Raw genomic sequence first — 72,089 nt, 5'->3', positions numbered from 1 at the left:
ATTTTGATAAAATAAAATAATCGAATCAATGTTTAAACATTGGTTAAGCATAAAATGATTAAATTTTAATCCTTCATATTTTAGTAATGTTTTTGAGTGTGCAATTCCATCGCCGAAATGTCTTCCCAGGTAAGCATTGCTAGCGCACCGTTTGCTGCTAGCCGCTTCAGCTTCAGAACGTCAAAAAGCAGAACTGTAACTTGACTTCTGGACGATTGAATTTCATTATGTGACTGATATACGATTACTTTGCTTGATGGGACAAACAGACTTGATGTTGTTTTCACATTTTTCATTATCAAAGTCCATAGTTTGATCACGTAATATGAAAATAGATGCCAATTGATAGTAGATAGCGAAGATAGATAGATTCAAGAAAATCCATATGGGACTGATATGCGATTATAGGCAGTACACTTCACTCCAATTCCAAAAATACCCATATTGTGGGGTATTTGACAAAATTTCAAAGTTTTTCTGTAACATGATGTATCCATCTTGGATTTCAAAATGGCATCAGACATCAATTTCCGGATCCGGACACGTCACCCCGATTCCAAAAATACCCATATTGTGGGGTATTTGACAGTATTCACTAACCGGAAACCACAATCTTGGATTTCAAAATAGCGTCAAACATGGATTCTGATTCCAAAAATACCCATATTTTGGGTCGTTTCACAGTATTCCCCAATTTCTCAAAATCGCAAAAAAAACCCCGATGTTTGGAATTTACTTCCTGAAAAGACGTAAATTGAATACTGCATAAAAAAGACTTCGTAAACGGAGGTTTCAGTGTATTCAGAAAGTTCTGGGCAAAATTTGAAGAAACTTTCGAAAAAAATCACATATAGGCAATTGGCCGAAAACTCCTGGAGTATTCATTTCCAGGGAAAGCTAGAAGAAGCTCGGTAAAACCTTCCAATAGAAGTTGGAAAAAATCTCCGGAGGAAGCTCATGGAGAAACTTCTGGGAAAAAGAGATTTCTGGGGATGTCGAAAGAAATTAGTGGTGAAAATCGGCAGGATCTTCTAAGGAAAGTTAGCACAATCTTCCGGGGGAAGTTTAAAAAGTTGGTGGGAGAAGACGGAAAAACCTTTCGAGCAAAGCCAGCAGAAGCTTCCGAGGGAAGCCGAAATAACGTTCCGGGAGGAATCAGAAAAAAAGCCTACGAGATAAGGAGGAAGAAAGTTCCAGGGACAAGTTGGAAGAAACTTCCAAGGGAAGATTAAATAAAATAGTTAAAAACTGAACATTCTGATGGACCTTTTTGATCAAATAAAAGATAAAATATTTCACAATTGGAATTACCGGGATGAGTCATCAGCAGACGAATAATTATGTGAGCATTTTGAAGGATCCAGGGTGCCTTCCATTCATTTTGGATAAAAAAATGTTTTATTAAATTATGGAATAATAAGATATTATAGTAATATTTTGATTGTGTAAGCAACAAGAAAGGACTGTGAAGTTTGTGTTTGACACATAATACCTGCCAATTTTGCTACACGAGTGTCGCAATAAGTGATTTTGTCATTTATCTTACCCACTCTTCGCTCTTCATTCTTCGCGAAGAGGCGATTAGAAAATCGCTCATTGTGATTCTGCCAAAGCTAAATTTGCAGGTTTTATGCGTCAAACACAAACATTACAATCTTTTTTTGTTACTTACACATACAAAATATCATCATAATATCTTATTATTCTATAATTTAATAAAACATTTTTTTAGCCAAAATGAATGGAAGGCACCCTGGAAGGATCCAAGAAAATTTTACATATTCAAAAGATTAAAGTTACTCATATTTTCATTGTTAAAAAAGTCGGTATATCTGGCAACACTGGATCGGATACCTACCAAACGTTATGGAGAACATACAGTTGATTAAAGCAAATGCACAGTTTAAAAATTTATTACAAAGAAAAAGCGAAATTGGTTTCAACTGTTAATCATATAGCATTCTGTAAAATCCAGGGAAGATAGTATTTCACATTCGTGTAGATGCCAGGCTTGTTGGTTGTCCCACAGGAAGTGGGCCCTTTACTCACGATTCCGCTGAGGACCCACGTCTCTTTGACTCGATCGAAGAACATCAGCGGTGAACCACTGTCTCCGGCGCAGGTATCTACACCTTTTCTGCCACCCGCACAAAACTGTCCCGGTCCCAAATCCAGCTGCTGAGATTCATAGGCTTTCATGCAATCTTCCGCCTTGACGAACGGCAAGCTAGCTTTCATCTTGATGGGGCTTACGGTTCCCTTTAGCTTGTTAACTGCAAGAAAACACAAAGATGAGACTTATCTCTTTTCCTAGAAGCAATACTCATCAACTAACAAAAGTTCGTTCTACCCCATCCACAAACTTGGAAGATTGTCCGCTCCGCTAAGCCGACGCGTAGTCCAGTCCTTGGTAGGCAAACTGGTTGCAGAAAGTCCGTATATTCAACGGCTCGATCGAGTTCGATCAACCCGATATCGTTGTACAGTTGAATGTCGTATGGATCATAGTTCGGATGAACTCTAATAGACTTGGGACGTGCGTCAATTTTCTCCTCGTTGCAATCCCTATAGTTTTCGAATTCAGTCTTTAATACGGTACAGTCCGGATCGGACTCGGTATTGTACTCTCGTAGGCGGACGAAATGTCTGGAAATGGTATTCAAAAATTAGTCTGTTCGTGATCAAGCCTTCAATGAATGATGAGTTATTTTGATAGCTACGAATGAACTGAAAATGCAACAAAGCACCAGGCATGGTTTTGACATTAGCTACTGCTTTTGTGAATGCTCAAATCTATATCTCTAATGCATGATGATCTAGAGCGGGCCGAATGTAATTTGCATTCACTGAAAGACAATGGTGGGTTCTGTTCGCTCCGGTTCATCATGCATAACCAAGAAACCAAAAATATCTCCAAATGACAAAATGACAAGCGATCAACGAACCGAAGTCAGAAGTGCAAAGCAATAATGATATAATCTTCTTCCTTCTTTTTCATGACAAGCAGCCCGTGCGACACAACTCACTCGGGGCGGTAGAAGGAAACGAGCAAATTGTTGGCAAGCTGCTTCACGAAGTAAAGCCGAACATGATACACGTGTGTTAATGGGATTTTTTTTGTTATGTCTTTTCTCGATTCATATCAAGCTATGCCCTCATCCGTGTATATTGCAACAAAGCAGGCAAGCAATATATCATTATCCTTCTACCACTCGGACCGAGCTATGTTACAGAGCGAGTTTGTCATGGTAGTCCCAGGAACTATTGTGTCTGTATCGTTGGTTGCTTTATGTGTTTGGATTCGCTGTGCATAAAGCTGGGTTTAGACTAGGCAAGTCAAATGATCAACTCAGTTGAATTCAATTGGCTTGAAAAGTTGAGCCTGGTTCAACGTTTTTCAATTCAAGTGAGTTGATCAAGTCAGTTGTATGGCATGGTTTACACGTTCAATTTGCGTTCAAGTCAGTTGAATTCAATTGACTTGATCAATCGACTTGCCCTGTCTAAGCCCAGCTTAACAGATACCGATTTGAGCATTCACAAAGCAGTAGCTTATGTCAAAATCTACAAAAGCTTCATACATAATTTTACGGAGTTTTGTTGATGAAAAAAATGAAATTAATGTCCATGCCGGTCAAGCACTGTGAGAGAAAGTTGTAAATCTTGAATTCGGGAATTTCAAATACTTGGAGTTTTAAGACGCTTTTTTTTTATTTTTTTATATAAACTAAAGTCGAATTTCCACAAGTCTCTGCAAGACGCGGAACATCCGTAAAAGTGGTCAATGAAACTGATCCTAGAGCTCCGTTTTTTTCGAAATCGCTCAAAGACGTCTTATTACAATTAATTTGGAGTTATAACCAGAATTTGGACTCTAAGCACTACAAGATGGTCCGTTGGAAGATCCGGAACATCGATTAAGTGGTCAATTCATGAAAATGATCCTAGACTGATACTGATAACCTTTACGGATGTTCCGGATCTTCCAGAGGTCCATTTCATGATCCCTGGGTCCATAATCCAATCACAACTTTGGATTCATGTTGAAAAGACGTCTATGAGTGGATTCTAAAAAACCACTGTGATCTAGGATCAGTCTCATGAAATGACCACGTTTTTGGATGATCCGGATCTTCCGGAAGACCATCATGTAGTCCATATTCCTAAAACCACTCAGAATTTATTCTGATAAGACGTCTACGAGTGGTTTTTACCAAACCACGGAATTCTAGGATCAGTTTCATGAATTGACCACTTTTACGGATGTTCCGGATCTTCTGGAGGACCATTCCTTAGTCTCCAGAGGTGATATTCCGAACACAGCTCTAGTTTCAAGAATTGACACTTTCACGGATGTTCCGGATCTTCTGGAGGACCATCCCGTAGTCTCCAGAGCCCATATTCCGAACACAACTCCGAATTCATTGTGATAAGATGTCTATGAGCGGTTTCGAAAAAAAACCGGGGAGTTCTAAAATCACTTGCTTGAGTAGACCACTTTTATGAATGTTGCGAATCATCCGGAGGAACATCTCGTAGTCCCCAGAGTCCATTTTCCGGTCACAACTCCGAATTCATTCTAATAATACGTCTAAAAGTGGTTTCGACAAAACCACGGAGGATCGGTTTCATGAATTGACCACTTTTTTTGCTGTTCCAGATCTTTAAGTGGACCATCCCGTAGTACCCAGCGTCCATTTTCTGGTCACAACTCTGAATTTATTGTGATTAGACGTCTATGAGTAGTTTCGAAAAAACCACGGAGCTCTAAGGTCTGTTAAAAAAAAAATTACCACTTTTACGGATGTTCCGGATCAACTGGTGGACCATCCCTAAGTCTCCGGAGGTCATATTCCGAACACAACTCTGAATTCATTCTGATAAGATGTCTATGAGCGGTTATTAAAAAACCACGTTGCTCTAAGATCAGTTTCATGAATTGACCACTTTTACTGATGTTCCGGATCTTTTAGTGAACCAGCCCGTTGTCCCCAGTGTTCATTTTCTGGTCTCAACTCGGAATTCATTGTGAAAAGACGTCTAAAAGTGGCTTCGAAAAAAACAACCACGGAGCTCTAGGATCAGTTTCAAAAATTAACCCCTTTTACAAATGTTCCGGATCTTCCGGGGACCATCCCGTAGAGTCCATATTGCGGTCACAACTCCTAATTAATTCCGATGATACGTCTATAAGTGGTTTCGACAAAACTGCGGAGTTCTAGGATCGGTTTCATGAATTGACCACTTTTAAGGATGTTCTGGATCTATTAGTGGACCATCCCGTAGTCCCAGCGTCTATTTTCTGTTTACAACTTCGAATTCATTGTGATAAGACTGAATTGACCACTTTAACGGATGTTCCGGATCCTCCACAGGGCCAGACATGTGACCTACCGGTAACTGACTATTACCAACAGGTGTCCAACTAACAACTTCTTCAAAGACATCAGGAAGTTATCTCTTCAAATTGCCGTACAATCAGTGTTTGGTTCCAATAAGCTCCCACATGGCAAGTGTATTCGTTAATGCCGGATCGATCATATTATAGGAATGCAGAAGCTGTACTATACTATGTACTATACCATCGATGATTAACGCATAGCGGTTTCGGATCGTTGCTTCGACGTCATCGCTCTCACTGAGACTTGGATCGATACTCGGACATTGTCAAATCAAGTGTTTGGTTCCGAATACGAGGTTTTTCGATGCAATCGGAATCCGCACAACAGCCGCAAATCTACTGGTGGAGGCGTTCTCATAGCGGTCGGTTCTGGATTTAAGGCAAAAGTTATCGAAAACGATTCATGGAATTGTGTGGAACAAGTTTGGATTGCCATTAAGCTCGCTGACCGCACTTTGTTTTTGTGTGTAGTTTACTTTCCTCCGGATCGAACTCGCGTTAATTGAATCCCAAAGTTAGTTTATTCGAGCAATAATGGAGATCTCTACAGCTGCTGATGAGATGATTATCATTGGCGACTTCAATCTACTGGCGATTTCTTGGCGATCATCTTACTGTGGATTCCTGTATCCGGACCACGACCGTTCTACATTTCACTCTGGAGCTGTAAGCCTTTTGGATCCTTACAGTATCACCACTCTGAAGCAAATCAACCACGTGGTTAATGAGAACAATCGTAGCTTAGACCTTTGCTTCGTCTCCGCTCAGGATACTGCTCCGCATTTGTCTATGGCTGTTTCTCCGTTGATAAAGACTGTTCCATCCTCCTTTAGTTATTACACTTGAAGGCAACCAAATTCCTGAGTTTATTAACCCCCCCCCCCCCCCTCAACTATAGGTCTCCTACGATTTCCGAAATGCTGACCACGACAGTATCGGGGAACTTCTTTCGAATTTGGACTGGCACAGGAAATTCGTCCCTGCCAATATCAATGCAGCTGCCCAAACGCTCTCGCATATTTTGGCTTACGTCATTGAGCGACACATCAGATCCCAAACAAGGTAATCATCATCCTTGGCAAACAAGTGCACTCCGAATGTTAAAGTCTTTCAAAAGAGCCACGCTCAGAAAATACATCAAGTACCACACCCTACAACTCAAGGACCATTATGCGACGATCAATCAAGCGTATCAACGAACCAGTCGCCAATGTTATCGGCGTTATCAACGAGATGTTCAACGGAAGCTTCGATCTCACCCGAAAACTATTTGGAATTATGTGAATGAGCAACGACAGGAGTCTGGCCTTCCATCGACTATGGTACTGAACGGCGAAGAAGCTTCTTCCCCTCAGGACATTTGCCGTCTATTCTCAACCAACTTTGCGAGTGTATTCTAGGATGAGAACCTACCAGACGAGCACGTTTCTCTAGCAGCCAGTAATGTTCCAATGTCTGGTCAATCTTTGGCAGCTATCAACATCGACCTCACTATGATAACTAGGGCGGCTTCGCAACTGAAGTCTTCATTCAAGCCTGGACCTGACGGAGTTCCTTCCGTCTTTCTCAAGCAACACATCGATAGACTGGTGGCTTCTCTCTGCCTTCTGTTCGAAATGTCCCTCTCCAGTGGGGTGTTTCCTTCCTGCTGGAAATTAGCTGAGATGTTCCCAGTGCATAAGAAGGGATGCAAGAGAAACATCAACAACTATCGCGGCATCACATCGTTGTGTGCCATATCTACCGTATGCGTGATAATGTTTGCACTATCGTACAAATTAGGTTCCTGTATCACCTGTGTGCAGACAATGCCTTGTTTTTCTTTGCATGCACGTAACCTATAGCTCATACCGTAGTAGGCTGTTTATAAAAGAAAATGATTTACTTTGTTTGACAGTTGTACCATGACGAAGTGGCAGCGTATTCGTGATTTGTCCAACGCGCAAATGTCGCAAAAAGACATTTCAATCGCCGTGGGAGTGTCCCGGTGGACCGTCAAAAGGGTTTTAGATCGAGAAAAGAAAGGAAAACTATCCGCGAAGGTAGCCACAGGTCGTCCGAGATCAGCTCGGGTTCCGAGAATTATCGGTGCTATCAAAAGGAAGATTCGGATGAATCCAGTTCGTTCAATAAGGAAAATGGCAAAGGAACACGGGGTCAGTGACTTTACGGCACGGAAGATCGTAAAGGAAGATTGCGGGGCGAAGTCGAGGGCACGGAAAAAAAAACTCACATGATTACCAACCGCATCCGGGAGCTACGAGTCGAACGATGCAAGAAAATCTTGAACTTCCTTAAGCTAAAAAAATGGGTAATGCTGTTCACCGACGAGAGCATGTTTACCGTCAATCCCGTATCAAATTCTAGAACCGACCGGTATATTAGTTATCTTCCGGTAAAAGACGTGGCCGACGAGCACAAGAACGTGTATCTGACCAAGCATCCTGCTAGCGTTATGGTGTTTGGATTGGTGGCTTCCGATGGCAAAAAAAAATGGACCCGGTGTTCATTCCAGAAGGCGACAAGGTCAACACGGAGGTCTACATTGGGATTTTAAGTAAATATGTTCTTCCGTGGATCAAAGAACAGTACGGTCCGTAGCCAAATGTTGTATTTCAACAAGATGGGGCTCCGTGCCACACCTCGAACTGCACTCAGAAGTGGTTGCAGGAACATCTTCCGTTCTGGGCGAAGGATACGTGGCCACCATCTGACCTATCAGCCACCTTCGACAAGTTGAACCATCCTATAGCGAACGCCAAACTAGATAGGCTCGGTATAAACGGCAGTCTCCTGCGATGGTTCACATCTTATTTTTCTGATCGTCAGCTGGAAGTTGCAATCGACGACTGCCGATCTCCTTCGTTCCCTTCCACCTCGGGTATTCCGCAAGGTAGCCACCTCGGCCCGTTGATATTTCTTGTGTGTTTCAACGACGTCAATTTCGTCCTCGGCGGTCCACGACTGTCGTTCGAATCCGAGCCATCGCTGACTTGCACCTTCTCCAACTCCAACTCAACGCTTTTGCTAATTGATGCCAACTGAACCGCATGGTTGTAAATCCAACAAAATGTTCAGTAATCACGTTGTAACGGAAGAAACATCCAATTACATTCAGTTATATCCTAGAAGGCGTTGACGTACATCGTGTGAATCACATTAAGGATCTGACAGTCATCTTAGACTGTCAACTCACATACAGCCAGCATATCTCGTACGTGATCAACAAGGCATCCAGAACGCTCGGCTTCGTTTTCAGGATAGCTAATAGTTTCACGGACATCTACTGTTTGAAGTCGCTTCACTGTTCCCTCGTCCGGTCGGTGTTAGAATACTGCTGCCTTGTATGGAATCCCAATTACCAAAACAGTGTACAAAGAGTAGAGTATATTTAACGACGATTCATCTAGTTTGCCCTTCGACAATTGCCTTGGAGGAATCCTCATCGCTTTCCAAGCTACGAAAGTCGCCTACACCTACAAATCAAACCTCCCATCTCTAGCGTGGTATGTTCCCTTTACACTTTCAAATACACCATACTCACAGTGGTCCAAGCTGGTCATAGTTGGGCCCGGCCAGGCAATGTGCAGCCGTCATCACAAATGTCCTACTGATCAGCACTCCACCGCAACCCTGGCGGTTATTCCGATAGAACAGTAATGTCGCCCAAGGGAATTCATCGATATCGGCAATCTTTCCCCCTACTATCCTATCCTTGAACGCCACCTCCTGCCCACATGAGTAGCACAAATCAAATAGGAGTGGCATGATTGGCCTTGGATTCCTCTCCAACCGTGGAACGTCCGATGACAGCTGAGGATCCTTATAGGCACCGCTTTGCGGGCAACAAACTCTCGTTTCATCGGTCGATTCACACTGCAATGCCTTAACGAAGCTGAACGTCCCAATCGAGCAAAGCTCTTCTTCTATGATAATATTTTGAAAGGCCTGACAATCCTGAGGTTTGACGCAAATTCCCTTTTCCGCTTCATTAGGGATGTCACAGGCGTCGTACTCTAACAAAACCGGAACAGCATCTGCAATGAACACCAATCATCACGTGCACCTGAGAATCTATTTTTTTTTCACGGCTAAAATTAACTAATGAACTGATGCAAACCTTGCTGTGAGGAAGAACCGGTCAAAACTATTACCGCAAGTACTAATTTCGAGAAAAACCGCGTCAGGCTATCAGGAGCCATGTCAAATGAATGAAAGTGCAAACGACAAAAAAATCAAATTGAGCTAAAACCAACACAACAAACTGATAACAAACCAACGGCTGCTACAAAGTATGATTCGACCAATCGCCTTGATTTACGACTGAGGTAGGTCAGTTCTAGATGTTGGATTAAGAAAGCTGAAAAAAACGTGGTTATGGTGATTTGCTGTGAGATCATTATTCTTGCTACCGCTTCGAAACAGTAAGTGCACAAATATCAGCTTCCACGACACGTAGGGGAATTTACGTATTCTCGGCAACCTAAGCAGCGACCTTCTTTCTATAGCCTTTTTCTCTAAGGAACGCTCACATATGCAGTATTGGTTTGTTTACAATCTTTTGCTGCCAGCTGCTCTAACAATTTCAGTCGAAAGAATTGTCAAAAACTGTTTTGAAACGCTTTTACAAAGCTCCAATCTTCTCTAGTGAGAGCGAGTATTGTCGGCAACCAGTTTTTCTTCGGCAACCGTTCCATTTGAACTGCATGTAAATCTGCTGTTCTATTATCGGCAACTCGAAATCAGCTACAATTTGTAGTGCGTGTGTTTCATTTCAAGAAAACCTTGCTAGATTGCTTTTGCTCAGTAGTAAAAATATAGTCAAATAGAAGCTGAAAGCATAAAGAATCGTTTGCATGCATTCAGCGAAGTGTTTTCGTAAGAAAATCCAGTGAAAATAGTGTTTCAATTTGGGTTGCCGAAAATAGTCTGGCATGCCGAAGCCGTCATTTCCCCTACTACAATGAAACTGTTACTCCACGTTTGCTGCGGTGCAGCATACATCCAGTAGTAATTTCAGGTGGAATAGGGCTCTAATTTCCGAGATTTGTGTAATTGAAAATTCGAGTTGAAAGTGCATTTATAGCCTACGTGGCGGCCATTTGTGGACTCTACAAGGAATCTCCTTAAAGAATACACATCAAGTCAAACTGTTTGCATTTTTTTTTTTAATTTTTGTTGCTCATAATACACTTTTTAATCTCCAACGGAACTCCGGAATTTTCAGTTACTTCAGAAACCGTTAGCGGTTATTTAGTGGAGGTAATCAAATAGAATAACATGATGCTAGGGAAACCCCACATCTTGCAAGAACCAGTTCCATGCTCTTCGGAGGGGATTTGAGTGCCACAAGTGAGACAAGTTCATCTTCGTGATGCTTTCGCACGTGATTTGCACCTCGGTGTCCCAAAATAGCATTTTATCTTGAAACCTGGGGGCAAACCCACAGTTGATTTTCATTTAAATTGCGCTCAATTGGAAAATCCTATAAAACGTATAATATTTTCTACTGCTCTTCGAAATATGTGTCTTAAATGAAGGTCATATGAAAATCATTGACACATAACTTTCATTGGATTTTTCAAGCCGATATTTCACCCACGAACTGGAAGCAAACAACAGATTACCCTATTTGGATATAATACTGGTCAGACACCAAAACCAAAAGTTAACAACGGAATGGTACATGAAGCCGATCGCGAGCGGTAGGTTCTTGGACTACCTATCATGCCATTCACTAAAACTGAAGTTGTGAGAGTCAACTACCTATCAACGAACCTTGCAGAAGCGGAGGAAAATCGGATCATCGACGAGCAATTGAAACACAACCATTAAATATCCGGAAAAATTTCCGTCACCGACTCTGAATGAACGACGGCAAACGACGAACGATGATGAGAAATAGGTGGGATATACCTACCGATCCCTAGCATACATTCCGTACTTATCACACAAGATATAAAAGCTGCTGCAAAAGCACTACACCAACGTGAAAACGGCCAACTACAACATAAAAACAGGCAAACCAGTAGAGAGTGAACCTTCATGCTGAGATTTTTCAACACTAGGTTGAATATTCCGTCAAACCCGGGGGCCTTCATGTTTTTGGTGCATTTCAGCGCTGAGCAAATCTGTTCCACTGTGATTCTATCCTCCGGAGGGATGGCACAAGGGGAGGAATCAAGGTTGAGTACGCATTGCTCAACCTGAACTTCGAGCGGACTTTGGATGTTGGAGCCAAGCAAATGCGATTTGGCAATATGCTCACCAATCGCATTTGCTTTCTCCTGAGGGGTGATTATGAGCCGATCGTCATCATTTTCATCTTTTAGTGGCGGAATGGGTTTAGGGTGCGTCTTTAAGACCTTGGCAACTTTCAAGAATGGTCTGGAGCGGTCGTCCAGATTCTGGACAAGCCGCCCGAAACTTTCATTCCGGAGTGAGACCATTCTGGAAGCAATCTCCTTGTTCAGATCGGCCATTTCACGTTTCATCGCTGGATCTCCAGTCCTCTGAAACTAGCGTCTACGAACATTTCTCAGGCGAATTAAGAGTTGGGTGTGGGAATCAATAGCAATAAACTTACCCCTCACAGGAACTCGTCGGACGCACGCCTCGTCAGCCACGGTTATGGCTTGGTGGAGTCCCTCCAACGCTCGGTCGATGTCCTCCACGGTGTCAAGCGGCGGGTTGTCGATGATGTGCCTGTCTACCACGCGTCCAAACTGGGCCCAGTTTACGCGATGATAGTCCTTGCGCAGGCTTGAAGCAGGAGCCACGTTGCAGCCTAGCTCAGACACCACCGGTTGGTGGTCGGAACTGAGTTCGTTGAAAGCTACCGGCTTGGACAAGCCGATATTTGTCATGAACAGGTCTAGCGTCGATGGGTTGCCCGCCGGTGAGATAAATGTTGGCTCATCGAAGAACCAAACGGAGTACAGCCCATGCTGTGAGTGGTCGAACAGCAGACGACCGTTCTGGTTCTGCCTGTAGTTAAGCCAGGCCTCATGGCGCGCGTTTAGATCTCCTCCTACTACGAAGCGGGAATCGTTACGGGTGATGGTGGACAGGTCCTTCTTGAATTTAGCCGCTAGTCCACTGCTGGCGGCACACTGTCGAGGCAGTAGACGGCGATGAACTGGACGTATCCAGTCGACGAATCCACCTTCACACCAAGGGCCTCGATGATAGTGGTGCGGATATGGGACAGAGTGTGGTATTTTATTCCTTTCTTGACGACGACCGCAACACCACCCCCCCTGGAGCTGGTGCGATCAAGCCGGATAATGTTGTGGTCAGGCAACCAGAAGCTGTCGCCGGACTTTAGATGGGTCTCGGTTAGAAGGCCCACGTCGATGCTGTGCTTGCGGAGAAAGTCGGCAAGCTCAATCTCTTTTGCTCTTACAGAGCAAGCATTCCAGGTGACGATAGTTAGCGGTTTAGACGCCATACTGGATGATGAACTTACCGAGCACTTGGATCTGTTCGGGCTTATTGCGGCACTTACGAAGAGCGCTGGTCATGTTGACGAAAATTTCCATCAGTTCATCCGCTGAGAACAGATCGGGGTTGTTGTTTTGCGCTGTTGGTTGTCTCCAGAATCCAGGGGGGGGGGGGATGGAGAGCTTTGGCCAGCAGAATCACCGGAAGTGGCTTGAGCGGGATGCACCCGCGAATTCACTTGCCTTTGCTGAGGAGCACGAAGGGGTGGGAAATCCTCCGTCCGAAATGCCGGGACTTTGTCCTTCTTGCGTCCTGGTTGGTTGTTAGTTGCCGCCTGTTTTCGGATGCGTTTGAAGTCCTCGCGTTTGGAGCACTGTCTGTCGGAACCTTGATGAGCACCACCACAGTTGGCGCAGTTTAACGCCACGGCTCCATCCGCAGGGCAGTTGGAAGTGGCGTGTTCTTGAGAGCAGTTACTACAGCGTGGCTTGATGTTGCAGTTGCGAGTGCCGTGTCCAAAGTTCAGACATCGTTGGCACTGGGTCACATCGCGATGGCCTCCACGGTATGGCTCCCATCGTACGATTATGGAGTAGATTGAGCGGAAAGCTTGCAGCGCATTCAGCGTCACCGTTCCCTTCTGGAAGTGCACCAGGAAAAGACAATCCGGGTACGTCTTCACGTTTTCGTCTCGCCTCGTCATCCGAAAGACAGCGATTGGGGCCAGCTTGTACCGGTCCTTGAGTTCTTCTTCGATCGCCTTGGGATCAACATCCGGTAGACCCCTGATAACTACCATGAAGGGCTTTTCACCGGGGATGTCGTGCGTGAAATATTCCGCATTGGAATCCTTCAGGAATTTGACTGCGATTTCGTATTCCGCTTTCGTCCGGAGCATCACCTTAGTGCCGATCCTGCTGATCTTGTACTCAGCTGCTATGCCTAGCGATGCGAAATCGCCAATGAGCGTCTTGAGTGGCACTACCTTCACCACCAGTGGAGGAAGCTTGAGTTTAGCCGCACTCGGGCCGGCAGAATTCTTGGTTTCGACGGCATCGCCGAAATCACCGATGTCACTGGCGTTCGTCGCGGTAACATCGTCGCGTTCACTCGTACCATCGGACTGTCCTTGGTTCTTCTTCCTCTTTTTTGTCCGCTTCACCGGGACTGGGTTGGTATTTCCAACATCGGTGGGCAGAGTAGCGTACCTATTTGAGGTAGGTACCGAGCTACCCTCACCACTGTTCTTCTTCTCCGCTTGGTCGCGAAGTTGGCTCCGAGAGCGCTGTCTTCCACACTACTGACGACGCGACGTGCAGTATATCTGCGAACGTTTGTAACAAACTATAGATTTATCGAACAACTCGACAAAGCGAGCAAAGACCGAACTTAACTGCTTGACGTTCAAGCAGCTAATGATGAGCTGATACCAGAAAGCAGCGCTGCTTTATATCTTTTTAGGTTAAAGCAGAATGATGTGCAACCAAGTGGTATAAAAGCTACAAAGACTCCTCCCATTATGAGTAGTTTGCTATCAAGTAGCGACACTGGCTATTTTCTTTTTGCGTACACGGCGAATGAGAACGCCCCAAATTTGAGTTTAGTTCACTCATAATCGCCAAAAGTGTAGGAACTCAGCGATGAGTAAATTTGTTTCATGATTTCCTGTGGAAAACCTAAAAAATCTGCCAGAAAATGAGGAAATTGACGAAAATTTTATTCAGTCTCGGAGTAGTGCCAATAGACTGAGTGAATCCAATCTTTATTTTTCTCAAATTCGGGAATTTTTCCCTGGAAAATCCTGGAAAAACCTGGGAAAACATGAGGAATATTTACTCATCGCTGAGTTCCTGCACTTATTTCTGAGATAACTAAACTAAAATTTGGGTCGTTCTCATTCGCCGTGATAGATATCGGCGCCGGTGGTTAGCATGATTACCTCTCACCCCAGCAGGCCTGGGTCCAATCTCAGTCGGCGCCATCGGCATGTTCTAAGGCATAACATCTCTGGGAGCTGCCTCCCTGGCGTCGGTAGCATTGGAGCTCAGTACGGAAAGCAAATCTCGCGTCACTTTTCAATAGGTCCTATCTACATTGATCAATTCTCTTCATCGACACTCTCTTTCGTAAATAACTCGGCCTTCACAAATCTGGATCAACAATAGAAAAGAGCCCATCAGCATTTGTAAACAAACCGTTCCAAAGCCCTTTACTCACAAAGCGAAGGCCACCCACACAAACCAACACCATCATCGGATAGGGGAAACTTCTACCTACAAGATGTTGGTGTTGGTTTGTGTGAGCGGCCTTCGATTTGTGAGGCTTTGGAACGGTTTGTTTACAAATGCTGATGGGCCCTATTCTATTGTTGATCCAGAAATGTTTCCTACCGTCTTCGTTGAATTAGATGCTAGATTGTTGCTTCTTCCATCGAAAATATCCGGCCGTGGCTATTCAAAATTGATCAAGGTTGATCCAAATAATTTGTACCCCTGCTTCCAGTTTGATTACATGAGCATTTTGTGTGGTCGGTGGTTCTGAATATGGACAAACAGGTAGATGATTTTTATTCCTACTCTTTACTGTAATAAGCTTTGTAACGATAAGTTTAGAACCCTATAGATTGACTTTATAATTTGAATTAGTTTGCGCCTTTGATTAGCCTACAGACGGGATAAGCAACATTCTGCTTGACCCGTTTTTCTCATTTCCTTTACTGCTCGATTTGTTTCAATCTGATTATCATGGGAGTAGATAGGGTAACCAACTTGAATTGGACCCCTACATATTTTGGACCCTTTTCATATATTTTCCTCGCATACTGTCTAGTTTCTTCAAATTCATCTGGGTTGATGTTGTAATTACATTCTTTCAGTTACTTGCTATGTCTCAAGATCATTAGTTCACCTCAAATTGCTTACAATTGCTCAATTTATGCAGTTTTAGAAAATGTTATCGGAAAAGTTTCATGTTTCGACGTTTGTCAAGAGGAATCGGCGTTAGTGTACTTGTTTTAAATTTGGTCTAAAATATACAATTCAATGATTTTTTTTAATCAAATCAGTTTATCTGACTTTGGAAGATGTATTTCACGTGTTTATAAAGATTTCACCTTAAGATTTTACTTAAAAAGTATTAAATAAAAAGTGTCCAAAAAAGATCGTAAAAAAATGTTACCAACTTATTTTGGACACTTATCAAATGAGAATCATCAAAAGAGCGGTCCATACAATTTTTTTAAATTTTGTGTGTTGAGACTGTCTTCTACGGAAGGGGGGGGGGTTGAATTCTCTCAAAAACCGTCTACGTAGTTTATGAACAGCCCATACAAAAAATAATATGGACTGCAAGCATAGAGTCAGGTCTCCGTATTAAGATTTACTTCTGAATGATTTTTTTTTATGGTATTATCAGTTGTTTCCTTATGTTATATTATATTTCCTCCGTTACTCGCGCCAACTTTTGTAACACGAGTACTCACGCGTTGTACTTTGTACAACAGTGTGAGTTTTCCATTTCCATTTTGCAGCCGAGCTACCAAAAGATCTGAAATCAAAGAGTATTCCTCAAAAAACTTGCTTTTAACTAAACAATTTTAATATTTATTACAGTTAACCCCCAAAATATGGGGATAATAGAGAAAATGTAAATGGAAACCGCGTAAATGGTGTTCATACTACGAGGGTTCTGACTTAATTGATTACAACATGGAATATCTCGAGATCCTGACCAGATAGAAAGTTACTGTCTTTGCCAAAGTAGTTCTAGAGATCATAACCTTTTTGCTGGTGGACAGTAGTTCGAAATTTACTCACTACATAGCGCTAGTATACATGTGAAGTTCTCGCATGTGATATATCTCGAAATCCTGACCAGATAGAAAGTTACTGTCTTCGAAAAAGTTGTTCAGGAGTTCAAAGCCTATAGTTCAGAATTTTTTCACTATATGGTGCTAGTATATACGTGATATTCTCATATAAAATATCTCGAAATCCTGATCATATAAAAAGTTACTGTCTTCGGCAAAGTTGTTCAGGAAGTCAAGGCCTTTTTGCTGGTGGACTTAAGTTCAGAGTTTTCTCACTTTGCAACGCTAGTATACATGAGGAATTCTCGCATATAAAATATCTCTAGATCCTGACCAGACAGAAAGTTACTGTCTTCGGCAAAGTTGTTCAGGATGTTAGGATCTTTTCGTTGGTGTACAGTAATTCAGAATTTTCCCTTTACGTGGCACTAGTATGCGGGTGATTCAGAGATATTTTATATGCAAGGATTTCACGTGTCTTTCAACGTCACCTAGTGAGAAAATGATGTACTTTCCATCAACGATAGGGTTTGATCTCCTGGACAACTTTGTCGATTACAGTACATTTTTAGCAGGTCTTGAGATATATCATATGCGAGAATTGCATATACTAGTACCATGAAGTGAAATATTCTGAACTACCGTCCACTAGCCAAAAGGCCTTGATCCCCTGAACAACTTTGCCCAAGACAGTAACATTCTATCTTGTCATGCTCTCTAGATATTTTATATGAGAGATTTTAACGTGTATACTAGAACTACATAGTGAGAAAATTCTGAACTATTCTACACAAAGCAATAGGCTATACAAACGCCACGTGGTGAGAAAATTCTGAACTACTGTCTACCAGTCGAAAAGTCTTGACCCCCTGAACAAGTTTGCCCAATACAGTAACTTTCTAGCTGGTCAAGAACTCGAGCTATTGTATATGCGAGAATTACACGTATATACTAGCGCCTCGTAATGTGAAATTTCTGAACTACTTCACCAACGAAAAGAGCTTGACTTCCTGAACAACTTTGCTGAAGGCATTTACTTTCAATCTGGTCAGGATCTAGAGATATTTTATACACGAGAATTTCACATGTATACTAGCACCACGAAGTGAGATAATTCTGAACTATTGTACACTAAGAAATAGGCTTTGACCTCCTGAACAACTTTGCCGAAGACAGTAACTTTCTATCTGGTCAGGATCTCGAGATATTCCATGTTGTAACCAATTAAGTCAATCCCACGTAGTATGGACACCGTTTACGCGGTTTCCATTTACATTTTCTCTATTATCCGCATTTTGGGGGTTAATTGTAATCAAAGTTTAGCTTTTTTAGTTCAAAACAAGTTTTTTGAGGAATACAAATTGGTTTCAGATCGATTGGCAGTAACAAAATGGCAATGGAAAACTCATATGTGTTGTACAAAGTACAACCATGTACAACAGCGCGAGTAACGGGGGGTTAACTTTTATACATACCGTAAAACGGGGTGTAATTGATCAGCGGGGCAAAATTGATCGCTGAAATTTCTCGTGATATTTTTTCATGTGTAACATGTTTTTCGTTACTAAGCGTACGAATGTATCTTTGTATACATTGTAAAAATATTATGCATAAGTACAATATTGGTTATACTCAGCGATCAAATTCACCCCGCTGATCAATTTCACCCCGTTTTACGGCACCTTCTTTGAAAATTTTCCCACCTAGACGGACCTAACAAATGCGAGATAGGAAGAAGTGACCGTCGTAATTATTTTTAGGCTCATAGGTTGAAAGAACTTCAGCATGTCCAAAATATATTCGTTCCCATTCAGTGTGTCCAAAATATATTATGGACACTGTCCAAAATCAAGTGGAAGGGTCCAAAATATGTGAATATCATGATGTGAAAAGAATTATTTTTCGAGTATATATCAATAAATAAAACATCTAGTGACATTTTACATCCAAGATGAGTAGCTTTCGAACACAACCGCATGTAAATTGCATAATAATAATAAGCAAATAATATTATTTTGACATAAACGTGATCTCACTTCCTCTAGGGGTCCAAAATCAGTTGGTTACCCTATACTTCTTTATTAATAATCCACCATATTACGACGCAAAATATTTCAAAAGGCCAGCTCAAGGACATAACCAAATTTGTTCGTCTAATAAAAATCAGGGTTCTTTGTGAACAAAGAACTATAGCTTGCCTCACTTTTAGTGGAATGTTCAATTCATCAAGACGTGTTTCGGAAAATTTAAAATAATAGAAGAAGTGAGTTCTAGTGATAATTTGTATAAAAGATTTGTGGCAAAGCAGTTTGAAATAAGTAAAATCTATTAAAGTTGTGAAAGTGTAAATATTCATTAGTTTAAATCTTATTTTGTAGATAGTTTATGATCACCTTTAGAACTCGAATTATGAGATCGCCATAACTACACAATAATTATGTAATGCCATGAAATTAGCACTTTTAATGTTCATTGTAACCTGTTGAATTTTATTTGAATTTTATAGTACGCTAAAGTTAGTTTAGTAATACTGGCCGAAAGGGGCAAACTGTAAACTAAACCTTGTGAAAAGCACAGGTAAGAATGCACATTGTAAAACATGCGTCAGTACGTTAAGGCAACATATTTTCACGTTAATAGGAAACCCATTAACGTGGGTGTCGGTGTCGGTGTCGGTGTCGGTGTCGGTGTCGGTGTCGGTGTCGATGTCGGCGTCTGGTTCGACGTCGGTGTTGGGAAAAGTGGAACCTTCTTTAACCGACTCTTGTTGGACGAGTCGACACGAGAAGATCTTTCCGTGTACGGTGGGCAGCATACGTATCGAGAAGCCAGCACGTTAGTGGCTGAAACACGAACATTCCACGCTCGACCGGTGACAACTCTACTCCTGGAATTCGCCTACCACCCACTTCCCTCCCCACCGGAAAATTCCTAGCTCGAATTACTCAGCTAAGCAGAGTAAATTCGAAGCTAGTCGAGACACCCACCATCCATCCTCGCTAAAGCGTTACGCTGTTGAGCTTCGAACACGTTTAAGGTTCAAGCCTCGGAAAGCGGTACAACGGGAACATTGTTGCATGCAGGTACTCGACGGACGCAATAAGAATGGTAACGTTACCACACAGGTAAGTGCACACCTGGTGTTAGGGGAAGAATTGTCCACCCTGAAAAAAATAATGAGCTCGAAGATAAATAGATCTAACACTTTTAAGCTAAAATTCGCTAGGACTTAATTCTTTATCGGTCGTATGAAATCTTTTCTTTACCATGAAAGGTATTGTTTTTACTTTCCACTAAGGGTAACTCAAGTAAGTCGGTTAACTTTTTAATTTACGTCGTGTTTGACTTGGTCCACGAATTGAATTTGAACTGGACTCTAGATTTCCGTACGTCGTAGAATTCGGTTTGGTAACAAAAATAACTCGCCTTGAGAATCAGAGTTTCAGATCGGGCATCCCTGAACCAAACATTCCTCAAGCGGCCTCCAAAACGGAGTGGCGATTAAGTCGTTTGTAGGCTAACATAGGTTAAACCAAATTTCAACGGCAGGGACTAAGACAATGTAACGCTCAAATCGGAGTTTTTGAGAAAAAGCGAGCGTTACAGCTTGGTGGCCCTGAAAAGAGCCGTTTTGTTTCCAATGTTGGTGATAATTTAACCTCTGAAACCAAACAGAGTGCGTCTATTTCACTTCAAAAACGTAGATGACATCCATGGCCGCTTACGCTTGGCGTGTTTAGTGTAGGTGACAGCATCACGGATCTAATTTTTCAGGAACACCTTCAGCACACCTCGTAAATCAGACCGGAGATACGTCAGACACCGCCACGGCGAGCCAGACGACGGATGGTGATTATCTCGAAGAATTTGCGTTTGGTTCTGAACATGACGATGAGTGTGTAAAATATTACGCAATTCCATCCTCCCTATTCGAACGCGCCCGAGGATCGGAGGCGAATGCCACTTCGACTTGCTTCGTCTACTTACTACTCTCTGACGACTGTGCTGGGGAAGCAGCATATGCATGTAGGTAATTGGTGGATTTGTTAGTTAATTCGACGCTTTTGGACAATGCTGAACATTTACCAGTTTTTAAATAGTTTCTTGTTGAAAATCAACATTCGGAAGCATTGTTATCAATGCGTAGCCTTATTTCTGATCGATTGGTGATAAAATTATTGAAATTGGACCAGGGGCAGCTGAGTTATTATAATCTTTCTTAATTTGTTACATGTTCCATTTTCGGTTTTCACATAGTGTACCCCCATATAGAAATCAAAGACGTAGTCCTACGTCAAAAATTCCCATTAACACACGTGTATCATGTTCGGCTTTACTTCGTGAAGCAGCTTGCCAACAATTTGCTCGTTTTCTTCTACCGCCCCGAGTGAGATGTGTCACACGGGCTGCTTGTCATGAAAAAGAAGGAAGAAGATTATATCATTATTGCTTTCCACTTCTGACATAGCGTTATTATTCGGTTCGTTGATCGCTTGTCATTTTGTCATTTGGAGATAGTTTTGATTTCTTGGTTATGCATGATGAACTGGAGCGAACAGAACCCACCATTGTCTTTCAGTGAATGCAAATTACATTCGGCCCGCTCTAGATCATCATGCATTAGAGATATAGATTTGAGCATTCACAAAAGCAGTAGCTAATGTCAAAACCATGCCTGGTGCTTTGTTGCATTTTCAGTTCATTCGTAGCTTAATAAAGACATAAAAAAAAAAATTACGAGTTTTTCAATAGTTTCTTGTTGAAAATCAACATTCGGAAGCATTGTTATCAATGCGTAGCCATATTTCTGATCGATTGGTGATAAAATTATTGAAATTGGACCAGGGGCAGCTGAGTTATTAACGTTCAAAATCTTTCTTAATTTGTTACATGTTCCATTTTCGGTTTTCACATAGTGTACCCCCATATAGAAATCAAAGACGTAGTCCTACGTCAAAACAGAAAAAAAAATTAAAGTGTTGTGTCCTAGGCACTACCGCAGCATGACGTAGAACCACGCCAAATTGATATTTGTCTTGCATTTTTGACTATTATACTTATTATTATGGATGGGGCGGGGCGAACGTATCTTTTGTGCAGAATATGGAAAAATGATGGACTTTGGATGTTAATCAAATCGCATATATAGCGGTACCAGATATGTTTTACAGACTCACAGGAACAAAATCCAAGTCGCTCAGAACAGAGTGCTTAGGATGATCCTTGATCGTCCCTTTGACACAAGATCTCCACCAAGAGGCAAATGTTCCAAAATTAGATTTCAAAATTGATGACATTAAGACTAGGTTTGTGCAGAAATGCAATACATCAGAACATGCTTTGATTATCAATTTGTATACAGTACACACTAAGATTATTTTACAGATTTCTGTAAAATTTTACCTAAATCTCAACAGCTAAACGTTCAGTAAACAATTTTACAGTTTTCCTGTAAATATTTACAGATATCTGTTAAAAATTCTAGTTATAACTAGTTATAAGTAGTCTCCTTTTTTCCAATTCAAATCAAACAAATCGCAGCAAGGTGGTCATACTTTAAAACAGGTTTGATAGGAATGGGAACGGTAAATAATAATTAAAATCTCAAATGTACTAAAGTTGAAAAGACGCATCTGTGTCACTTGAAAATTCATACATGTAAACCACACAAACACAAGAAATAAAGATCATTTAAAGTCAATGTTTTACAGTCAGTTTTGGTAATTCATCGAATGTATGCCTCATCTTAAGCTTTTTTTTAAATTTTGGCTCTGTGTGTAATTTTTTATTTTTACTTATTAGAGGCTGTTCATAAACTACGTAGATAAAGTTTAAGGGGGGGGGGGGCAATTATCCACAGCCCATACAGATAAATTTTATTTATTTTTTTAACCACCATCTTTGACATTTTAGCCATACAAACTGTTTAAAGGGACTTAATCCTATTCTTAAAAACTGGTCGACTTATATTAAAATCAAAAACATCACACACATCATTAAACAGTCTGCAACATCGATCGGGAGAATTGTTAAAACCGTAAGCAGTACGATGTCCGGGAGTCCACAGAAAGTAATAGTTGCGGAGACGGCGAGCTGGAGTGTGGAAATTGATGTTCCCGAGCAAACAACTGCAGTCAATATGATTACTAATCATGTCAAATATGAACATCTTCTGGAGAAAGACTCGGCGATTTGTTAGTGTTTGCAGTCCAATAAGCGCACATCTATGCTCGTACGGTGGTAAGCTATCTGGATTTGTCCATGGCAGACGTCGTAACGCAAACTTTATAAACTGTTTTTGGATTCTCTCGATGCGCAGTACATGAACAGGATGATATGGAGCCCAAATTTGTACTCCATATTCAAGAACACTGCGAACTATAGAGCAGTACAGCGCTTTCAGTATTGCAGCGCAAAAATCCTAGCATGGAGTTGGCCTTTGCAACTGTCATGGATATGTGCTCGTTAAACCGTAGTTTGCTGTCCAAGATGAGCCCAAGATCCTTAATGGTATTAACCCTTTTCAGCGGCGATTGATTCATAGGGTAATCAAAAATGATCGCAGAGTGAAAGCGGGTAAGGGTAATCACTTTGCATTTGGCAGCATTGGCTTGCATTCCATTCATCTGACACCAGGATGACAATCGCTCTATATCAGATTGTAGTGCGCAACAATCCACGATCGATTTGAGCACACGGTACAGCTTAAGATCATCCGCATATAGCAACTTACAGGAACTTAGCATATCACACACGTCGTTAATAAACAGAACGAAAATGAGAGGTCCTAGGTAACTCCCTTGTGGAACCCCCGATGGTATATGGAACACCTCGTATCTGGAATCACGTACCTTAACGAAAGCCTTCCTGGATGATAAGTATGATTTCAACCAACAAACGATCCACGGTGGAAGACCAAGGCGGTTTAGCTTCATAATGGCTAGGTCGTGAGGGACTTTGTCAAAAGCCTTACAGAAGTCGATGTAAACGGAGTCCACTTGCTGACGCTTCTCGATGCTACCTATAAGAGTGTTCGTGTAAGTCATCAAGTTGGAGACTGTCGAGCGCTTTTTCATGAATCCATGCTGAAACTCTGAGATTATGGGTTGAACAGCTGGATACAACTTCTCTTGCAGAAGACTTTCGAGAACTTTTGCCAAGCAGTTCAGGATCGAGATAGGTCGGTAATTTTCCACTTTGTGCATGTTACCGGACTTGAAGATTGGTGTAATTGAGGCGAGCTTCCAGGCATCCGGAAAAACGCCATCCTTAAGCGATCGAAGTGGAAGTGGCCATCGATGCTGCACAGTTCTTGACGAAAGACGGTGGAATACGGTCCGAGCCTGGACCTTTCGATGGATCGACTGAGCAAAGGGCTTTGAGAATAGCGTCTTGACTGAAGATGAGCTGCTACAGGTGAATGTCATATCTTGGTAGCTGATCAATGTATTGCTGCGGTGGAGGAGTTTCATCGGGTTCGAAAACGCTTCGGAAAAAGTCAGCGAAAAGGTCAGCAGAAGCGGTTTCGGTGGGGGAGATTCTACTACCGTAGGTGACGTCCACGGGAATACCAGCTGATCTTTTCCGAGAGTTGATAAAAGACCAGAACGACGATGGATTTTCCTTGAAACCCCTCTGGAGGTTGTCGACGTACTCACGAAAGCGAGCTTCCTGCAAACTATTATACTCTACTAGCTGCACCGTATACTTGTTTGCTGCGGTTCGGGAACGAATGTAACGTTTTCGAGCTTTACGCGGACGGTTACGCAGATTACGCAATTGCGGATTCCACCAAGGTTGTTGGAATTGCGAACAAGATTTTCGTGTCTTCATCGGAACAGTATCTTGGATTACTTTATCGATGTTGTCGTAGAATGCGGAGACGGCGGCATCGGTCAAGTATTTGTACCCAATCCAAGACGGAAATCCTCGTGTTAACAACATCGAAATCACATTGTGCAAAATTATACTCACTGCGGGCTGCTGGATACGGGAGCGGATGATCTCTCGAACGGGAGTCAACTTTTAGAACCAACGGCTTGTGGTGACAATCAACTTTCATAATTGCAGAGGGTGGTTCAAACAGCTCGATGCAATCGGAGTCACTGACGAGAACCAGGTCAAGAAGCTTACCATTCGTGTTCACCAGATCGTTGATTTGCTTCAATCAGACAGTAAGGCGAGTTCCTGTTCTGATGAAGCATTGAGAGGCAGAAATCCTCTGACGTCCTCATCGAAGTCCCAAGCTAGATTTGGCAGATTGTAATCGCCCACAACTATGGTTGTATCGTGAGGGTTCGCCATACCAAGGAGCTGTTGTACGGACTCAACGTGTTTGGTGTAAATGTCGGGCTGACTGTTTGGTCGAATATAAATGCAGCACAGGAAGATCGATTGATGTTGTAAATCGACTTGAACAGCAACTTGTTCGAGGCTAGGGTATTCGTTTATGATGACTGGGTTTGGGGAAAACGTTTAGTTCATGAAAACAGTGATACAATTATCATTTGCGCATTTTTCAACAGTTTTTTGATTAAAAATTGGAAAAGTATTTATTTTAGCAGGTTAATTAAGTCATATCCTAACGATTGCCGTATTTGGATTTTAATTTCATCTATAAATGACAAAGTTACAAGCGTTCAAAACCTAACACTATTTCACCGCACATATTTTTTGATTTGTACTCCTGTATAGTCGACAAAGACGTAGTTCTACGTAAAAAAACAATACAAAAAACAGATAATGAACATCATCCAATGATACCATGAACACCACAAACACACAATAGAAACCATTGCACAGTCAGTATCGAAAAGCAAGATAGCGCGAGCAAAAAATGCCGAACTTTTATGGATATTGTAGGTGCGAGCAAAGCTTAAGTTTAGTAGCGACAGTACTAAATTAAATCTGCGACAGTGTCAGACAAAAATATCGCAACACATGCAGTAAGTCCAAAATACGATAAACGTTTTCAAGTTTGAAATACAAAATTGAAATTTGTTTCTTAGCCGTAGTAGGACGCCATCGTAGGACAACACATAAACCACGGATACACTACTATGGGTATGATCATTATTTGTATAATAATTATGAGCACTATACAACAACTATACACCAAATATACAAGTGCGACCATGGATAAGCTTTAAATTTATTATACAAATAATGCTCATGCTCATAGTTTGTCGTCCAAGTGTGTCCGCGGCAATACACTCACAACAACTCAACGAAGGTCACCCGGGACAGGCCCAACAAGCCACCCTGCAAAAATATATAGTTGCAAATACCGAAGAAAGGAAGAAATACAGACCTACGCGACAAAAAAAGGACTACGATTGGGAACTCCGAATATGGAAATAAAAATCGCTCGCCTTCCCAGGCTGCGATAAGTTAATTTATGAAGGACTTAAACGACGCAACTTCGAAGTTGTAGCACTGCATGAACTTTGCTGGACGGGACAAAAGGTATGGAAAAGCGGGCATCGAGCGGCTACATTCTACCAGAGCTTGGGCACCACCAACGAGCGGGGAACCGGTTTTGTTATCAAATAAATTAATAATAAAAAATAATCGACGGAAAATTCTACCGCAGTGCGAACATCGATTCGGACCACTACTTAGTTGCAGTATGCAGGCGCTTAAAACTCTCGACGGTGCGTAACACCCGTCGATGTCGAACGCCGCAACCCAACATTGGCAATTACAGGACACCGTAGCTTCTCCTGACGTAGCTTCTCTTGAAGATGGCTGGAGGGACATCCGTTCGGCTCCATCAATTAGCTGGCTCTCATACGAACAAGTTGAGTTTGTTTATGCTCCGTTTATTAACCGCAAAATTTTATCATCGTTGTGCGTTTTAATCGTGAACCGTTATATTTTTAACTTGTAGTTAACAATATTTGTGACTTGTGTTAAAAATAAAATGTTTTCCACGGAATTAAACGACACGAGTGCTTTTAAAGCAATTAATTTCGCGAAATTCCCCCGTTTGTCCCTCTACGGGCGAGGGGATGAGTGATTGTTCGCTATCGAAAAAGCGACTAGTATGTGTATCATAGTGACTAACTCCGTCTAGTGCGACTACTAGACGTTGAGTAATTGTATCTTCTGTGTACTAAAAGTGAATCCGGAAAAGCAGGATAGGAATAATCGGAAGAAAAGCGGAAAATTAAACCTCTTTTGACCTGCAGGGACGGGCGAGGGGGTTTTCCTTTTATGAAGTGATTCTTTAATTCTACTGTTTCGAAGCCGATGTACCCCTACAGAGTTTTGGGGCCATTTTTGGGTTTCTCCCAAACGAAGGGATAGTGGTATTTGGTGAATAAAGCCCGTTATCTCCGCCTCAGCTTTTCGCACCCGCCAAAATTTTCGCCACTCCGTAGCCATCGGTGTTCAAAGGAGCATGCCTTTTAACGAGATTGACCTGGGAACTGATCTTCCCATAGTTGATGTTCAATTGAAGAAGCCGACAAACATTGTGATTGCCTGTGCATACCTGCCATGTGGAAAAACGTTGCTACAAAATCTGTCAAATAAAATCACCGGCGTTTTCAGCAAGCTACCCAAACCAAGAATGTTTGTCGGAGACCTCAATGAGCATCATCCAACTCTTCGATCAGCCGTTCCATAGCAGGAAAAGTCACGTGGTGCACCAATGCGGATTTGTACGAAAGTGATCATTACCCCATCCAAATGCAGCTTTCGTCAGCAACGGCCCCAGAAGTCACTAAAAGGCCTCGCTGGCGGTACTGACTGGGGTGGGTATCAGGGGACAATCCTGTCCCTGATCCTCGAACGCAATCCGTTAACCATTCCGGATTTTTCTAATTTGGTGTAAGATGCTGCATCCGCTACCACACCAAAGACCAGTAGCCTACCTGGACGAAAAACCCTCCGTTGGTGGAGCGAAGACACCAAAAAAGCCGTTAATGCCTGCCGGAAAGCTCTACGGAAACTCAGGCGAACCCCGAGAGATGACCCAAACAGGAGAGAGCTACTAATCCGGTACCGTGCACTGCATATTCAATGCAGAAAAAACGTGAGAAGTGCGAAGCTAAACAGTTGGTCTGGTTTCCTTCGCCTCCCAGCTCTCTGCCGATCTCAGAGAGCAGGGTTAATGCTCTCAGCGGTAAACGGCACTCGACGCCATTACATGTACAAGCTAACGGAGTTACCATCTCCGAACCGGCAGCCGTCGCCGAAGAACTCAGAGGGTATTTCGCAGAAATTTCGGCCATCTCCGGTTACGATAGCCACTTTCAGCGGTAGGCAAAGTCTACCCGTACATCAGTCGCTGAGCTCAGCATCTGGGACCTGAAGATCTCGGGTATCCACTTAAAAAAAGCTGCCTCTTCAGGGCAAGTGTTGCATGCTTGAGATGCTCAACCAACTCTGGGTCTCGGATACCTAACCTACGCTGTGGAAGAAGAGTCTCGTCGTGCCCATCCCGAAGGCAAACGAAAAAGACAGAGGCACATCTAAGTTCCGGCCGATTGCTCTCAAATCCTGCATGGCCAAGGTATTCGAACGGATGGTGAACCGTCGACTCAAGATGTTCTTTGAGACCAACAGCTTGCTCGACCACCGACAACATACCTTTCGACACGTACATCGACGTACTTTGCCACTCTGGGGGACATTTTCAGGGAAGCTTACGACCAGGAACCCCACGTTGAAATCATCTCATTGGACATCTCCAAGGCCTTCAACCGGACGTGGACGCCAGTCGTCCTGGAAAAACTTACAAACTGGGGCTTGAAGGGGCATATGATGTATTTCATACGAAACTTCTTGACCGACCGGTCATTCCGTGTATTGGTGGGGAACACGCGGTCGAAAAGTTTCAGGCTCCGTTATCGCAGTCACGTTGTTTCTGGTGGCAATGAACGGGGTATTTGACCAGCTACCTGTATACATTTACATATTCGTTTACGCTGACGATGTGCTGATTGTGGCCACCGGTCCCACTCAGATCCGAACCCTACGGCAAGCGCAAGCGGCAGTGTCTGCCGTCGTCAAATGGACCGATTCGATGCGTTTCCAGCTGTCCGCCAGGAAGAGCATCCGATGCCACGTATGTCCGTCTCATCACCGAGTCAATAGAACCCCAGTTACGATCCACGACCAAGCCATTCCGACCAGGAAAACAGTACGCGTCCTCGGCGTACTGATCGACGAACGCTCTCCTTCGACCAGCATTTCCAACAGGTCAAAAAGGACTGCCGCAGTAGATTCAACCATCATCGACAGTGGGTTGCTTTAGGGGACGGAAATTACTTGTATCGCTTCCTTCCTTCGCTGGTTAGAACCCTAGCACCGGTCTACAATAGCTACATCCGCTTCATATCTGGTCTCCTGCCATCCACTCCAGCAGACGCCGCATGCATCGAAGCGGGTATTCTTCCTTTCCGGTTCTGCTTAAACGCAAATATTGTCAAAAAAGCCGCCGCCTTTTCCGCCAAGACCTCCGGAAACAATAGGATCTTTCTCCTTGACAGAGTCCTCCGCACGGCCGTTGATATCAACCTCCCCCCCAGTGGCCAAAGTCCATTGGCATGGAGAGAAAAGTTAGCACTCTTCACGAATCCAATTGGACAATCGGATCAAGAACCGCTTCAAAGTCAAGTGCGGAGCAGACAAAACTCGGTTTGTCGAAGGAAGAAGCGTCAGCAGGAAGACCGAGATCACAAGGCGGTGGACAATCTGTACCGCGTAAACGACACACGGAAGTTCTATGAGAAGCTAAATAGTTCATGCAAAGGCTACACAGCAAAAAATTAATTTTAATATTACATCCAAGAGGATGCACTTCAAGCATGTCGAAAATCTCATGTAATTTTTATGCCCACGCAAATAAACAAATGCAGGAAAAGCAGCGTAATGTCAGTTCATGCACTGTATTAATGATAATTTTGCTCTTTTTGGCATATTTTTGACACGATTGAAGTGCATCCACTTTGATATGATATCAACATTATCTTTTTGCTGTGTACGTGCCGCAAGCCGATATGTGCAAGGACTTTGACGGTAACCTTCTTACGAACGAGTGTGAGGTGATTAAGAGGTTGAAGCAGTACTATGACGAGCACCTCAACGGTGATGCAGCAGAAAACGAAGGTGGCACGGCAACAGACCTTGGAGCACGCGCAGAAGACGACAGGCTACCAGCCCCTGATCTTCAAGAAGTTGAGAAGGAGATCGGTCGGCTGAAGAACAACAAAGCAACTGTTGTAGATCAACTACCAAGTGAGCTGGCTAAGCGCTGCACTGGGAAATTGTCAAGATTTGGAAGGAGGAGATATTACCGAAGGAGTGGATGGAAGGTGTCCTATGCCCAATCTTGATTGCTGAAACAACACTGCTGAGCGCCGCCAGCAAGGTTCTCTCCCAAATTCTATGCCGCCGCCTGTCGCCATTTGCAAGAGAGTTCGTGGGGCAATACCAGGCGGGATTCATGGGTGCCCGCGCTACCACGGACCAAATTTTCGCGATTCGGCAGGTTCTGCAGAAATGCCGCGAATACAACGTGCCCACACATCATTTGTTCATCGATTTCAAATCCACATACGACACAATGGATCGAGATCTGCTATGGCAGATTATGCACGATTACGGATTTCCGGATAAAGTGCCGCGATTGGTCATGGTGACGATGGATTGAGTGATGTGCGTTGTTCGAGTATCGAAGACACTCTTCGAGTCCCTTTAAATCTTAAAGAGAGTTACGGCAAGTTGATGGACTTTCGTGTCTGCTATTCAACATCGCGTTAGAAGATGTGATCAGACGAGTTTGGATAGACACGAGTGGCACGATGACATCATCATCATGGCGGAGACGTACATCAGACTGAAGGCTGAAGCTAGGCGGAATGGACTTTCTATCAACGCATCGAAGACAAAATACATTAAAGGAAGATGTTCTAGGGAAGACACTCCGAGTTCAGATTGATAGTGACGAAATCGAGGTGGTCGATGAGTTCGTGTAATTGGGCTCAGTGGTGACCGCCAAAAATGATACCAGCAGAGAAATTCAAAGAAGCATTATGGCAGGGAATCGTGCCTACTTTGGACTCCAGAGTGTTAGGAGCGATGATTACCTCCTGACAACTACGCGGTGCATCCAAGCACCCCCGGGTGAGTACGATCTCTCATCGCATCGTCTTACCTCTACTGGTGAGCTGGTGAGCACCACAAAAACTGCCAGCATCAGTGGCACCGGCGGTTTGGCCACAGAGACTGGGCAGCGGCTGAACGACTCTTCAAAGAAAAAACTGGCAACCGGCGTTAAGGTAGGTGACTGTGGCATGCGACTTGTTTGTGAATGTTGCCTCGAGGGGAAGTCCGCTAGGCAACCATTTCCCCCGGTGGCGGAGCGTAAATCCAAACGAATCCTCGACATCGTGCATACCGATTTGTGTGGGCCAATGAAAACCACGACTCCAAGTGGTAATCGTTTCGTCATGCACTTGATCGACGATTATAGCCGGTTCACGGTAACATATTTGTTAAAGCACAAATCGGAAGCCGCACAAATCATAAAGGATTACGTTCGATGGACGCAAAATGTGTTTGGCCGGAAGCCTGGAGCTATTCGTTCCGACGGAGAGGGCGAATTTTGCAACAATGACTTGAAGAGCTTCTATCGTGCCGAGGGTATCATGGCGCAGTTCACGACACCGTACACTCCCCAGCAAAACGGTGTGGCCGAACGTAAAAATCGGAGATGGCCACATGCATGATGATCGACTCTGGCATGAATGAGCGCTACTGGGGAGAGGCGGTGTTGACCGCAACATATTTGCAAAATCGGTTGCCTTCCAGAAGTGTACCAAAAACCCCCTACGAGCTCTGGTGGGGACGTAAGCCGGATTTGTCTCACCTTCGCATCTTCGGATCAGAGGCCTATGTCCACGTGCCAGATCAGAAGCGTGGAAAGCTGGAGGGAAAATCGAAGAAGCTTCGATTTGTAGGTTATTCGATGGATCATAAAGCCTACAGATTTGTGAATTGCGAGACTGATCTCATCACTCTTAGTCACGACGCCCGCTTCGTCGAACTGGGGAATGGCACTTCGTCGTCCGATATTCCGCTGAAGTTTGAAACCCATGGAGAGCAGAGAGCGACCGTTAAGGAGGATAATGATCCACTGAAGCTTGAAGATGAAGAGAAACTTGTCCCGGAAGCAGAGTAAGAAGTTCAAGAAGAGAAATCAGTTCAGGTGGAACCTGTTCGTCGCTCGCAGCGTCAGACGCGTGGCATGCCACCACGGAATCTGGATGATTATGTACTCGATTACGCCGTCGGGAACATGGCTTGTGCCTCGGAGGAACCGATCAACGTACTGGAAGCGCTGAAGATCGAGGAATGGCGAAATGTGATGGAAGATGAACTGGACTCACACAAGCGGAACCAAACGTGGAAACTCGTTCAATTGCCGAAAGGAAAGAAAGTCGTAGGATCACGCTGGGTGTATAAGCTGAAGCGCGACGAAAATGGCAACATTGTGAAGCACAAAGCGCGAGTCGTGGCTCAAGGTTTTTCACAGAAGTTCGGCGAAGATTTTGAGGATGTATTCGCCCCTGTCGCTCGACACGCAACGTTTCGTACACTGTTGACCATTGTATCCAAGCGGAAGATGGCTGTGAGACATCTAGATATCAAGACGGCATATCTTTACGGCGTTCTGGAAGAAGAGGTATACATGAGCCAACCGCCAGGATATGCAGTGCCAAGCAAGGAAGACTACGTCTGCAGGCTCAAACGGAGCATCTACGGGTTACGACAGTCCGCACGTTGCTGGCACAAGCGACTCCATGATGTGCTGGTCAACTTGCAGTTCAAACAATCATCGGCCGACCCTTGCTTGTATGTGAGAGATTGTGGAAGAGCTAAGGTGTTTTTACTCGTGTACGTCGATGACATGCTGCTAGTGTCGGCGAGCTCCGGTCAGCTGGAGGCGGTAACGGATGGACTGAAAAATGAATTCGAGGTTACGTGTCTGGGAGATGTTCGCCATTTCCTCGGCATGGAGATTCGTCGTGAAGAGAATGTGTACACAATTCGGCTGCAGAGTTACATCGGCAAGCTGCTTGAAGACCACGGTATGTGTGATGCAAAACCTGCCAAGGCGCCGATGGACGCGAATTACGTCAAAGTCGAAGATAAAAGTGAGTTGCTGAAGGATGCTTCGAGGTACAGAAGTGTCGTCGGAAGCCTATTGTACCTCTCTGTAGTGGCTCGACCTGATATTGCCAACAGTGTGTGCATTCTTGGAAGAAAGTTTGCAGCACCCACGCAGCAAGATTGGGTGGCTCTGAAAAGAGTGATGAGGTATCTCAAAGGCACGATCAGCTGCAGTCTGCGTTTGGGTGGTGAAGATAGTCAGGCGTTGCTGGGTTTTTCAGACGCCGACTGGGCCGGCGATTTGACAACTCGCAGATCGACCTCGGGATTTGTTTTTATGTTTTCCGGTGGAACGATCTTGTGGGCAAGTCGTGGTCAAGCTACCGTGACACTTTCGTCAATGGAGGCGGAATATATTGCCCTCAGCGAGGCCTGTCAGGAAGTAGTCTGGTTGAGACAACTATTGTCGGATTTCGGAGAACATCAGAAAGAAGCTACTATAATCCGTGAAGACAACCAGGGTTGTATCGCCTTCGTTGAAACGAAGCGTGTCAACCGAAGATCTAAGCATATCGATACAAGGCAGAAATTTGTGCAGGAGCTATGTTTGTCGGGTCAGATTGCACTCCAATATTGCCCAACGGATCAAATGGCGGCTGATATACATACAAAGCCACTGGGACCGCAGAAGCATAACCGTTTCTGCATGATGTTAGGCCTGGCGTAACGGAGTTCCTGATGACGGATGCTGCTCATCGAGGAGGAGTGTTAGGAGCGATGATTACCTCCTGACAACTACGCGCAAGCACCCCCGGGTGAGTACGATCTCTCATCGCATTGTCTTACCTCACGGTAAGTTTGACAGCTATTCTTACTACTAAAAGCACGATTCCCGTGTACGGTTTATTATTCCTTTTATGTGAAATACATTGTTCCTTTAAAAGTTAGCCCGCTTGTTTATTTCACCGTTCCGAATCCGAACCTGGTTTCGCTGGTCCACTGCGCTGCTCCACCTGGTCGTATAGTCGTCACAGAGGACGCTCCGGCCGATTAAAATTCGCCGACGCACAAAGTATCTACAAGACGCTGATTAGACCGGTGGTCCTCTAGGGCCGCGGGACCTGGACTATGCTCGTGAAGGACCAACCGCCCTTGGTGTTTTCGAACGGAAGGTGTTGCGCACCATCTACGGTGGAGTGCAGATGGATGACAGAACGTGGAGGAGGCAAATGAACCACGAATTGCACCAGCTGCTGGGAGAACCATCCATCGTTCACATTGCAAAAATTGGGCAACTACGGTGGGCTGGTCACGTCGTAAGAATGCAGCACGACTAACAGGAACAAGAAGAAGAGGCGCGCAACGGGCAAGGTGGATTGACCAAGTAGAAGGCGACCTACGGACTCTTCGCAGACTACGAGGCTGGCGACGTGTGGCCATGGATCGAGTAGAGTGGAGACGACTTCTTCGGACAGCAGAGGACAACAAGGCCTTAGCCTGATTGGTAAGGTAAGTACTGATCCGATAATACTTATGAGAGCAACCGTACCGTTGAGTAAATAAGGCATATTTACCAACCTATACCAAACGCTACTTGCGTACCGAGGGTTGCTATTCAGGTGCGGAAAATAACTATACGCCGCTCGGGAAGTGGTGAGCTCACGAATTTAGCAACACATCAGAATATTGCTAGTTTGAATAAACGTCAAAAGTTTGTTTTAATTCCTATCCTTCTCGAGTTGGTTTGAATTTTTACTGCTGGTTCCACAGTGTTAATACTACAATAATAAAGTAAAATGTGTGCTTTAAAACGAGGAACGAACTGGACCACACCAGAGGACGAAGCGCTGTGTAATGCGTGGCTGAACACATTGCAAGATGCAAATGTCGGTGAGCGACAACTATATATGATCGCGTTTATCAAAATTTCCTCGAAATTTGCACTGAGAAACAAGTTACCGATAATCCGGAATTATGGGCTCCTAAGGGCATAACAACCAGTTGACATTACATCAGCAAGATGGTCTGCAAATTCGCTGGCTATCTTGCATAAATAGAGAATCATTGTCAAAGTGGTGCCTCTCCGGAAGATATGCTCAAACAGGCGATTGCATTATTCTCATACAAGGAGAAAACTGCATTGCGACATTATTCTGCAAAGTGCACCGAAATGGCAGCAACTTCATTATGTAAAGGTTAGTATTTCTATAGTTTAACCATTTCAAATACTATAACTTCTAATACTAATCCCAAAAGAGCCGCTACAGAATCTGTCGATTTGGCTCAACACGAAACAAGTGTTCCGAATGTTGGCCTTCATGTTCCAGTCGCCCGATCCGGCAGAAGGCCAGTAAAGCTCAAAAGTTGTATAAAGAAAATCACGCAGGAAGTGACGAACCAGCCAGTGGCTGAAAGTCACTCTAGTAAAGAAAAAAAAAATCACGCAGGAGCCGAAATGGCCAAGGCTAGCTATCTGTTGGCTTCTGCTGCGAAAGAAAGACTTGCCTACAGCAAACAAAAGGCACTAGCCCTAAGTAGAGTTGCTAACCATTCCATTATGTCAATGAACTTGAATTGTTTGCTGGAGCAGTGAAGAACTCTAGATGATGACTAGAAGATGTTACTGGTACGGTAAGAGACACTGATACTGACGAGTGTAATGAGAATGATCCGGATATGACAGCAGAATTCTCGACAGAATTCTTGGAAAGGATCGATTCCAAAGATGAATCTTAGTTGTACGATATTTGTCTTTCTTTTTTATTAATTATTTACATGAAAAGATTGACTTGTGCTATCTTATATGTAGAACTGTAAATTTCAATTATTTCGTTCCAGTCGGTGAGGAAAACGGTAACTTAAATTATGACTCTGATAACTACGACCTGTGTGGAGAGTAGTAATTATGCCAAAATTGAAACGCTGTGCGTAAGTAAAATAGGCCACAAAAGGCAACGACTGGTACGGTTGCTCTTAATAAACACGAATACATGATCCAACGAATGACAAAATCATCTCAAAGCGCATTATCACGCTTTTGTTTTGACTCACATAAAAATCATTAAGCCATGCGCAGGTAAGAGAGCAACCAGATTATCAAAACAAACCATGATCAGCTGTGTATTTTCATGCAACAACAAAAAACCCACCTCTCCCGGCAATTCCAGTTTATGTCGTCATCAACCTCTCTCAGAGATAAACGTTTGGTTTCGCCAAAGCACCGAAAACTTTAGGCTCCCATTTCACGCGAGCTGCTGTCAGTTGCCAACGGAACCTATCCTCGCTAACATGTTTTCGGCGAAGTCTTTTGCGTTTCTTCTTTTTGTGCTGGCCATTGGTAAGTTTCCGAGTTTTGCTTTTGTTGATAATTTCCATCCATTCAGGAAATACCCAAGTCTCATCGAATGGATCGTTTCAGCAACGGCCTTCACTCTGCTGCCATGCGAGATACCGAATGAAGAAGCCACTGGCTACTGTATTCCACAGGAGGGTTGCCAGGCCTATCAAAAACTGGTCGCTAGCAATTCCCTGGATAATGAACAACAGACCTTCATCAACCATTTAAATTGTTCCAATACTGGGGTTTGTTGTCCTCTGACGGCCACAACGTATAAAAATCCCCGTGTGCTTGAGGCACCAAAACACGAGCGCGATTTAATCGAAAGCTGCGGAGTCGATGCATCTGGAGATCGGATTTTCGGTGGACAAGTCAGCAGGATTGACGAGTTTCCCTGGATGGCTCTGTTGTTCTACGAATCGAAACTAACTGGACAGATGCATCCGTCCTGTGGAGGCGTGCTCCTCACGAAGCGATGGATATTGACGGCAGCCCATTGTGTGACGGGGAAGAACTATCTGAACTTGGGACCACTGTGAGTTGCATTCGATCAATCTCGCCCATCGCACATCGCACAGATTGATTTCATTCATTTGTGCTTTTAGAAAATTTGTCCGCCTTGGGGAATATAATCTGGAAACGGACGAAGACTGCGATGCCTATGGTGACTGCAGTGAAAAGCCAATCGATTTGAATGTGGAGAAAACGATTGCCCATCCGGACTATGTGAGTAGCAGTTGGGATAAGTACAACGATTTGGCGCTGGTGAAGCTGGTGAAAGAAGCACCGTACACGGATTTCATTCGGCACATCTGTTTGCCGAGCTACTACAATTTGACGGAACCGCATAGTGATGCCGATATGAAGTTCGTGGCTGCCGGCTGGGGACGAACCGATTTTTGTGAGTATAAATATTCATTTTGAATTTTGGTAAACAATATCAGTTCTGGTTATGCTAATTCATGCTAATTCTAATAACCCTTTAAAAAAAATCAAACAAATAATGGTTCTCGATGCGGCAAAGTTATCGCTGTTTGACTTTGTTGCTGAAACAATTTCCATCGTTGCGATTAGAATCTCAGTAGTAGACCTAATGTAATTACAAACGTTCAGTTCGTGCAGATAGCCTAATCCTTGAACTGAGACGTGATTAGTTTGATAAGAAATTGACAAGCATTTTGAATGTTCATTAGCATTTCATAGTTTATTTTGTAAATTATCTGCCGGTTATGTCACTAATGAGTAATGCTTCAATATACATTCAACACTAACCAATATGATAAGACTGAAGTTGATGCGCCGTTACAAACACACAAACAACGAAAGCATTTTTTTTCCTTGATTTGTTTTTCGTCGATCTTGTTTTCCTTGCTGAGCACCAATGCTACCGACGCCAGAGAGGCAACTCCCACACCTGGATCCTACCTATTGACCCAGCAACTCATGAACCGGGGACCAAGGGTTTTACTTCCCTTCCGAAGCAAGGCGTGATCAAAGATGTTATGCCTCAGGCCTGCTGGGATTAGAGGTAATCACGCTTACCACTATACCACCGGCGCCGCTACAACGAAAGCATTATTCATCTATTTAAAATTACTACTAGTGATGACGATGATGATGATGATGACCAGATTAGCAAACAAAAACGAGCTGGTTACAGTTGCAGATATGAATTCTCTTAGCAATTTTTTAGTTACTTCACAGCGATATTATATCAAAAAAGTTACTTCACCGCGATTATCAAATCACAGTGATACTATATCAAAATAACGCATTTGTTTTTTCACATGTATAATGCATGTGAAAAAAAAAAAACAAATGCGTCCACCTCTTTGCTCACTCCTTTGGCCACCTCCTATATTCACAAGTCATTTTTGCGATCAAGAGTTCATGAATAATCAACACAGCATCCATTTACGCCTTATTAGAAACCCCGAAACCTGATGCTTTCATAATTTTCAGCAATGTCAGGAATGCTCACGAGCCCCCGACAGTCAGCCAGAAAATTTACTACTATTTAAAGGCAGCTGAGCTGTTCCACGCGACTCGCAAATCGTTGCGGATCGATGTTTTTAGAATTACTTGTAATTTTCCAGAGTTGTTTGATAATGTACAATAAGCCATTTTACACATGTGTTTTCTTAGTTTTGCACTGCGACCAATTTCAGAAAAGGGTGTTCGTGCAGGCGACTACTACTGCCTCTATCCTTAACATAAAATAGGTACTGTGCCTACCCATAGATGTCACCACTTGTCCCCGTATCATTGTTATAGCTTAGTATGTACTGTTCTTGTTATGTTACAGTAAATAAACGTCTGTAGTACGTTTACCTCCGCCATGGCAGGACGGTCAGTAAATCGATCGTAAATCATTATTTTCATCTATCACACAACGTACAAATTGGGTCCTATCCGTGCGCGATCAAAGGGCTTATATAAAAATGACACGTATATCTCCATACCGATTAGTTTTATAGAGATGATGTCTTCGAAAAAGTTATGTAGAAGTATTGTGCCTTTCTAGAAAAAAATATTCACTGAAAAAATAATTGTGCATTTTGGTTAACAAAATTAAAATTAACTATTATCTTAAACATCGCAAATCGCATTTTTTTTTTTAAATAATGAGCAGTGATTACCATCCCAACACCATCTGGCCTAACGACCAGGTGCCTGCAAGAACCCGCAGACCACGCCCAAGTAACCAAAAGTTCTGATAAAGGACTTTTTGTGGCTTAAGCAGCTTGGTTTAGGGTGGTCTATATAATTCTAATCAGCCTCATTTTTAACTCGTTATAAGAACTTGAAGGTTCCGGTACTATAATTGAAGAGCATTCTAAGCAGCTTCTGTTAATTCTAAAGTCAAGTCTTTATGAATGTTATTTCTAAAGGCAGGTATGTAGTGTATTGATTATCAGCATTAGTAGTAGAATTCTTCTGTTTGAAGAATTAAAACCAGTCCCTCTGCGTGAGAGCCCCAGCACGAACCGCTACATCATCTGAGATATATTAAAGTGAGTTTTTGTCCCGCCTTGTTGGAGTTTTCAGTGCCAGCTGACTGACTTGAATACGAAACACAACACCTTGATAAATTTGAAATTGGTGTTTGCCCGCAGGGTATTACAACACACTTGTAGCGCAGTGGTTAGCGTTCGTAAATCGCATGCCAAACACACGGGCGCAATCCAGGAAATTGTTCTTTATATTTTATGTTTGGATGGAATCTCGATGCACTGCATAAATAAAAGAATTATGATTTATCTGAGCCACTGATCATTTCATATTTACGTACATTAATTTTTGTTCCTAAAAAATACTTGTGCGGATTGCTTAATGTGGGCTATGACGGAGATTTTAAGAAATTTTCAAGTTGCTAAGAAATTCCGCAGGGAACTTTTAAGATACGTTAAAGTTAGTAATAAGTTCCGCTAGGAACTTGTTGGGAACTTTGTTGTGGCCATGTTTTCAGCTTTGCCTGAAGTTCCTAAGAAGTGGTTAGGCATGCTTTTTTGAACTTTTTTTGAACTTCGAGAGCCTGAAGTTCCTCGTGTGCTTTCTATAGCTTCCACAGTAGCCAGAGAGTGTGTTGGAACTTGAAAGTGGGTTTTATCGTTGAAAGCGGAACTTTTGGTTGCTAGGGAAGAAAGTACTGTCGGAACTTTATTTGAACTTTATGGAACTTGAAAGTACTGTCGGAACTTTATTTGAACTTTATGGAACTTGAAAGTTCTGTCGAAACTTTATTCGATCTTTATGGAACTTGGAAGTGAGTTTTATCGTTGAATGCGGAACTTTTGGTTACTTGGACGATGGCTCTACAAACAGGCTGACTGGACGGCTTTCCAAGCCGCAATCGAAACATTGTGTGAAAATACAGCTCCATCATCTATCGACAAGCTCATGGCAGCTATCGCTAGAGCAGCCACGACATCGATTCCCAAGACCAGCTCCAACCCCGCACACTGGGGCAGATCAGTGATTTTCTCGGAAAAAAATATTAACTTTTGAACAAAGCATCCAATCAGAATATTGTCTTCGGTAAAGTTGTTTGTATTAATTTAGCGCTTCTTTTGAATATATTAATTAGTTCGCAACTTGGTCGTAGAGATGGCGCGCGAATCTAACTTTTGAATTAAGCATCCTAGACGTATGGTGTTTTCAACAAAGTTTTTTATCTATTATAAGAAAAGTTGCAGAAGACATAAAACTTCCATAGCCTTTAGTTTCGGAGATATAGGGTATATTGAAAAATATGATGCCAAAATTCTTATTTGTTAACGTTTTGTATATTTTCATATGTTTGCTCTGGTTTCTGCATTTATTCCAACGAAAACAAACTAGGTGCAAATTTTCATTGCACTATTTGTGGAATTTATAGTGGTTTTAGTGAAATATTCTCGAAAAACATGATATTTTGCTTGTCATTTAGGTGGGTGGGATTCTCGTAGGGGCAGCTAAGGGCAGCTGGACTTTGTCTCTTTTGCTAGCTCATGTCATTGTCTAACATATACCAGAAAACTGAAGACATGATATTCGATGATTTTTTTAAATTTCACTTTATATATACCGATAAAAACATCCTTTACATTGAAATGAACTGTTTCACAAAATGGAAAACATTATATCTCCTATATCTCCGAAACTAAAGGTTATGGAAGTTTTATGTCTTCTGCAACTTTCCTTTATTTTAATAGATAAAAAACTTTGTTGAAAACACCATACGTCTAGGATTAATTAATTAACTTCAGAAGAAGCGCTAACGAATTAATTTATTCAGAAGAAGCGCTTAACTAAAACAAACAACTGTACCGAAGACAGTATTCTGATTGGATGCTTTGTTCAAAAGTTATTAATTTTTTCCGAGAAAATCACTGATCTGCCCCAGCGTGCGCCGCCAGCGTCGACCAGCTTGACACGTACATCCACTCACTGTCAGCGATAGACGACTATTATGCGGAATTTCGCCGTAAACACAACGTGACCAGTGACTCCATCTCTAACATCACCATTCCCGACGATTACACGGATTCCGCCATTTATCAACGCTTCGATCTCAGAGAGCTTGCCTATGGATCAAACTGTTGGAACTCCTCAACAAGGAGTGGCTTAGTAACTTCCTTCCGGGACAGTGGAGCCACAGCCTGGTTGTTTTCATCAAGAAGATCGGCAAATCCAGCAGATTGCTGGGGGATTTCCACCCAATCTTGCTCACTTGCTGCAGCTCCAAAATCATGGAGTGCATGATTAACCGTCGACTCATGAGCTCTCTGAACGATCGCAATCTTCTCGACGGCCGTCAACACGCGTTCCGTCTAGGGCACAGTACTAATATGTACTTTGGGTGGCTCGGTCCCCAAGTAACACATAAAACATCTTTTTGAAAAAGAATTAGAACGGCTTGTTGTATAAATGTATTATAAGAGATGCAGAAAACATCCCACGTTATATATGAGGTTTAAAAATGTTTTCTTCATACTTCTTTGATTCAACATTTTCCAAAATAGTTTTCTTTTGCTTTTATCTTTAAATGTTATTTGAACGTGCATCTTACAGTTTTAATACCACTATAAAACTTGTCGTATGCAAAATCAATCCAGATTGACGTAAACATTGACGGTGCCATTGAACCGGACTGTCATGCACATGCATTGATTGACAGTTTCTTATGAGGTATTCGGAAGTTTGTTATAAAGAAAGTTGAAAATACTTTTTTATGACATCTCATAAATTAATACAACTGAAAATGTGCAGGTTGTCTTATAAGGAGTTGAAAATACGTTTAAATAACATTCTGGCAATTAGATGTACGCTTTGCTATTAACAAAACGTCTTCATGATGGATCGAAGGCGTGTTGAACGAGAAAACAATTTTCATGCCATTGGCAAGAACATGATAGATACTTATAACAAACCTTTCATCAAGCGGTGTTGGTCTAGTTAGGTAGTAACAAGTCTACCCCGCCAAAGACCAGTGATCGCATCCCATGCTCAAGTTTTTTTTTATTGTTTTTTTTTTGTCGCTGGTTTTTATGATGTTTTCAAAACATGTTATAAGACCAGTATTTAGTTGTATAAGCTCCGCGTCTTGCGCTTTTTAGGTTATATAAATGTATTAAATGATGTATTTTAAAGTATTAGTGATTCTTTGCGTTAGTCATTACAAAGTATTTTCAACTTCTTTATGACAAGCCGTGTTGCTTGGGTCAGGCCCTCCACGACGCAATGAAAGATAACCCGAGTAGCACATTTCCATCACAATAAGTTGCAGTAGCTTGTTTATGACTGATATAAGTTTTATATAAGTTGCCAAAACCGATTTGTGACAAGTGTGCTACTAGGGAACTAGTATGTGTTGGAAATGTTGGTCATTTCAAAGACGTATAACTGGGCCTAGATGCCGAAGGTCATTCAACAATTAGCCAACTGGGGGCTAAAAGGTTACATCTTCCAATTCTCCAAAAAAAATCATCATCGACAACTACCGTTCGAGTACGTTCCACGAGGAGACGGGTGTACCCCAGAGGTCCATCCTTGCGGTCACCCTGTTCCTGGTCAGAATGTACGGAGTCTTCAGCAACCTACCAGCGGGGATCCTAATCTTCGTGTACGCCGACGACATAGTGCTTATGGTCGTTAAAAATACAATTAAAATCCTCCGCATTAAACTGTCCCCAGCCATCAACTACATTCGCGAACATGTGTGCTTTCGCGAACATGTGTGCCCACAGCCACTCATCCCTAACGTCACCGATCACCATCGGGTCTCAGATCATCCCGCAGTATAAAACCGTTAAGATTATGGGAGTTCGAATTGACCGCGGCCTTACGTTCGTACCCCCACTTCGATGAAGTAAAATATAACTGCCGGTCAAGATTGATCACCAGACGACACCCATTGCAAGTTGCGGCTTACCTGCCAGCCTATAGCTGGCAAGATTTACCCCGGCGGGGCGGCCTCGAGCAAGGGTACTTCCTCCAAAGACGTTCGAATTTGGGTGAAACAAAACAACAAAAATAAAATGCAATTTTAGACGTCTATTATGTATTATCTGTGTCCTCCTCCTCACTGTTAATGCTGATGTTCGGTGGGGTCCTTCAATGACAGTCTGGCGACGGTTCTGCTGCTACAAAGCACGGACTGTGCTGAGCGGTTTGCTTCTTTGGCTGCTTAGCAGCTGTCCTTAACACTTAGCGGGGGGATGAGCTGGACTCGTCTGTTGGAAACCCCCTCCCCCCCCCCACCCGGCGACCTTGGTGACGAATCACCGGATTGCCTACTCACCGTGGGAACCCCGGCAGACACCGTAGTGTTTGTTCCCAGGCGAACTCACCTCTGGTATCGCCTGCTGCGTCCTGCTTGACGATTAACTGCGGTGGCTCCGCCAATAGAACCAGTCTCGCCAGTCAGGACGGCAGGTGTCAGATAGATCCTTAACGATTAGCCAGGAAACGAATAGCTCGGCTTCCCACAATGGCGATCCGACACCCTTTTCACTGCACTACTAGAACAGTGTTTTATTTTCCGCAGCCACGGGGCCGGCTGTCACTCGCGGTACACAAAAGTTGTCGCTGGCGCTCGCGACACAGTCGATTTCCCAGCTAGAGTAGAACGATTTCAGCCTGAAACGGGGTAATTTGTCTCCGAATCCAAAACACGCGTTCACTCCACTGTGGCTCGGATACTTCTTCTTTCCACTCTGCCATTCTCGGACAATAACAAAAACCGCCATCGTTCTCCTGCAACCGCGCTCGACTGTTATGCTGATTTATGCTTTCGCCATATTTTGCAGCGGGAGTAGAAACAGGACCTAACTTTATTGAATACGTGAGACAACATGAAACGATAATTGTATCCTTAGCTAACTAAACTAACAATATAAAAATCTAAATAAAATGACATGCAAAATTTACAAATTAAAATTATTCACGAAGGCATAGTGGTGAGTATGTCACCAGCTGTGCAATGACAACAAAAACAAAGCATAACAAACATGGCACACGCTCGTGAGAAACACGGCAATATTACACTTGGCGATAAAACTGTACAAAATTGGACAAATTGTAACACGCAGGTTACACCATATAGCAATCGGCACCTCCGGACCCGAATCGCCAAAGCGATCATCGACACGCGGCTCACCCACGGGATCGAGTTAACCTGCATTACCAGAACAGCAGTCGTCGAGAAAATAACAGCCATCCGAACTACCTCCGGTATACTCTCGTCAACTCTGGGTTTGACAACATGCTTCGAGGGAGGAGTCCTTCCCTTCGATCGTCTCATCGCACTCACCATCTGCCGCCGAGCTGTCAGCATCCTGGAAAAATCTACTGAATCGAGCGACGGAGTGATCCTTCTAGAGGAGACAAATCAGCTCCACGGTTCACTGGATTGGAACCTGCCCAAAATTTCCATAGACCAAACAATTAAACATACCTTTAAGACAGGCTCTAACCCTCTCGCCTTTACCCAAGTACACAGGGACCTAATATACCGTCACTTCAACAACCATACGATCCGTTATTCCGTCGGCTCGATTGCACAAGGCAGAGCTGCCTACGTCACCATCACCCCACCGTCTAGCAAACCTATCGTTCTGTTCACGGTTTTCACCAGTGTGGTAGCCGCCCTTGACGTCGAGCACCCTACATACCCGTGGATCCAAGCCATCATCCGGTCCGACAATCCATCCAACATCACCGTTGCCTGGGTACCAGATCACTGCGGGATCCAGGGCAACGTCGAAGCTGACCACCTAGCAGGACGGCAAATGAGCAAATTTGACGAGAGAAGTTCCAGACCCGGATCTGAAAACCTGGCTATCCAAAATTACATCGGAGTCCTGGAGCCAGGGCTGGCCAACCGGTGGAAACTATCGATTTTAAGTTGGCTCACTACTTGACTAGCCTATTGGTCCCAAGCAAATCGATTAACGAACCCCTTCTTCTTCTTCTTCTTCTTATTCTTTCCTTTATTTAACGTCGGTCTCTGTTCTGCAATCTAATGCCAATTACCGACGGACATCGATTGCCATCCATTGACGGCAATCGAATGTGCAGGAAGGCAGCTTCCACACCTGCGTAGGATATCGCACCCATTCAAAAACACATGCGCCGGGACCAGCGGTTTTACTTCCCTTCCGAAGGAAGACGTGACCAGAGATTTTTATGCCTCAGAAAAATCCCACCGACCTCAGCTGGGAATTAACAAACCCCATTCTAGTCGAAATTCGAGTACTACACTATGTTTGGTTTGATTCGCTATGAAAATTTGACAGATAACATGAGGGGTTCGTGGATTTTCCTATGTTTCGAGAGGTGCATCGATTTACTTGGGACCGAAGAGAGTACCAGAGCTGAGCCAAAAAGTTGAGCACGTTTCTTCGGGACCTTCTGGTCTTAGAGTTACCTATATGGACTCCGAAACTTAAATTCCCGTTCCAGACTGTGTTGTGCACATTTTCAATCGGTTTATATGGAAGTAAATCAAAATTGTGTACACCGGAAGTTCTAATCGATTTGCCTAAATGTCATGATATTCAGTCTAAGCTGTTCAATTCATTCATTTGTATCATTTGAAAAACATGCAGTAGTTCAAAATTGAGAATTGAAGATTCAATAGCAAAGCTATGATGATATAGGATTTTACCAGTTGATAAGTTTGTTTGTTTTGATTGGATAGTTGATAAGAACAAAATAGGAAAGAAAAAACCAGGCAATACGTATTTGTCTCATAATCATGAAGCTATTCCGAAAAACATTATGGTTGACATTTCACTCAGATTTCAATACCTCTTATCTGTTTGCTTTTTAAAATAATAGTAAAAACTGGTTTGATTTTGACAGTTCAAATTGGTTCGAAAATTATTACGTCTTTGCCAGACCCAGGTTATAAATAACTCAGTAGTCTGAACAAGGAATTAGCAATGATTCATTAATAAGGTCCAGTAAGATGTGGCCAATGACATGAAAGCAATGTCAGGAAATTTAGTAACGTTTAACTCTATTTAAACTTGCAGGAATGCTGTTACATAAAATAAATGCTCATGTGCCAAACACCTGCGATAATTTCCTCCAAATTGACGTCAATGAAGCTGTCGATTTAATCACACACTGTTCAAGAATGGCTTTGCATAACTTCTCGAGCAAAGTCTGAGATCAAACTGAAATCTAAATTTGATGTTGTGATTTCGCTGATAATGATTACTCAGGTTGCTGTCGTTTTGGTCGTTTTAACGGTTAAAATATCAAAATTGAGAGCAAAAAAATCTTCTTGTGACATCACATTGAAAACTATTTCTGCTATCAGTGAGAGCAAACTGAAAACCAAATTTGATATCCATTTTTCCTGTTGATAGCAAAACAAGTATTCAATTTGATGTTATGCTAAGGCAATGAAAACAAACCCGCAACAACATATTTCTGGAGAGCAAATGGACAGCAAAATGAAAACAAAATTAGGTATTAAATTTGTCAATTGCCTAAACTGAAATCAAATTATGATTTCAGTTTGATGTTGATATCAAAACTTGATTTCAATTTGCTGTCATTTTGATGCTGTACTTTGCTCGGGTTTACACTATCACTGTAGTGGCAATGACGTTTTCAAGTGCATCACGAGATGGGGCTCACCTGCTATCGAGTTGATTTTCCAAAATCTGCTCATCTAAGCCAGATCTATCGATGAGCCTAGGCCTGTCACCGCTTGGGTTAGAGTGAGGCATAATGCATGGTATTAATATAGGGCAGCTTTATGAAATATGTTGCGGAGTAAATGGTAACTAGATGAGGAGGGATGAGTGTTCTAGGTCACCGATTCCTTAACTGCCGTTAAACGCATAAATGTCCCATGTTCTATGAAATCCTTATTCACTGTGGAACAACTATGCATGGGTCATTCCGCGCCAAGCATCCGAGCCCTTTAACATTGCCTTATGGTTCAATTCGTCATCAACTGATCAAATAAAGAATGATATTTATTTTAAAATTGGCTGTAAAACAAACAGCGCTCAGAGGACAACAATTTAAGAATAGCATGACTTGCAAATGTTTAAAATTAGATTGTTTACATTTCCATATTGAATAGCCATGAACAGCCATTCCATCATGGATACAAAAATCGTTTGTTGGTAGAGGAAACTTCCTCCACCCCGAAATAGACAATTTTCGGTTTCTCCGCTTTACCAATGTTCGTAGTAGGTATCTCTGATAGCGATGGCTATGGTTTCACCTCGTTTGTCAACTTAGGTCACCAAATGACGTTCGATAGAACTATTTACATCATCGTGTTTATAGATACTATAGATTCCATAGATAAGCGGAGGCAAAGTATAATGTAGCCAAACGAACTGTCAGTTAGTGAAGCCAAACGAGCATGACGTCATCATGGTGTTGTTTGACGGAGAAGTACTGCAATATTATGAGCACATTCTTGTATCACAGTTCCTAATATTTTTGAAATAAAAAAAAAACTGTGAAGCTCTCGGATCAGTTTTATGGATTGACCATTTCACGGATGTTGACGATCTTTCAGAGGACGGTCCCATCTGGATCCATTTTTAAGTCATGACGCAAAATTCTTTCTTAAATCGCAGTTCAAAGTATTTAAAAATGAACTGCAGAGCTCTAGGATCAGTTTCACAGATTTACCAATTCATTGTTGTTCCGGATCTTTTGGAGGACCGTCCCATGGCCATCCGGGTTCATGTTTATGACAAGACCCTAAATTCTATCTTTTATCACAGTTCCAAGAGTTTTCTAAAAAAAACGGGTTTTTTTCACAGTTTCATGGATGAACTACTTCTACGAATCTTCCAGATCTTCCGTCCAATGGCCATCCATGGCCATGGTCCATGTTTACGTCACGACCCCAAATTCATTCATGTTTTCGAAAAAAAAAACCGTGGAGCTGTAGAATCAGTATCATGGATGGACCACTTTTACTGATCTTCGGGAGAACGGTCGCATGGTAGTCGAGTCCATGCTTATGTTACGACCCCAAATTATTTTTTATAACACAGTCCCACGTGTTTTTGAAAAAAAAAACCGTGGAACTCTCGGATCAGTTTTATGGATTGACCATTTCACGGATGTTCTTCCAGACGACGCTCCCATGGCCATCCAGGTTCATGATTATGTCATGACCTAAAATTCTTTCTTATATCACAGTTCCAAATTCTTCCGAAAAAACCGTGGAGCTCTAGGACCACTTGTGTGGATTGACCATTTTTAAAGATTTTCCAGATCTTCCGGAGGTCCGATGGCCTTCTAGGTACATGTTTATGTTACAACTCCCAATTAATTTATATATAACAGTGTCAAGTATTTTCGAAAAACCACAGAGCTCTATGATCAGTTCCATGAATTGACCACTTTTACGAATATTCCGGATCTTCCGGTTGATGGTCCCATGGCCACCCAGAACCATTGATCACGCCTTCCTTCGGATGGGAAGTAAAGCCGTTGGTCCCCGGTTCATGAGTTGATGGGTCGATAGGTAGGGTCCAGGTGTGGGAGCTGCCTTCCTGGCACGTCGGTAGCATTGGTGCTCAGCACGGAAAACAAGATCGACGGAAAAAACAAACCAAAGGAAAAAAAAAAAAAAAACCCAGAACCATGTTTATGCCACGACTCAAATTCTTTCTTATATCACAGTTTCTAATGTTTTCGAAAAAAAAAAACGCGGAGCTCTAGGATCAGCTTCGTGGATTGACAACTTTTACGGATATTACGGATCTTTCGAGGACCGTTCCGTTGTCTCCTGGATCCATATGTAGGAACCAAGACTGTATTCTGGCTAATTATGAACATTTGTGTCCAATAATCTAAATTATAGATCTTAAGCCAATTGCAAAACCCATTAACACGTGTAACGACTCTTTTCACTTTAAAAAAAGTAGGCAACCCTATTTCAATCTTGTTACCAGGCATGGAAAATCATTTACATTCATTTCATGCATTCATTTACATTCATTTGCCTCTAACTTTTTTCATCAACAGCATGAATGCACGAAATGAATGCAAATGATTTTCCATGCCTGCTTGTTATGATCAAAAATATCTACAGCCTCTAGGAATTCTAGAGGTACCTACCACACATTTTTAAATTCATCAAGAAATGGCTAAAGGTGCCGCCACACGGAGGCTATTTCTAGTATATAGCGAGCTATGTAATAGAAAACTATATTATAGCCCATAGGAACACCTAAACTATGACGTGATAGCTCATAGTTATGACTTGCAAGTTATAGTTTAGAGCTATGACATAGAGCCAGATTCATTGTCGTGTGTACACTCTAGCGATAGTTTCTATATCATAGTTGCAAGCTATAAACTATTCCATCAAGCCGGAATAGTTCATAGTATATTGGTCATAGTTTTTTGACAGCAGTCTGTGCGCGGTGTTTTTGTTTTTGTTTATGAAACCACTCATAGACATCTTATCCTTATCTTAAATAATGAATTCGGAATTGTGTTCGGAATATGGATTCTGGAGACTAGGGGATGGTCCACCGGAAGATCCCGAACATCCGGAAAAGTGCTAAATTCATGAAACTGATCGTAGAGCTCCACGGTTTTTTTTAGAAACCACTCATAGACGTATTATCACAATAAATTCGGAGTTGTGACCAGAAAATTTATACTGGGGACCACGGGATGGTCCACTTATAGATCCGGAACATTCGTAAAAGTGGACAATTCATGAAACTGATCGTAGAGCTCTACGGATTTTTAGAAATCACCCATAAACGTTTTATCACCACAGACAAACAGACGTAACTCCTTGAAAAAGTTTTTCTTGAAAACATAGTATCTCAAAACATTGGACCTCAGTAACGCGTCTCTCCCCACGTAGCATTTCTTGTTTTATTGCACTCTATTAGTGGTTATTGAGATCAATTTTATAAAACCGTCAATAAAATTAATAGCTCCAGCACAACCTTTTGATAACCGCTATAAGATCGTCTTACAGCTTAGTGGACCGCTCTTGATAAGGTTTATAAAGCATGTTTGAGAATCATAATAAAGTTGTCTTAAAACCTTTTGTCATAAAGCCTCATACTCTACAAAAGGTTCTCATAGCCTCTTTAAGAGCAATATTGTATCCAAGCAGCTTTATTACGCTTTGGTGGAAATCAGTTATAAATCCAATTTAATTTTTATTGCATCAAAGCAACCGCCATAAATAAGCTTGTAGTTGTTCTGTTCTCCTGAAACTTTTTTTTTTCCAAATGGAAATCTTTAGCGGTAAAAATAGGTTTGAGTGTTGGTGTCAAGATCACCATGCAATCAATTTTGTCTCATGGCGGCATAAGTGAAAATCTTAAAGAAAATAAATGTCTTTTTAGAAGTTCCAAAACATATGCGCTTGAAATGTTATCGTGTATATTGGGATAATATGAGCGTTAAATAAATGCGCCTCCAAAATAATTCAAGTTAACAAAAAAGATTGTTTCAGAAATCAAATGAACTTGATGGAATCACCTTAATTTTACAGAAAATAGATCTCAATACATAAATTCATACCAATGCTAGATTTTATTTGTTTTTTTTTTTGATTTTTAATTTTTTTTAAATAATTGTTTCATGGCCAACTAGTTTTATTGCGCTTACTTATAAAGCAATAAAAGGATTTATTTTTGGGTTTTATAAGGGTAATTCACATTGCTTTTTTTTATACTTCAAAGCAATCATAAAACCTTTCATAGGTGAAAATAGCATAGGCATCAGTTGGTTTTTTCATTAGCTTTATAGGGGTTGTGTAGATAGCTATAAGAATGTTTCATGACTTGCATTGTATATGACCGTCATAAAGCAGTAGGTAATGGTTGCAGCTGCAATAAAACCTTTATAAATTTTGAATATAGCCAAGCAGTTCTAGATTTGTTGCTTGGGTCGGGCTTCTCGCGGAAAACAAGCTTGCTCGCAAACTCGTAAAGAATATTGCATAAAACTTCTATGGAATATATAGAAACGTAAAAATGATCCGATGCCAGCGCTCTGCGGTGTGTAGTTCGCGGAACTGATAATATTCAAATCAACCATTAAATGCGTGAACGAAGATACACAATGAAGAGTTACGTCTGTTTGTCTGTGTTATCACAATCAAATCGGAATTTTGACCAGAAAATTTATAATGGGAACAACGGGATGGTCCACTAAAAGATCTGGAACATCTGTAAAAGTGGTCAATCCATGAAAATGATCCTGGAGCTCCGTGTTTTTTTAAACCACTCATAAATTAATATGAATAATAACTCAATAAGACTGTATTTTTAAATGGCTTATTGGTTCAATTTAAACGTTAACTTGTAACTCCAAAGAAGTTAAGAGAAAGAAATAAAAGAATTCCTTAATTTTTTTAAATAGAACCTAGAAGTTATTAAACACTTTAATACCACCTAGAAATCATCCATGATAATAAATTGTAAAATAATGTCTATGAGCAGTTCTAAAAAGCCATAGAGTGGTGAGATCAGTTTTCTTGAACGATCCACTTTAACGGATGTCCCGTATATTCTGGAAGACCATCCAATGGACCCTGGGGTCCATTTTCCAGTCACAACTCCGAGTTTATTCTGAAGACACGTCTATTATCTTTCAGAGGAGCGTCTATGATGTGCATGAGAAACATTCATAGTCTCCAGGGTTTATTTTCCGATAATAACTCCGAATTCATAATTATAAGGGTTTTCGAATAATACGGAGTTTTTTTTTCTTGATTGGTTTTCCGTCGATCTTGTGGATCTTGGTGAATTGGATACACAAACTTTTGTTATTATTTGAGATAGACCAATGAAATGTTCTAAAAAGTTGTAGAACAATCAATTCAAAGGATTTTTGTTAAATACACCAAATTTATATCTCTTATGGTTCATGAGTTAATTTTTTTAACAATCTGGTTAGGGTGTCCTCTAAAAAACAGATTTAGTTGAATAACTTTTCATACGTTCATTTCTCGTAAAAACGTTGTTTTGGACACATTTAGAACTTATGATGACGCATATTGATGACGCAACCATGTTGCTATTTTTTTTTATTAGAAAGTTAATGCAGATATTCTTCGATTTATTTTATTAATTGTCAATATCTCTAAAAGGAGCAAACCGATTTTCAAACTTTTGATTTCTTTTGAAAGATCGTGTTTTTATTCATTTGGTGAGAAAACAGTGAGAGCGAATAATTTTAAAAAGTCAAAATTTTCACTAAAATCTTGCCATAACTTTTTCAAATAAAGAAGATGTCAACTAAGTTGCTTCAGCAAAAATATGCGTCATAAAAATATTTAAAACAAAGCTTCTACGAACCTCTAAAATTATATTTAAAGAAAGCCGATTTTCTAGGGGCACCCTAACCTGCTTGCTTAAATTAATCATAAGTAATGAACCATAAGAGATAGAAATTTGATGTCTTAAGCAATTGATTGTTCTACAACTTTTTAAAACACTGCATTGGTCTAACTCAAATATTAAAAAAGTTTGTATTTTCAATTCACCAATTTTATGGACCACCCTAATTTCAGTAACATAAAAAGATTGGACAAAAAATACAAATAAATCTTCAACAAGACACCATAAACCTAAAAGTGATGGTTTGGGCGCAAATATTTTTGTCTTCCTAAATACGGCTTGGGGACCTTTGTGCATTGGTCCCCAGGGTAAAATTTCTTGTCATAGCTCCAAATTGATTCTGATAAGATGCCAATGACTGGTTTTGTATTTCATGAACCCAAGAGTCAATTTTCCGATCACAACTCCGAATTCATATTAATAAGATGTCAATGAATGGCTTTGAAACGAACGTAGAATTCTAGGATAAGTTTCATGAATTGACAACTTTTACGGATGTTCTAAATTTTGCGGTGGTCCATCCCGTGGTCACCAGTGTCTATATTCTGGTCACAATTTTGAATTAATTCTGATAAGGCGTCTATGAGTGGTTTTGAAAAAAACGCGGAGCTCTAAGATCAGTTTCATAAATTGACCACTTTTACGGATGTTTCGGATATTTTAGTGGACCACCTCGTGATTTCCAGTGACCAAATTCCGGTCATAACTCCACATTATGATAAGACTTCTATGAGAGGCGTCGAAAAAAACCGTGGATGTTGAGGATCAGTACATGAATTTACCACTTTTACGGATGTTCCGTGGTCTCCAGGGTCTATGTTCCGGTCACAACTTCGAATTAATTCGTCAATTTGTAGAGATAACTTTCTGATGTCTTTAATGAAATTGTTAAGCAGATAGTTGACCACCTTTTGGGAAGAGTCAGTTTCTGGTAAGTCACAAGACTGGTCCTGTGGAAGATCCGGAACATCCGTAAAAGTGGTCAATTCATGAAACTGATCCTAGTAGGCCTATTCTGTACGGCGTGTGAGGTGGACTGACATGCTTTCACCGGTGAGGTGACAATTGTCAGCTCGGGTGAAGTCACTCTCCATTTGATTTGCACGGAGACTCACCTCATCCGAGGTAAAAATTATCACTTCACCATCACTTCACTGTCACTTCACCTCACTATTGGTTACCAGGTGAATCTTTGTCATTGACAAAAAAATGAATGAGATTTTGACGAAGGGGTTTTTGAGGATCATGTCTATCAATCAATTGAGGATCAATTTTGTCAATATCGCACGAAAGTCTGTCAACGACAATAACAAATCTCAGCACTGCCAGGAAGTTATCTCTTCAAATTACCCTACAATAAGAGTTTGTCCCCAATTAGCTCTAATCCCAAATATTTTTACTTTCTGCAATTCTTTTTTTTTTTATGATGCGCCCGGATCATTAAGCGGACAAAAATACACAAAAATTCAATCGTGTGTACACTCGAAAATTCTATTTTATAGCACTACTTCATAGTTTTCTACTACATAGGTACTATTACGTTATAGCTCATAGTTTTTGATAATGGATTCCCAAATCTCATAGAACTATGATATAGAAATCTAAATCGGCTATGTCATAGAGAACTATAACATAAATATCATGCGCCGTGTGGCGGCACCTTAAGTTATGCCGAGTTATATCAAGAAATGGCTTGCCGTTACACGCTTTTCGGAGGCTTCGTAGTCGGCGTAGCGTTTTTTACCCACCGTATTCGGAGTGTTAAGTGCTCCGAGACTGAAAAGTTCAGTGCTCGACGACAAATACGTTTGATTGAGCTATATTTCGCGCCTTGTTATGACTAATGTGTATGTCACTCTCAGATTTACATGATTTTTGCTAAATGTGTACTACTATTGTGGGTGTGGGTGTAAATTGGGTGGTTTATTCTAGAAAAAAACGTACCGGTTCTGCGGATGGCTGATGCTGAAGATGGACGGCTTCGACGACGTTGGGCGAACGCTCGCTGCTGTACGGTGGACTCACTGCGCTACGAGTTTTGCCAGATTCGGTGTGGCGATCGTGGTCAAACTTGGCTGAGTCTTCTCTCATTGGCTTACCGGCCCAGGCAAGGCCAGAGTGACTAGAGTGACGAGAGGGGAACGTCTCTTTGGTGGTTAGGGAGGGTTCCAGAGACAAATTCCTTCTATCCGAATGTTTTCGGTCTGACTTGAGGAAGGCTAGTTCCCTTACTTTTCGACCTAGCTAAGCCGGATCACGTGTATGTCGGTTGATCTTGTCAACGGACAAAATAGCAGTGTCTGCCAAAACAGTTTGTCAGTAAACCAATTACCTGAATTGAACTGTGGTGCAGCAAATCGTCACACTCGAATTCAATATTACCACTCACTACTAATTGTTTGACTATTTTAAGCACTTTAACTTTTCGACACCTTTCACACGCGAACGCCTGGATAGTTATGATGAGGAATGGCGGATCGTTCGTGGGCTATCTGACCTCTGTCAGATCGCCCATTAGATTCTGCACAACTTTCTTCTTAACTTTTCGTTGCGCTGCAGACCAAATTTTCTTGTAGCAATCAACAGAGCTTGCTTCTCTCCTATCTTTCTTAAGATGCCGTTTAATTATTGCCCACACTAAAAAAAATTGTCATATAAATTTCACTGGAAAAAACACGTAACCTTCAGATATTAAAAATTGTCTGTAAAGTACATGACGTTAATAAAATTTATTACAAATCGTATTAAAAGCAATGTAATACGCTTTGAAACTTAGATGAATTTCATGTAAGATAATTTCACTTAGATTGTACGTGAATTTATAGTGTGAAAATTTCTGAGTGGTGATGGCACAAACAAAAACTAACATGGCGTCCAAGCGGTGCATTGCTGACGAGTTGTTGCTGCATTCAGAAAACTTCATAGTAAGGGCTGTTCATTAAAGAAAGTGGACTCCTGTTTTTCAATAGTTTAGGGTTAAAACGTAACGATAAATTGTGAATTTTCGCTCAGTGTGTAAAAACATTGTTGATTTTGACAACACACCTGAAAAATAAAAATAATAGGGTGAGAAATTTTGAACGATGGGTCGGATCAGCTTATCAACTCGCAGATTAATTCTGCACAAATGGTTTTCCGAAAAGTTGTCACAACGATCACACAAAATGCTCTCCAGAGTTGTAATCTAGTAACCAAATTTGGAAGCAGGGGTGCAAGTGACTTTGATCGATTCTCTTCATCGACTTTCTGTTTCGTTAATAACTCGACGGCAAACACATTCATTGATACGTTTGTTATTCTGGATGCTAGAAGAGTACAGCAGAAATAGTGCGAAATAGGTAAGTGAAGCCATGGTCATCAAAAGAGGAAATCGATCTGCTTCTAAGCCCCTTAATTCAGTCGTCGTCATAGCAATGAAAACTAGTACACTTGATGGTTGCAATTTTGCTGTTAGGTATTTTCGAAGGACCACCAAAAAATATGAAATTACACTATTTTTTAGGGATGCCTCAAAGTCCAATTATTCGATTAACGATTGATCCCAATGATTTTTCCATTTATTCGATTATATGTTTATCGAATTATTAATTATTCGAGCGTGTAACCGACATCCCATCTTATTTATCTTCATTTGATTTAGCACAGTAGAGAAAATAAATAAAAGTACTAATTTTTCTGAACAGGCATAGAGAAGATCAACAGGATCATAAATTCGCCGAAAAAAGTGTTAAGGTGATACGGCACGTCATGCAACAATGGCTGTCCTCACAATCATTAAATAAACGTGTTTTGGTATGCGCACGAATGACATCTTCCTACAAAATAGTAAATTACTAATTACATACCTTAAAAAATGTGCCCATGTAAGATACCTATGTTTTACATCCTTACAACCCTTATTAAAAATAAGTCCGGAAAAATTTACAATTTTTTAATGGAAAATGACATCTTAGGTAGAAACCAACATATTAGCATAGTTCATGTCCCACCGATTTGCTATTTGGCGTGGCAATGCTCTATAAAATGTTTATCCGAATTAGTTCTACATTCTACGATAAATCATCGAATTTTCTCCTCACTTGCAGACAACACCGCCATCAGTGAGCCGAGCAAGATCAAGCTCAAAGTCAGCCTACCCCATGTGGACCGAGAGCAGTGCCGCTCGATCTACGCCGAGCACACGATTCGCATAACAAACAGCCAAATCTGCGCCGGTGGCCGGAAAGCCCAGGACACCTGCCGGGGAGACAGTGGTTCTCCGTTGATGTTCTACAGCCACCAGTATGTACGCTGGTTCGCCTACGGCATCGTCAGTCGAGGACCGTCGCAATGTGGCACCGAAGGGGTTCCCAGCATCTACACGAACATGTTCAAATACGACGACTGGGTCAAGAGTACTATTTCTGGCAATTGAGAGAACGAAAATCGAAAGAGGGTTTTCAATAAAAGAAAAAAAGATTTAAATTAAGACGTTTCCGTTGTTAATCCTTTTTCTCGGGACGGGATTAATCCTTTATTTTACCCCCTGTTTACACGTCAAGGTCTGTTGCGACCTCATAGAAAGCAGTACCTATATAGGAAAACAAGGTCAATCAAAGAAGCAAACTCTGGTGCTGTTGGGGTTCCTGCTGAGACAGCCGACAATAATGGGACCAGCGAGCCTAATGCTCTATTGTATGTAATAAGAAACTGAAAGAAGAAACAGTAGCGAAAGGCACATGACCATTGTTATAACAAGGTTGAACATGGCACGGTTCGATTCAAGTGCGTTTCGTCTCTTCTCTCTCTCTTATCGGAAATAGGTTAAATCTTGGTTGGTGGTCTCGTCTTCGGCAGTCCTTGTCGTCAAGGACCACCACCGACCGTTGTACGGATATTTCACGTATGACCTATGTAGCAGAGAGCAGCATGACGGTTCGTTGTCACCCATGGGAACAGCACGTGGCCACCGAAGGCCTTGTTGCAGACCAATTTATTGCTTGGACCTTTCCCCAGTTGTAAATGGGAAATTGATTGGAAAAGAAGTCTCTCAACGTACACACAGTATCGTTTGAAGAGTAGAAACGTAACGCACGACACCATCATGCCGTGGGTGTGGGAAATGGACGCGTACCGACCATGTCCAGGTCAGGTAACCAAGGGTGACCAAAGAGCCACTGCTCGTTCCCACCCTCTTGCTTTGCGATGATTATGTTCGAATGTCTGTTCGATGCAGAGGGGGACGGAGTGGAATCTCTAATTGAATGGACTTTTCAACGGGACACGTGCTCCAGTGGCGAAAAAATGAACCCAATGGGATGATGCAAGAGCAAGTCAGTAATTTTGTGATTATTTTTCGTCCACTGGGACACCGGATTGAATCGATTTCAAATCTGAAAGGGAGGAGCTCGTGGATAAACATGTGATTAGTGATAATGTGGTAACCGTTTCAGGGGTTTTGCGTTAGGAATCTCTTTTTGGAGCGAAGCATATTTCAGTCGCTACAATAAGTAGAGAAATGATGCACGCTATTTAAAAACTACCAAAATTTGGACAACATCTAACCGTCACTTCCCAGCTCACTTTTTAGTACGTTCAGTTTTGACGAACCATGGTGGATCCTGCTCAAGTTTGGATAGCAGAGATGAGATTTTATTAACAAGATTGAGTGCGTACCTTCGTTGGATTAATGATAATTATCACTTTAGTCGTATAATTATATGTATGTGCTGAATCTAAAACCTCAAACATAAATTGAAAGACTTCATTATGTTTTACCTTCAAATCCAGAACAACATGTGAAAAGGGCATACAAGCTTTTTGTAAACAAACCTTTGTAGGCCCTTTTCTCACCAACCGAGGGTCGCCCACGCAAACCACCAATATCATCGGGAAGGGGAAAGTGTCCCCTACCCGGTGATGTTAAAGGTTTGCGTTGGTGTCATATGGGTGGCGAGAAAAGGGCATAAGAAGGTTTGTTTACAAAAAGCTTGTATGCCCTTTTCACATGTTGTTCTGGAAATGTTTCGGATTTAGATTTTTTTTCAATCAGAATTAGCCACCCTTTCGGGGGCCTCCCTTAGCTCAGTCGGTAAAGGCGCAGCTACAAAGCAAGACCATGCTGGAGGTGGCTGGGTTCATTTCCCGGTCCGGTCTAGGAATTTTTCGGGTTGGGAAATTTCTCGACTTCCCTGGGCATAGAAGTATGATTGGACTTGCCACACAATCATATCAATGCAAAAATGGTACAGGCATCGAAAGCTCTCAATTTGATAACTGTGGAAGTGCATCTAGAACACTAAGTTGTTAGCACGCAATAAGCTAATATGCTATATGCAATAAGCTTCAAATGCGAAGAAGAAGAAGAAGAAGAAGAAGAAGAACCCTTTCGCCGAAAGAAATCGTTGTCATGGTTCGGAAGGCAGCCAATTTCCTGCTGACGGGGAGCTTCTGAAGTTTCCTGTCAGCAGTTTTCCGCAGTCCCAGTTTGGTACTGATGCTATTCGGATCATCATCGCAAGGTTATTTCTGGAGAAGGCTGTCATTGACAATATGCATATATATGTATAATTTGACGGCTGCCAGTGCTTCGTAAACCGCATTCACTTCGCTCCTCTCAGTTGGCTGCTCTGTCCTTGTTGACCGATGTTGTCGGAGCTGCCCTCCCAGAAAGTTCTGCACGGCGAATGAGAACGACCCTAATTTGAGTTCAGTTCACTCATAATCGCCAAAAGTGCAGGAACTCAGCGATGAGTAAATTTGTCTCATGTTATTACTCGTTACTTACTTATTTATCCTTTGGCATTTCCTTTTGACACTGCGTTTGATAGCCCCACTCAATTTTGTTTTTCTCTGTCTCTAGGCGGATCAATTTTTTTTATTTTCATTTGTAAGCAGTGGGAAGTTTTGTGATACACTTCATTGACATCAAAACGCATCAATATTTGCTTTTTGATCCCGTTTGAAACCGAACGGTTTCATAATTGCTTTTATAATGATAAAACACCTTTATGGAGTATTTTGTCGTGACATCAATAAATCAAATACCAATAGATTTACTGAACAGTTTTATAAAGGGATAGAGTGCTGCATTAAATTCAGGCTTTAAAAGATTTCTAAAACAGCATAAAGCAGAACTACTAATCAAGAATGTTTTGCACTTTTAAATGCTGTGTTTAACTAAACAGATTGTTTATTGCCGTTATAAAACCACAATAAATCAGAGTGAAAGCCAAAAGACTGTTAAATTGCTACTTGGGAGGACTACATGTAAAATTTTAAACGCTAATAACTTGGCCATTTATGGATGGATTTACAATGTTGAAGCACCATTTAAATAAGGGGAAATGAATGCTATGTCGGCCTTAATGCACCTAATTTGGGCGCATACATAAATTCAGCAATCGACTTCGATGATGATTGCACACTCATCGCCATATTCAGAGCTACACGCCCCCAACGACCTCCCAAAAAGGTTCTCCAGAGCTGTAATCTTGTAACCAAACTTGGAAGCAGAAGTGCAAGTGATTTTGATCGATTCTCTTCATCAACTTTCTGTTTCGTTAATAACTCGACGGCAAACACATTCATTGATACGTTTGTTATTCTGAATGATAGAAGAGCATAGCAGAAATAGTGCGAAATAGGTTAGTGAAGCCATGGTCATCAAAATAGAAATCGATGAAGACGATTGACTTTCACCCCTCTGCTTCTAAGCCCCTTGATTCAGTTGTCGTCATAGCAATGAAAACTAGCATCGCACCGCTTTTGGTTCTTGGGTTTCACTTACTGGTTGCAATTCTGCTGTTCGACATTTTCGAAGGACCACCAAAAAACATGAAATTACACTATTTTCTAGGAATGCCTAAAAATCCAATTATTTGATTAACGATTGATCGTAAAGATTTGTCCAGATTTGATTCAATCAAATATTTATCGAATATTAAATTATTCGAGCGCGTAACCGACATCCCCTCTTATTTCTACTCGTTTGATTTAGCGCTGTAGAAAAAATAAATAAAAGTACTAATTTATCTGAACAGACCTAAAGGAGAACCATGACGTGAAACAGGATCGTAAATTCGCCGAAAAAAGTGTTAAGCGTCTTTCAGCTCAAGGCTACGATTTTCAAACTTGTTGGGAGAAGGAGTTTAACGAGAAAAACTAAAAAGGGGAGGAGCTTTAGCTGGATGGACACTTATATTATGTGGCCTTCCAATCTGTCGCAGACACCACATCATTCTTAGCTCGACTGTCGAGCTGTTCAGTCCGTATTTTCACTCGAGTTCTCGATTCGATTTTATTTCGTTTTGTGCTGTCGCGTTGCGCCGTGGAAGTGTCGCCACCTTCTCGCGTTCTGGCAAGTTTAATTGAACTTGCAAACACGAAACAAATGGTGCGTAAACGTGCCAATGAGTCAGCAGCGGGATCAGCAGGTGCTAATCAAGCCCAGCGCGTCGCAGGATGACGCCGGAAAAGGAGTACTGCAAGCCAACCAGTATGCAGTACTCCCGGAAGAAAATGGCGATGGTGACGCCGTTCCCATTGCAAGACGAGAGCGGATTCACAAGCTGCTGCCTCGCTTCAAGCTTTGCAGCATCAGTACCAAAATTATGTGCTCCAGCTTGGAGGAGTACAATCAAATAGTATGTTTCCTAAAGGACAACAACGTGGACTTCTTCACGCATGATCTGCCATCGAGCAAGCCACTGAAGGTGGTTTTGCGTGGATTGCCGTCGTTCGAGGCTGCTGCGGTGAAGTCCGAGCTGGAGTGGCTTGGGTTCAAACCTGAGGCCGTGTACCAGATGAACCAGCGTCCCAACCAAAACACCAGCTTCCGTGATCAGTTGTTCCTGGTGCACTTCACCGAGGGATCCACCAGTCTTGCGGCTCTGAGATCCAAAATCCGGGACCTGTTTCAGGTCATGATCAGTTGGGAGCATTACAAACCAAAACATCGTGATGTTACGCAGTGTATGAACTGTCTCTCCTATGGCCATGGCACCAAAAACTGCCATATGAAGACAAACTGCGGCAAGTGTGCTGGAACTCACTCAACTGCGTCCTGTAAGCAAGTTGATGACATCGAGCCAACGTGCGTCAACTGCGGGGGAAACCACCAAGCCTGCAATCGCGGATGTCCTAAGCGAGTGTAATTCATTATTATCCGTCGGAAGACTACGATCAACAATCAGCTCGGTCGTCTCCGTAATCATCGTTCGCCTCCTGTACTCACGGAAGTCCAGCTCCGTCGACATGTACCGAACCTAGCCCCGCTTCCGCTCAACAACCAACAAGCCAATCCCGCGAGCATCCAAATGGTTCCCAAAGTCGGACAGTTCAGCATCGTCTCGCTGCTCGCTGCGGCCCAGTCAATTCCAAGTTGATCCACCGCCCCTGGTTTATCATACGCTGGTGCTGTCTCAGGTGAACCTGTCGACGATTTTCCATTCACCTCGGAGGAACTTGTAACGCTCGTGGCCGAGGTCATCATCATCATGCGCATATGCAAGACTCGATATGAACAGCGACACGCGGCCCTGTTCCTTGTCACTAAGTATGGACCGTGAAGCCATCAAGATCGTAAATTGGAATGTTTGTTGACTTTCTCAACGAACGGCACATCGACATAGCCGTCATCACCGAGACTCACTTGAAGCCCGAGCTGAACGTCTTCCTTCCCGACTTTCGGCTCGTAAGGCTTGACCACACCAGCTCCGGGGGAGGGAGAGTGGCCATCGCTGCGAGACGGAACATCAGCTGTCGGCTACTACCAAGCTTCCATCTGAAAATTATCGAAGCCATCGGAGTTGAGGTGAGCACATCGCTTGGTCCAATCACCATCATCGTGATCTACTGCCCCAAGCAAACCAACATTAGGGACAGCTCGGCCGCAGACCTCCGAAGAGACATCATCAAGCTAACACGACGACGGCAAAATTTCATCATCGCTGGCAACCTGAACGCCAAGCATCAAGCCTGGGGCAATAGTCGGCGAAACCAGAACGACACAATCTTGTACAACGATCTTCAGGAAGCCCACTACAACATCCTGTGTCCAGACACTCCCACCCGGTAGAGTCGATCTGGAGCTCATGAGACTATCGACATCTTCATCAGCAACATTAGCGATAACATCTCTCAACCTATCGCCTATCAGGAACTGAGCTCGGACCACTATCTGGTGGTGGCTGAAGTTGGTTCCTCGGTCAATAGGCTTCAAGTTTCCCGGCGAAATTACCATCGTGTCAACTGGCAGCAGTACCAGCGCTGTGTGGACACAGCAATCGACTACGACGTCCTACCGGAGTCATTCGAAGAAGTTGATCAGTTGCTCGGAGCAGACGAGCAACACGTACCAGCATCCAGACAGGTGAGTCATACTCTGAACCTTGACAGCCCAACCAAAGATCTTATCAGGCTCTGAAGCACCATTCGTAGGCAGTTCCAGCGTTCTGGGCCGCTCGTAGTGAAGACCAATGTCAATAAGCTAACCCAAATTATCCAGGCCAGGATGGTGGAGCTCAGAAATAACGATTTTTCCAACAAGATTCGCTCTCTCCCAAATTGTGCAAACCCATTTTGGAAGATGACCAAAATTTTGAAAAAGAAGTCGAGACCGATCCCTCCGCTTTCCTCTGTTGACCAAAACTTGGACCCATCCCTAATCATAACCCCAGTTGTAAAGGCCAATGCTCTTGGCCAACATTTTGTGATTTCAGATAATCTTGGCCAAACCATGGTGAGCCCCCATACTGGAGGCAATGTCTAGAGTCGCTGACACCCCCGTAGTAGTGCATGACGATAGTAGAATAATATCGGCTGATGAGGTAATAGTAGCTATTAGAAGCACTAAAAACATGGTCGCGGGTATGGATGGTGTATTCAACCTCGAGTTGAAACACTTGAGTATTGACTTCTTCAATCATGTTACCGTTATCTTCAACAAATGTTTGGAGTTTGGCTACTTCCCTGCATGCTGAAAGTTAGCCAAAGTGATTCCAATACACAAGCCTGGCAAAGATCCTACCAGAGCCAAAAGCTATCGCCCCACCAGCCTCTTGTCCACCATCTTGAAGCTATTCGAAAAGTTGATACTCAGCCGTCTTCTGGTGTTTTCAAATGACAATAACATCTTTTTCAAAGAGCAATTCGGGTTTAGGAAAGGTCACTCTACCATCCACCAGCTCGAACGGGTTACTAACATCATCAAGCGGAACAAGTCCGTTTCCAATGTCTGTCATGATGGTCTAGTGTACAAGCTGCATCGATACAACTTTCCGATCTACCTTGTGAAGGTCATCAAAAACTACTTGTCGGGCAGATCATTCCAGGTCTATTTGAACAATGTCCCCTCTAATAGGTTCAACGTTTATGCAGGGGTCCCTCAGGGTGGCCTGCTTGGGCCTATCCTATTCAACATTTTCACGTCAGACGTTCCTCCCCTGCCGGGTGGTGGTATCCTCTCAATGTTTGCAGATGACACCTCCATCATCTATAAGGGTCGAGTGATCCGTGCTCTGGCGAGTAAACTACAATCAGGCCTGGACGTTCTGTCCGACTATTTCAAGAGCTGGAAGATTTGTATCAATACAGCTAAAACACAAACAATTCTGTTTCCACACTCGAATTCACCTCGGCTTGTTCCCACAGTTCGAAAAAGTAGTGTAAATTTCTGTTTAGTATGATGCACATAAATGGAGCGTCACATATGATATAACTTTACATTATATATCATGTAAAGTTCTGAGATATTTCATGCAATGAAACAAATATTGTATACAAAAGCCCATTATTGTAAACAACATTGTTTACAAGTTGCTCGGTTGCGTGAAATGAAATACAAGTTTACATGAATGAATGTTTACATCACTATTAAAATTCAGAATTTTTATCTGTGCACCTACTAATGTCAAGGTCCATCTTAATAGCACTCCCATTGAATGGTCGAGTGAAGTAGTCTACCTTGGTCTCACCCTCGATAGCAAATTGCTATTCCGATCCCATGTGGACAAGACATCCACCAAGTGTAACATCTTGATCAGGTCGATCTATCCTCTGAAAAACAGGAAGTCCACCCTGTCCCTCAAAAACAAGCTTGCTGTCCACAAGCAAATCATTCTGCCGGCTATTGAGTATGGTATGCCAATCTGGGAGAGTTGTGCTAAGTGCCACCACCTAAAGCTTCAGAGGATCCAAACCAAGATCCTCAGAATGATCCTTAACAGTCCACCGCGAACTCGTAATCCTGAGATTCACCACCTGGCCGGTCTTCAAACACTCGAGGAGCGAAAGACTTCCACGCTGGAAAGGTTCAGAGTCGCCTATCTGCGATCAAACCACCAGATCATTCGTGATTTGGCAAACTAGTTTAAGTAGTTAGGTTGGTTCTAGTGCTCAAATAGGTAGGTTATCAAATTGTTAAATTCAAACGAAAACAATCCCATAAAAGGGTATCCTGTAAATTAGCGCTAAACGCAATCATCACATTAGAATAACCAATTAACTAGAACAAAGATGAAGAGCCAAAAGCTAACCAATTGAGATGTTAAACCAAATGATGAAACATAAAAAAACCAGAAAATAAACGTAAATTTTACTACTACTACTCGCAGACACCAGGTCAACCCCTGTCCAGCAGCAGATGGGCCGAGACTCTTGCGAGTGCTCAATCATTGAACCGAAGAATATAGGATTGTCTTTGAGCCTGTACTTTGCTTTAAGTCTGTACTACCATCGGCCCTTTTCAGAGCCACCAAGATTTTCCAAATAGTTAAATTTCTGAACATGTCCCAACTAAAATTCATATCAAGAGGTTCTTTTCAGGGGAATCATAGTCACACTAAAGAGAATAAACAGAGAGAACCCCGCTCAAATTCCTATTCTTACACAAAACACAAGCTCCTGCTGCAGTTAACAAATAACATTTATAATATAAGACCCGTAGTCCTACGTCACTATTGCGTACAACCCTATAGAGCTGTCCCTTGTAGTTTTTTAACATAAACCAATCGTTGAACATCTACGGCTATGGCTTTTGCATATCAAACAAGAAACCAGTAATTTATACCATCGTTACCCTTTCACCAAACCGGGATTAGCAGTCTGAGACAATATTGGAAGGATCTTCCTAATGAGATGCAAACTCACGCATCTCACTTATCCTATTCTCCAATAGACACCGTCGTAACCACTGTCCAGGAAAACCACATAAAGAAAAACGAAGCTGCTCCTATCCGAAAACTGGAATGATCAGATTACATTTTCTTATTCAACATTCAACGTAACAAATTTTAAGAAAAGTGAAAAAAAAACTGGTTTATCACCGCAAAACTATAAAGACGGACTAAGTAAAAGTATCCCATTCTCCTCAATAAGCTATTCATACCACATAAAGTTATTCACATAATGATGCGTGAACTTGCGTCCTTTGATCCTTTTCACCTGAAAGCAAGAGAAAAAAAAAATCCAACAACCCCAAAAAAGCAGTGGATAACATGACTTCTAATCATTTCGATCTCCTTGGCCATGCGAGCATCCCCGGCACAAGTAATGCTTCACCCCTCGTTGGTAAAAAAAACATGCGTTCCCCTGTGTTTAGAAATTTAGAACTAACAACGCCAGAGAGTAAATTCAATCATAATAATATTTTTCAATTTATGACCATTCCCGGTTCTCGAGCGGCTTACGTGTAAAATGTGAAATCACCACGGTGACGATGTCCACAGTCCGTCCCTTGCAGGATATAAGGGTGTGATCCAAAAGGGATGGATGCTGGTGCTAGTGAGAAGACGACGGCGGAGCCGAGGACATGAAAGATGATGCGAAGATAATGGGTTTTAAAATTATGCTTATCCGCTGCTGTTCCTGGGGTTGGCCTCTAATGGGAAGAAAGGCAAAACCGGAAAGGATGACCACATAAGTCCCTGAAATGTGATACTATTTTCCAGGCGTCCGTCATAGGCTTCCCTTGGCTGATGTTTTTGAATCAGACGGTGTTTTGTTGTTTAATTTTCATGTCAGCTAGATGGCTGAAGTAATGAGTCACTACCAAATTAGCAATGGCTAATCACGTGTTTGTATTTATTATTATTGTTTGTGCCACGTACTGGTTGCCAGTTTTACGTAGGCTTACTTAATGACATTCTGATCTATGGGCCCAGATAACTTACCCGCACCCGTGTTAGTACACGAAGCACAGACGCGTCGGCTTCTTCTACACCAAAACCTCTGATATATGCTTGCCTCCTCTCACTAAGAAACAGGCCAACGCATACAAGATGCCGAAAATCCCCTAGAAACACTGGGCTTTTAAACTAGTCGACCGACACAAATCTCTTCCCCAAGGTTCAACTCCAGAATTCGCACTTGGTCAAATTCACACTCGTCAAGATTCAGCTATTAAGCAAACAGGATTGTTGCCCCTTTGAGCTCTTTTCGTTGGAGTACCATGTATATGTTCCCAGTCGTGATGTGGAGGGGGTTGTCACCGAAACGAGTCTGACTTGCGATAATTTTTGCAAGGAGGGGCTCCGCGTCACCCCAGGTAACAACTCCTTCGACCTTCTCCCAGTTGATGATCAGGGCTCTGACTCAGAGGTTGGTAAAAGAATCCCCTTTGTCATCAATGGAAACAAGAGAAAGCGATCACGAAAAAAAGGAATCTCAACAGTCTCGGAATGTCTCTCGTACGGATACCCAAGCCACCTTGGAAAAATCAAGAACTCGTGGTGCTGTTCTGAAAGCCCCTCCGCTGGGTCAGTTTTTACAATCATATTTCGATCATATCTTTTGAAGGATAACTTTACAAAAGAAGTCGGGGATTTTATTTCTGCCCTGCAGTGGAATTGTAGAAGCCTTGTACCGAAACTTGACGTTTTTAAATTTTTACTTCACGAACTTACATTGTGATGCATTTGCTCTCTGTGAAACATGGCTTTCTACAGACGTCGTTCTCCCTATTAACGATTTTAATATTATTCTTCTCGACTCGATCGTGCAATTCGTACGGAGGGGTGCTTCTAGGGGTCAACAACCCTCCATTCCTTTTATAGAATCAGGCAGGCGAACATTCGAGGTAAAAGCTTCAGTATTGCCTCGGTATATATTCCTCCAATAACTGCTCTTTCTCGTCGAACATTATTGGATACCTGCTCAGTAATTCCTGAGCCCCAGTTGATCTTAGGAGATTTTAATTCACACGGTACAGGCTGGGGGGAACTGAACGATGACAACCGCTCAACATTGATATATGACCTTTGCGACAATTTTAAAATGACAATCCAAAACACTGGAGAAGTAACACGAGTAGCCAAACCTTCTGCAAGAGAAAGCAGATTAGACATCTCACTTTGTTCAAGCTCACTATCGTTGGATTGCTTGTGGTAGGTGATCATTTACCAATCAAAATCTGTATTTCCAATGGTTCATTTTAAAACCGCACAATTAACATCACGTAAAATCTCCGAGAAACATCGACTGGACAAAATACGCAGACGCATGGTACGGAAACGGTTGACGGACTCTTTCCGTTGGATGAATATTCTTTTCTATTGTGTCTCATCGTTGATTCCGCGCTTCAGGCTCAAACGAAACATGTTTCAGGTGCTTCAGCTCGTAAATGACCTCCCACTCTGCTATGGGATAAGGAATGTTCAGGCGCGAATAATGAGAAGTCCGTCGCGTTCAAACATTTTCGTAAGCACGATACACGGACCTTGAGAAAAAAAAAATTCAAGAACTTGATTAAAGCTAAAAAAAAACGCGATTACTGGCGTCGGTTCGTCGCAGGGTTAACATTAACTTATATGAAAACGCTCTGGAATGTCGGCAGGAGAATGTGAAACGCGACGTCATCGGTCAACATCGGCAAGACACGCAGTATTCGAACAGGTGGATTTTTGAATTCGCGCGTAACGTTTATCCTGATTCAGTGCCGGTTCGAAACAACGTACGTGATCCTCCATCGGGTAGAAATGAAATGGACTCTCCTTTGTCCATGGTTGACTTCTCACTTGCTCTCCTTCATGCAACAATACGGCTCCGGGAATGGATAGAATCAAGTTCAACCTGCTCAAAAACCACCCAGATGTCACGAAGAGGCGCTTGTTGAACTTCTTCAATCAATTTCTGGAGCACAACGTTGTTCCGGATGATTGGAGGCAAGTGAGAGTTATTGCCATTCAAAAATCCGGTAAGCCTGCGTCCGAGCATAACTCGTACCGTCCCATCACGATGCTTTCCTGCATTTGGAAGTAGTTGGAGAAAATGATTCTTCTTCGCCTGGACAAGTGGGTCGAGTCAAATGGCTTACTCTCAGATACGCAATTTAGATTTCGGAGGGGCAAGGGAACGAACGATTGCGTTGCTTTCTTCTGCAATTCAACTGGCCTCTGCTCAGGAACAGCAAAAGGGCTCAGTATTTTTGGCTGTTAAGGGGGCTTTTGACTCTGTTTGTATCGATGTTCTTTCAGATAAACTCCACGATAGTGGGCTTTCACCAATTCTTAACAACTTTTTGGGCAATTTGTTGTCAGAGAAATATATGAGCTTTTCTCATGGAAGCTCGACAATTTCACAAATCAGTTATATAGGTCTCCCCCAGGGCTCATGTTTAAGCCCCCTTCTTTATAATTTTTATATAAAGGATATTGACGATTGTCTTGCTGAACATTTCTCGCTAAGGTAGCTTGCAGATCACGGCATGGTTTCCGTTATAGTACCAAAAGCACCGGACCTGCAAGGACCATTGCAAGATACCTTGGACAATTTGTCTACTTGAGCTATGAAGCTGGGTATCGAATTCTCTCCGGAGAAATCTGAGATGGTTGTTTTTTCTAAGAAGCATTATCCAGCACAAATACAGCTTCAACTAATGGGTAAAACAATCACTCATGGTGTTAGGTACTGATCTAAACTTAAACTTATCTAATAGCTTAAAAGTAAAATTTTTTCCTAGAAGTAAATTGAATTTCTTACATCTAACTTATCCTAGATACATTATTTGTTGTCAACCTTACAAACTATGAAACAGATCTAATTTCTTATATACTGGTACCTACGAACTACGAACAAATCACACTATGCAAACATGTAAATACACCGATCGCGATTATACTACTCGATCTCGATCTTTTTCCTTTTAAACACATACACTACCCGTCATAAGTGATGACTCGCGTGGAAAAGTATTGCAACACTCGTTTGAATATTGCATCACCCCCAAAAAAGTTTCGCATCACCCAAGAAAAGTTTATATTTTCACTAAAATTTTAACAAATTCACTGTATCACTGTTAAATTGTTGTAGTAAACATTCAGAAAGCCATAATTAGACTATGAAAGTGTTGCAGTGTTCCTGGACAAGTTATCATTGACACGGCTCGCACCGAACCCTCTAGCGGTTTACGTGTCTACTATCAGAACACCAGGGGGCTCATGACTAAATTGGACGATGTTTATCTGGCTGCGCTTGACGGGGAATATGACGTTTATGTATTCACGGAAACTTGGCTCGATGGGAGGATCAATTCAGTGCAACTGTTTGGTGACTCTTTTACTGTCTACAAATTAGACCGTAATTCATCCAACAGCATTCGTACTCGCGGTGGTGGTGTGCTCATCGCTGTTTCCAACGAATTCGCCTCCTGCGTAATCTCCAACGAACTATTTACTACAATTGAAGCGGTTTGGGTTAAGCTCAGCCTCACTTCGTGGGACATCCTCATTGGAGCGGTGTATATTCCCCCTGAACGTCGACATGACTGCACCACAATGCAGCTTCATCTGGATGCTACAGAATTTGCATCGTCCATGGCTGATATAACGGATGTGCTTCTTCTGCTTGGTGATTTTAATCAGCCTGGGCTTAGCTGGTCACCCTCAGGCCAGGGTTATGCGTTTCCAGATCCGATTGCATCTTCAACTACTCCTGCCAGCCGCTTGCTTTTCATGGACTGAGCCAGATAAACCTTGTTCCCAATTTCCAGTCTCGTTTTCTTGACTTGTTTTTTGTTAGCGAAAGTGCACTTCTGGACTGTGTCGTCGTTGAAGCGCCTGATGTCATCGTTCCTCTTGACAATTTCCACCCTGCTTTGGATATATCTATCGCGAACGGATGTCAAATTCGTTTTGATGAAACCACTCGGCTCAATTTCCGGAAGACCGATTTCCGTTTGCTGAGACGTTCCTTGTCCCGGATCAACTGGAACGTGTTCAATGACCTTGATATCTATACAGCAGCAGCTCGCTATAATAGCCTGTTGCGCGACTGTGTTTGTGCTTCAGTACTGAAGTGCCAACCTCCAAGAAAACCGCCTTGGTCTAACGCTACTCTCCGCAACCTGAAACGAGTGCGATCTAGAGCTCTCCGTGCTCTCACTCATCGACGATGTACCCTTACAAAGCGAAATTTTTCAATTGCCAGCAATGATTATCGCCACTACAACAAGCTTCTTTACAAGAGGTATGTAATTCGTACTCAACATAATCTGCAATGCCACCCCAAGGGATTCTGGTCGTTTGTGAATACTAAGAGGAAGGAAACTGGACTGCCGTCAAAAATGTTTCTCGGCAATGACGTAGCATTGACAACTGAGGATAAATGCAGCCTATTTGCTAGGCACTTCTTAAGCGTCTTCTCGAATGACTCCCCATCGCAAGCAGAAATTGAGCGAGCCGTCCGTGATGTGCCAACCGACGTCGTGAACATGGATGTTTTTGCCGTAGATGTACAAATGGTTCTCTCTGTGATGAGTAAAACCAAATCATCATTTTCACCAGGTCCGAGTGTTATTCCATCTGCAGTCCTAAAAAAATGCTCCGATATCTTAGCTGCTCCGTTGTCCTTGCTCTTCAACCTGTCACTTCGTCAACAGAAATTTCCCGCACTATGGAAATGGTCTACTATGTTCCCTGTTTTCAAGAAAGGAGACAAACGCAATGTGGAAAACTACCGTGGGATTACCTCGCTTGGGGTTGAATCTAAGGTGTTTGAGTCGCTGATAAATGAGAGATTGTTTGCTTTTCAAGTGATTCCAAACTTTTCAGGTCTGATTAACATCCAATTCAAGTGATTTCAAACTTTTCAGGTCTGATTCACATCCAATTGAAGTGATTTCAAACTTTTCAGGTCTGATTCACATCCCATTCAAGTGATTTCAAACTTTTGAGCTCTGATTCACATCAAATTCAAGTGATTCCAAACTTTTCAGGTCTGATTCACATCAAATTCAAATGATTTCTAACTTTTCAGCTCTGATTCACATCAAATTCAAGTGATTCCAAACTTTTCAGGTCTGATTCACATCAAATTCATGTGATTCTAAACTTTTCAGGTCTGATTCACATCCAATTCAAGTGATTCCAAACTTTTCAGGTCTGATTCACATCCAATTCAAGTGATTTAAAACTTTTCAGCTCTGATTCACATCAAATTCAAGTGATTCCAAACTTTTCAGGTCTGATTCACATCAAATTCAAATGATTTCTAACTTTTCAGCTCTGATTCACATCAAATTCAAGTGATTCCAAACTTTTCAGGTCTGATTAACATCCAATTCAAGTGATTTCAAACTTTTCAGGTCTGATTCACATCCAATTGAAGTGATTTCAAACTTTTTAGGTCTAATTCACATCCCATTCAAGTGATTTC

The 72,089-nt window shown here is 42.2% G+C and overlaps 2 protein-coding genes across 2 annotated transcripts; one reads left to right on the top strand and one right to left on the bottom strand.

The window, feature by feature from the left end:
* Window positions 1-1,915: 1,915 nt before the first annotated feature.
* LOC135696847 (CLIP domain-containing serine protease B8-like) lies at window positions 1,916-9,694 on the bottom strand. The gene is made up of 4 exons (XM_065216380.1): window positions 9,522-9,694; window positions 8,946-9,438; window positions 2,336-2,646; window positions 1,916-2,273 (listed from the first exon to the last, which is right to left on the bottom strand). The coding sequence occupies exons 1-4, from the start codon at window positions 9,601-9,603 to the stop codon at window positions 1,951-1,953; spliced, it is 1,209 nt and encodes a 402-aa protein (XP_065072452.1). The 5' UTR covers window positions 9,604-9,694; the 3' UTR covers window positions 1,916-1,950.
* Window positions 9,695-35,827: 26,133 nt separating this feature from the next.
* On the top strand, window positions 35,828-56,889 carry LOC135696843 (CLIP domain-containing serine protease B8). Its single transcript, XM_065216374.1, has 5 exons — window positions 35,828-35,850; window positions 35,942-36,111; window positions 36,193-36,646; window positions 36,717-37,012; window positions 56,546-56,889. The coding sequence occupies exons 1-5, from the start codon at window positions 35,843-35,845 to the stop codon at window positions 56,872-56,874; spliced, it is 1,257 nt and encodes a 418-aa protein (XP_065072446.1). The 5' UTR covers window positions 35,828-35,842; the 3' UTR covers window positions 56,875-56,889.
* Window positions 56,890-72,089: the final 15,200 nt, after the last annotated feature.

This window comes from Ochlerotatus camptorhynchus, unplaced genomic scaffold (assembly GCF_037179485.1).
Source record: "Ochlerotatus camptorhynchus isolate MF236.1 unplaced genomic scaffold, CSIRO-AGI_Acam_v1.1 ptg000062l, whole genome shotgun sequence".
NCBI classification, from domain to species: Eukaryota; Metazoa; Arthropoda; class Insecta; order Diptera; family Culicidae; genus Ochlerotatus; species Ochlerotatus camptorhynchus.
Note: the sequence above shows the minus strand (reverse complement) of the source record. Positions and strands in the feature narration are given on the sequence as shown.

Coding starts and splice junctions, on each gene's coding strand:
- LOC135696847 (XM_065216380.1), bottom strand. CDS start 9,603: ATGGCTCCTGATAGCCTGACGCGGTTTTTCTCGAAATTAGTACTTGCG. Junction 2,647..8,945: donor TATGACCAGCTTGGACCACT/GTGAGTATGGTG, acceptor TACCATTTCCAG/ACATTTCGTCCGCCTACGAG. Junction 2,274..2,335: donor ATGGGGTAGAACGAACTTTT/GTTAGTTGATGA, acceptor GTTTTCTTGCAG/TTAACAAGCTAAAGGGAACC.
- LOC135696843 (XM_065216374.1), top strand. Junction 36,647..36,716: donor TATCTGAACTTGGGACCACT/GTGAGTTGCATT, acceptor TTGTGCTTTTAG/AAAATTTGTCCGCCTTGGGG. Junction 37,013..56,545: donor CTGGGGACGAACCGATTTTT/GTGAGTATAAAT, acceptor CCTCACTTGCAG/ACAACACCGCCATCAGTGAG.